We start from the raw sequence: 57,245 nt of genomic DNA on the forward strand, positions 1-57,245 counted from the left end.
AAACATGGGCAAACCTCACCAACTGCCATTTCACCTTTCCAAATATTAGAAATAAATTAGTAGTTTTAAAAAATAAAAAAAAACCTAATATATTTACCAAATTAACAGTCACACATCATAACGATCATCATGTAATATGAGCCTCCTATCATAAGAACGGTGTGTGTTCCTGCTAGTGTGTGTTTGACTGCAGCACGCTGATGATGATCATCCTAATATCTGCTGCTTCTACAGTGCTTTAGCCCTGATGAGTGACAGGTGGAGCTCCTCTGCCCTCTAGTGTTCATCACACGCCACTGCACACACACACATCACCGGCATCACTCATAACCGCTCGTATTCAGCATCATCACTGTGGAACATATTTCATATGTTGCAAGATAGACATGTTCAGATTTACATGAGCCGTTATTATGAAGTATTTAATAACATGAATGACGAGATTAAAACTAGATATGAAAATGAGCATCTGCAATATTCATTAATGTTTCCTGATATTTTTTTTTCTCCCCAGGACTATATATATTTTTTTTTTTACTGCGAAATATTACCGCCACTGATGTTATTGGTGAAGGGAAAAATAACAATGAATTGAAATTAGGCTGAAATAAAATTTTAAATGGAAAACTTATTTCAGTTAGTCGACAAGTTTTTAAATGCAAGTAATTAAATTACTAAAAATAAATCTACATATAATAATTAAGATGACGAAGCATTAAAAATTACTAAAACAAACTGAAATTAAAATAAAAACTGAACATAAAATCAACGTTTTTATGACTTTATTAAGGGAATATATAGTGAAGTGCAGGCGTAATGTATTCCTGTGATCAAAGCTGAACTTTCAGCATCATTAATATCGTCAGATCCTTCAGAAATCACTCTTATATGATGATTTGATGATCAAGAAACATTTATGATTATTATTTATGTTAAAATCACATTTTTCAAACTGAATCACATTGAGCGGATATATGAAAACTGATCATTACACTTTCCAGGAATATTTGATGAACCGGAAGTTCAAAAGATTATTTATTTGAAATAAATCCTTCATTTGCCTTTAACTTCGTGCATTATTGTTGAATAATAAGAAATCATTTTCTTAAATATAAACCTAAAAATAACAGCAGAATCCACCAATGAAACAGCATCCGATGTCATAAACACACGACTGAAATATGTGCTTCTGTTTTTTCAGTAATTAATACCACAGATGTGAGGACTCATATCATAACGGTGTTGAATTATTGCATGTCTGAAGTTGCTTTGATAATTCTTCAGATGAATTATTCGATATTCACAATAGCATTCCTTCATGTGCTCACTTCAGGGCTAAAGCTGGTGCTGTAGCGCCTCCTGCTGGACAAACGCTGCACGCACCGTCAGAGCAAGGGCTGCTGGATCATAGCTGTAGTGTGTAATGTTGCTGTTTGAGCAGAAACATCTGCAGAACGTTCAAAGCTCAAAGGAACAGGCAGACAATAGAATATAATGCACAACACTCCTCCCGGATTAATGACATCACAAACCCCAAACTTTACATAAACCCTGACCCCAGGAACTTGATTTATAGATTATCATGACAGAATATGCTAATCAATGACTTAAAGATAGGTAACTCCACGTCAACTAGAAATGTACGTTGTCACTTCTTCTTGAGTCTCTTCTTGAGGGTAAAAGTTATTTTCAGTGTGTGTCTGTGTGAGGTAATCATAGCTGCTAACACACACACACACACACACACACACACAGGTGCTCTTGAAGGTCCGCCCTGGGATCAGCAGCTCATTTGCATTTAAAGGGACACGCACACGAAAAGGTGCGTTTTTGTTCACCCTCAAAAAAAGTAACAATTTTAACATGCTACATAAAAATATCTGTGGGGTATTGTAAGGTAAAACTTCACATAAACACTCTGGGGACATCAGAGACTTATTATAACTCTTGTGAAAAAAACATTATAGGACCCCTTTAAAGTGTTTAAACACGGCTGTGATGCGGTCTGGCGTGGCTGTACTCACCGATGCCGCTGTTGGCCCCCGTGATGAGCACCACGCGGTCGGACAGGTCTCTGCCGTGCAGCACCTCCAGAGCCGAGCTGTTCCCGTCGAAGCGCTTGGGCTTCAGCTGCACGTCCTCCACGGTGAAGGCCTGCCGCGGGTCGAAGTACGTACTCCGCTTGTTGATGTGGCTGAGAACAGCAGCACAACACACAGTTACACAACACTAGTGCAGTAGACTGCTTCATAACATGTTATCACAAAGAAAACATGCTAAACAAAATTAGAATTAAACAAATGTGGTCGTGAAATGGGCGGGGCTTAGCATCCTGAACGTCTCTGATTGGATATAAGTAAAAAATCTTCTCTATTTTAACTCGAATCTAAGTTTATTACTGTCATTATTATTCAGGTGTGAGTTATTGTCCAGATCAGAAGACCTTTTACGCCAATCTTTTCTGCCAAAATACCATATTCAGTAAATTATAATGCATTTTAATATATATAAAATAGTATAATAAAATATACAAACATAACTATAAAATAACTAAAAACGTCACTTTATTTATTTATTTGACTTCTAAAACCTTTATATTATTTGTTTGTCCATTTATTTATGTATCATTGTAATATCTTGTAGTATTTGATTGTGTTCAAGTTTAATTAATCAGGAAGAAAATGTTTAAAATATTTAGTGTGCATATATCTAAAAATGCATTTGTCAAGTGTATTAAAATTAGTTTGTAACTCTTGACAATAAGGTTTCATAAGTGAAATACATTAGTAAACATCAAAGTTAATGTTATTTTCTAAATTGCCTAATACATTATTATCAAAATCAAAAAGCGGTCTTTATTATTTTTCTGAATTGAGCACACACGAACAGCTGTGTTTTATTACCGATCATTAACAAAGATTAATAAATACTGCAGTGTTAGTTTGTGTTATTGGATGAAACCTTATTGAAGTGTTACCAATTAATTTATTATTAATTAGCCTGAAATCTGAGAGACAAATCTGTCTGAAGGGAAACTATAATATATAATATGACTGATTGAACTCACTCAACATAGAGGATTTGGCCTTTATCATCGGTCTCTTGCTCCCATCCATACGGCAAAGCTGGAAAATACAATAAATAAGTGACTTAGTCATTAATTTATCATCATTGCATATCAACACTCTCTTCTGAAAGCGCTGCACACTTAAGTAGAGTGTATTAATGACGTTGAGATATTTTAATACGGCTTTAACGCTGAGATGATCAGTTATTGTTCATAAATCAATCCTCAAACCTCCAGCACAGCGCTTCTTCTTCCCAGTTTTGGGATGCTCCCACTGAGTCTTCATTTCCTCATGGCTGAAACGAGTTATGACATAATATCATGTGTCTGTCAGTGCTTCTATAGATACTCATTATTATGAACAGTGAGAAGGCACGCGCTCGTCTCAAACACTCACTTGGCATAATAAACCCATCCGTCTGTCGTGGATCTCTCTTCCCAGCCGGGGGGAAGCTCGTCTTCACTGTCTGTATCATCCATTCCGGCGTATTTAAGAGCTGCCATCGCGGAATGATTGCTTTCAAATAAAATAACTCATTCAACTTCTCAATGAAATTTCGGTAACAGCAAATTCACGTTGCGATAATCCGGCTGGACCACTTCCGGAAATACAACATTGCGTCACAAAGTGGGCGGGGTTTAGCTATCTGACCGTCTCTGATTGGTCAGGTGCGACGTTTCTAAATAAAAACTTTATTTTATTTACTTGTGGCTTATATTAAAGTGTATTTTTCTAATTTCTTAATCGTAAAATAATAATTTTCTTTTAGGATTTATCTTTGCAAAAAAACAATAATCAATTTTTCCTAACAAAATACCATATACACAAATAAAAAATATACTGGTCTTGTTTTATATAATAATAACTTCATTAATAACTTTATTTTAAAATAATACAACATATGTGGAGCTTTTTTCATAAATTTGTGTGTCTATATATATATCAATGTCAGACTCACTCAGGATGTGGTCTCAACGGCGAAAAAAAATCACGTGGTACATGTTACTCTCCTCAGCGCTGATCAGGATGGACCAACCAATGTTTTGCGATTACAGCCAAAGGTTTTTATCCTTTCTTAATAATGTTATGGATATTTCCCTTCTATCTCATGTACAAATCGCGGTAATTAATATATATAAAACCAAACGACTTCGCCTGTAAATAAATGTTAGTAAGATAAAAAGCCGTTGTGATATTTCACATATATTTCGAGTCTTTTGAGGAGTAGTATGAAGCTGCAGACTCGGAGACCTGCATCTACAGTCCCCCTGCACCCAGAGTCCCGCATTCTCAGACCCCTCGTTTTTCGAGTCAGCGCCTCCTATCAAATTGTATCGGATAAACAGAACTTAAGCCAAAACGTGAGTGGGCTGTCTTCAATTTTATTTAGAGAATCGTAATAGCTCGTTTGATTTATTTTTTAATAAAACTAATTTAGCTAATCGATACAACATAAGAATAGTCCATTTAATATTTGTAAAGGTAGTTTGTAACAAGATTTGAGCCGTTATGTTTTTTCGCCCTCTTTACCCCGAAAATATTTTGATAGCTAACGTTAGCCTTTAACCTCGGACTTTTTTATATGTCATAAATGCTGCAGTTATTTTTACTGCCCATTTTGTGCCCCCATATATCTCAAACCCACAAAGTTGTCCAAAGTTCAAAAACATCTCAAGGGACACTTCTACAGTCAGAGCAGTGCAACATGAATTTGAATTTTTTTTCTTTCTTTTTGAAAGATCATAAGACATGTGCTATCGTATCCAGTACACCATACATCGAAGGAGTTGCCCCTTCCGATTCCAGCAACGTATCATTTTATGATTATGCAAAGCGACTTATAAATGAGTTTTTTTTAATGCAATTAAAGACGAAAAGTAAAGTCACGAACACAGTTTGTTCTTCCTTTTTTTCTTTACAGTAAGATGATGTTTAGGTGATCATTAAATAAAGTAGCCAACTGAATTGTTTACTGAATTATTGGTGTTTTGTCTATTCTGATTTATTTTGCTTCGCATTCAAAAAACAGATTTTGTTATGTTAGCATGGTAATGTTAATTAGACCATTATAGGTTGAACTGAAAGAAAAAGTGGAATTTGAATTTTGAATAAAAAAATATATATATATATAAAAAAAAAACAACATTGTAGCAATAAAATATCACATAGACTATTTTTCAGAAGAATCTGTAATTGTATCCCTTCCATCAGTAACAATGAGTTTTTTTGGCACCTGCATTAAGCAGGGAACGCAAATTTTTATTGGATAATTTATTTGAAGACCGTAATATTGCATCCTATTGTTTTTAATTGCATTTGGATAAGCGTGCACTGTACTCTGTGTGCGGGTGTTATTCGATCTTTTGAACAGCAGGAGGCGCTGTGTTCGAAAAATGAGGGGTCTGAGAATGCGGGACTCTCGGTGGGGGACTGTAGATGCAGGCTCCGAGTCTGCAGCTTCATAATATTGCTTTTGAGCGCCGCCTGAATATATTTAACACACTTATAAACACTTATTTACATGAGGTAAATAGATATTAAAACTCCGAAATAACCCGACATTTAACTCACATTTGAGATTGTTCCCCCATAATGACCATTTGCTTTTTTTTGTATACAAATATCGAAAACTCAAAACAAAAAAGCATAGACCTTCGTACACATGTTCGTACATTACTTTATTGCTTAGCTTCATTCAATTAACTTTTCTTCTCTTTCATAACAGCTCGTCAGAGTTTTGTTGTCAGTAAACGTAATCAATACAATCATTCACCTCAGCTTATTGGACTGTTTTCACATTAACATGCATGGGAAACAACCAGGACAGACAATATTAGCTAATAATAATAATAATATAATAATAATATCATTGTCAGTGTTATTCTATTGTGGTGATCCAAAAAAAAAAAACATCTTCATATTTTTCATGACAGCTGCACAACAATTCTCCGTTTCAGAGAGTGTGTATATTCTGGAGTCAAAATCTAGATAATATAATGACAATAACTAGCTAACAATGAGTACCTTCACAACCTCTGAGCTAAACCCAAACTCAAAACATAAAATCAACATAAAATCAGTTAATCTAAGGCCTCAGTTCAAACAATCAGAAAGTTGTACAGTCTTCCGCAGAAAATCACAATTAAAATGAGATTAACCATCAACTATTCTTAACAAAATAATATTTTCTCTCTTGCATTTATCTTTGGGAATATGTTTCATTATTCAGATGGCATGTTCAAAAATAACTTCACAATCAGAAGAAAGGTTCACAGTGATCTTTGTCTCGGTGCATCCAAGCACTCGCGTCGTATCATACTTTATATTTCTCTTTGGCGCTGTCGCTTAATATACAGATATGCTGAAAGATATAAAGAGAAACAGAGAGAAAGTGTCAGGACATCCTTCAGGTCAGACATCAGACGGGTTATGCACATTTAAAACAGGACTAAACTCACACTCAAATCCCTGAAATACTCATTGTAGTCTAATGCATATCCCACCAGGAACTTGTCCGGAACTTCAAATCCAATGTCTGAAGGAAGAATACAAGACGTGTGAACATGCGCACACACACACACACACAGAGGGGAACATTACATTATATTCAGCAAGAAGAAAACGAAGAGGTTTGTATTATTTTCAAATTAAGCACAATACAAAAAAGTATTTTAATATAACATTAAAAAACATTAACATTAAAAAAATTTAATATAACTTTTTTTTTCAATATTTTAAGTCTATATTCTTTTCATGAGAACTAAGAAAATTTGAAATATTAATTAATACTATATTTAGAATTATATATATATATATATATATATATATATATATAAATTCTGTATATAAATAATTAAATTACATTAAATATATATATATATATATTCAATAATTTAAGTCTATATTATTTTCATGAGAACTAAGAAAATTTGAAATATTAATTTATACTATATTTAGAACTCTATAATATCATTTGAATGAAAATGTAGCACATTGCAAAATAAAAATAATATATTATTTATATATATATATATATATAAATAATGGCAGGTCCTAAACAGGTAAACTTCCAACAGTAAGCGTGTGCACCCATATTTATTGTATGTGCTCTGGTGTGTGTTGTGTGTGTGGTCACGTGTCTCTGGCTTCTACAGGAAATACCATAGAGTTGATTTGACACTCAATCTTTGACATCAACATTTCCATTCATATTTCTACACTAGTCGCACTCTATCATGAGTGTGTGAACAGACCTCAGCGGATCAGCAGAGAGAGACTCGGGCGAGCGAGGGGAAGACAGTGGAAGTCAAGAGCGAGAGCGTGGCGCTTGTGCTCGAGGACGGGTGGATATAAAGAGCTTATCAGCTTTCGCTCTAAAAGCATTGCGTAAGAGATGAGCAGTGAGTGTGTGTGTCTAATGTGTCCAACGACAGAAAGCAGGGTGTTTTATTTCAGTGACGTGGATTAAACACAAAATATTCACAATATCCCATTAACCCCACGATGAGAAGCACTCACAGTCGGGACGGTATCCTGAGCTCCTGGGTGTCCTTTTCACCAGCAAACTGAAATAAACCACACTGAATTCAATATCGGGAGATATATTTAATAAAAAGAATAATGAATATAATCTGAATAATCTTGTTTTTAAACACTAACGCCAGTAAAAAGCCATTTAACCGTTAAGAAACATCAATAAAGACTCCTTCACACCAGTGCATAAGCATGAATGACTAAATTGATGCCAAAAACAGGACCTAGAATTACAATTCAAATTTGAATTAAAGAAAGCAGAATTGCAATTCAATAAAAATTCAAAGAAATGTATATACTGTAGCCTAGTGTTTAACAATGAAGCTTTACATGATTGCATTACATATTGTTTAAATGATATTAGTTTGAACAACTTGTGCAGAAAACATTAACAGCAAATGTTTCCCAGTAAAGCTCTAGGGCAAATAATTAAGTTTGATTTATTGTAATTTTGTGGAACATGATGGAACATGACTTCATTCCCAGAATTACTGGAGTAAATCTTTTTCTGATCCAAGTGATATCGTTATTACGGAAGCCCTGAACCGCAACCTAAAAAAAAAAAAAATCTGTAAAAAATAAAAATAAAAAAATCTAGCATTTCGAGATTAAAGTCGAAATGTTTCGAGATTAAAGTCGAAATGTTTCGAGATTAAAGTCGAAACATTGTGCATTCATAACAGTGCGCGTCCACTGGCTCAGAGCGCGCGCGTGTGTGTGTGAAGTCGAACTGCCATGGATAAACACAAAATAGTAGCTTTTTACTTTTATCTGAATTACTTATCTTACTTTATCGTTATAAAATATAATGCGCCGGAATAGACTTTAGCCTATAGGAAAAATGATTGGATACAGAATGATGCACTAAAATGTATCCAGGGCGTATTTACGTTGAAGAGGGAGACCGAACAGTTCCTGTTGTGTTCTCGACCCAGATAGTGTTGACTAGACGAGCACGAAAACACCTCAGAAAACACTGCCACTAGCACGTGTGACGTGTGTAGAATTTTGTTGAAAGCCCACATAAAAGTAAAAAGCTACTATTTTGTGTTTATCCATGGCAGTTCGACTTCACACACACACACACACACGCGCGCGCCAGTGGACGCGCACTGTTATGAATGCACAATGTTTCGACTTTAATCTCGAAACATTTCGACTTTAATCTCGAAACATTCCGACTTTAATCTCGAAACATTTCGACTTTAATCTCGAAACATTCCGACTTTAATCTCGAAACATTCCGACTATAATCTCGAAACATTCCGACTTTAATCTCGAAACATTCCGACTTTAATCTCGAAACATTCCGACTTTAATCTCGAAACATTCCGACTTTAATCTCGAAACATTCCGACTTTAATCTCGAAACATTCCGACTTTAATCTCGAAACATTTCGACTTTAATCTCGAAACATTCCGACTTTAATCTCGAAACATTCCGACTTTAATCTCGAAACATTCCGACTTTAATCTCGAAACATTCCGACTTTAATCTCGAAACATTCCGACTTTAATCTCGAAACATTCCGACTTTAATCTCGAAACATTCCGACTTTAATCTCGAAACATTTCGACTTTAATCTCGAAACATTTCGACTTTAATCTCGAAACATTCCGACTTTAATCTCGAAACATTCCGACTTTAATCTCGAAACATTCCGACTTTAATCTCGAAACATTCCGACTTTAATCTCGAAACATTCCGACTTTAATCTCGAAACATTCCGACTTTAATCTCGAAACATTCCGACTATAATCTCGAAACATTCCGACTTTAATCTCGAAACATTCCGACTTTAATCTCGAAACATTCCGACTTTAATCTCGAAACATTCCGACTTTAATCTCGAAACATTCCGACTTTAATCTCGAAACATTCCGACTTTAATCTCGAAACATTCCGACTTTAATCTCGAAACATTCCGACTTTAATCTCGAAACATTTCGACTTTAATCTCGAAACATTCCGACTTTAATCTCGAAACATTCCGACTTTAATCTCGAAACATTCCGACTTTAATCTCGAAACATTCCGACTTTAATCTCGAAACATTCCGACTTTAATCTCGAAACATTCCGACTTTAATCTCGAAACATTCCGACTTTAATCTCGAAACATTCCGACTTTAATCTCGAAACATTCCGACTTTAATCTCGAAACATTTCGACTTTAATCTCGAAACATTCCGACTTTAATCTCGAAACATTCCGACTTTAATCTCGAAACATTCCGACTTTAATCTCGAAACATTCCGACTTTAATCTCGAAACATTCCGACTTTAATCTCGAAACATTCCGACTTTAATCTCGAAACATTCCGACTTTAATCTCGAAACATTTCGACTTTAATCTCGAAACATTTCGACTTTAATCTCGAAACATTTCCACTTTAATCTCGAAACATTTCCACTTTAATCTCGAAACATTTCCACTTTAATCTCGAAACATTTCCACTTTAATCTCGAAACATTCCGACTTTAATCTCGAAACATTCCGACTTTAATCTCGAAACATTCCGACTTTAATCTCGAAACATTTCGACTTTAATCTCGAAACATTTCCACTTTAATCTCGAAACATTTCCACTTTAATCTCGAAACATTTCCACTTTAATCTCGAAACATTTCCACTTTAATCTCGAAACATTTCCACTTTAATCTCGAAACATTTCCACTTTAATCTCGAAACATTTCCACTTTAATCTCGAAACATTTCCACTTTAATCTCGAAACATTTCGACTTTAATCTCGAAACATTTCGACTTTAATCTCGAAACATTTCGACTTTAATCTCGAAACATTTCGACTTTAATCTCGAAACATTTCGACTTTAATCTCGAAATGCTAGATTTTTTTTTTTTTTTTTTTTTTTTACAGATTTTTTTTTTTTTTAGGTTGCGGTTCAGAGCTTCCGTACGTTATAGCTGTGTAACTCTATTCTGATGTATTTAAAACAACTCTACCTTTAGCATTATCACTATAGTTATGAACTGGCATTAACACAGTCGTGTCTGGAATAAGAACGGCGATGTTTACGTCTCACCTGACAACTTTCACCATCTTAGGATGGTATTCGTTTAACAGTTTGAGCAGCGTTTCCATAGTTCTCCCCGTCTCCACGATGTCCTGAGGCACAAACAGAGGACTCAGCATCTGTGTGTGTTTCTCACAGCACACACACTTCACATGACATGGCACACACTCACCTCAACTATGAGCACATTCTGTGAGGAGAGAAAGAAGACACTAACAATATGACCAACATTTCAAAAAGCATAAACACAACTGTTCAAACGTTTGTTCATTCATAAATGTGTTTCAGCAATGGTGCATTAAACTGATCAAAAGTGACATTATAATGTTGCAAAAGATCATTCTTTCTGTCCATCAAAGAACCCAGACACATCAGTTTCCACTCAGATTTAAAGCACATGAACTATTTTCAACGCTGATAATAATCATAAATGTTTCTTGATCATCATATTCGAGTGATTTCTGAAGGATCAAGTGTGAAAAATTCAGATTTGATCACAGGAATAAATGCCACTTTACTATATATTCACATAGAAAACATCTGATTTACATTGTAATAATATTTCACTGTTTTTGTTTATTTTTGATCCGATAAATGCAGCCTTGGAGAGCAGAAGAGACTCTTTTAAAAACACTGACGCCGAATGCTTTGTGGAAATAGAAACTAAACCAAAGAGTGTGGAGAGATCAGACTCACTTTCCCGGACAGCGCCGACAGCTCGTCTCCACCGATGACTTTCACACAGTTCGTAGACTGGTCATTCTGGAGCGAAATCAGAAATAACACTTTAAACTTGTGTTGGAGAGATGAGACATGCTTATAGCAAACACGGCACTGAAAACTGTGAGCCGTGGAACTATTCCTTCTCCACAGCATTAACTATAGTTATACTATTGATACACCACGATTCAAATTCAGCCCAATACCGATAAATGACTTTGATATTATGGTAATCAAATGATAAACATGTAAATGCTAGTAAATTACACAGTATTCTGTCTAAAAAGAATTCAGGCATCCGATTCTAATATACTGTGTGCAAAGGGAAATGGTTTCATCGTTATATGTTTTTCATCAATTTTCAGAATTTAATCAAATGTCATTTATTCAGTTTAAACTATGCTCTTTCTTACAATCAACTGCAAGCTTACATTCAGATCTGCGTCATTATATGTATATTTATTTATTTATTTTAAGATCTTCTCACAACTTTCATTCCTTTTAAAGTTCATTCAACTTTAAACACTCTTAAAGTGGGCAAAGGCCATTAAAAGGAGATCTTTTGTCTCATACAACGAAAATTGTCCATTACTGAATGAACAAAAAACTGTTTCATTGCTTTTCAAAGCATCTTTTGTCTTCCTCCGCATTTGGAGTGGCGTGAGGGTGAGAAATGATTGTCATTCGTAGGCAAACTTCTCATTTAAAGGCGCAGTAAGCGATTTCGAATCGACCCAAACAAACACGCCCCTCCCTTCATAGCTCCTCCTCCAAACTGCACAAACACACAATTCATGAGTTCATCATTGCTGAAGTAAACAGTGAACTCGAATGGTCCTGTTACTATAGCTCACATTACAACAACAGCATATCTTGGTTCTATGAATCATGGTACTCACATATGGAGAAGAAACAACCTAACCTTGGTGTCCGCTTTCAGTCCTTTCCTTCCAGCGCTGGAAAGCTTTTCTAATGTTAGCGCAGATCCTAAAGCTCTTGCCTGATCGTAACCAGTGATATCCTCTGAGATTCTCTCTTTGGCAATGTCTCTCAGCCATCTCTCTTTCTACAGTATGTGGACATGCCACCTACTGCTGATTGGCTCTCTCTCTCTCTCTCCTCCCCCATCATGAGTGGACACGCCCCCTTCTTCTGATTGGCTCACTATCTCCCCCATCATGAGTGGACACACCCCCTACTGCTGATTGGCTCACTCTCTCTCCTCCCCCATCAAGAGTTGACACACCCCCTTCTTCTGATTGGCTCACTCTCTCTCCTCCCCCATCAAGAGTGGACTCGCCCGGTCGCCCCCTACTGCTGATTGGCTCACTCTCTCCTCCCCCATCATGAGTGGACACACCCCCTACTGCTGATTGGCTCACTCTCTCTCCTCCCCCATCAAGAGTGGACACACCCTCTTCTTCTGATTGGCTCACTCTCTCTCCTCCCCCATCAAGAGTGGACTCGCCCCCTACTGCTGATTGGCTCACTCTCTCCCCCATCATGAGTGGACACACCCCCTACAACTGATTGGCTCACTCTCTCCTCCCCCATCATGAGTGGACACGCCCCCTTCTTCTGATTGGCTCACTATCTCCCCCATCATGAGTGGAAACACCCCCTTACTGCTGATTGGCTCACTCTCTCTCCTCCCCCACCAAGAGTGGACTCACCCCCTACTGCTGATTGACTCACTCTCTCTCCTCCCCCATCAAGAGTGGACACACCCCCTTCTTCTGATTGGCTCACTCTCTCCTCCCCCATCATGAGTGGACACACCCCCTACTGCTGATTGGCTCACTCTCTCTCCTCCCCCATCAAGAGTTGACACACCCCCTTCTTCTGATTGGCTCACTCTCTCTCCTCCCCCATCAAGAGAGGACTCGCCCGGTCGCCCCCTACTGCTGATTGGCTCACTCTCTCCTCCCCCATCATGAGTGGACACACCCCCTACTGCTGATTGGCTCACTCTCTCTCCTCCCCCATCAAGAGTGGACACACCCTCTTCTTCTGATTGGCTCACTCTCTCTCCTCCCCCATCAAGAGTGGACTCGCCCCCTACTGCTGATTGGCTCACTCTCTCCCCCATCATGAGTGGACACACCCCCTACAACTGATTGGCTCACTCTCTCCTCCCCCATCATGAGTGGACACACCCTCTACTGCTGATTGGCTCACTCTCTCCTCCCCCATCAGGAGTGGACTCACCCCCTGCTATTGATTGGCTCACTCTCTCTCCTCCCCATCATGAATGGACTAGTGTTGGGCGATATGCTCCATTTTCATATCGTCCTATCGTCAGCCTGTGAGATCGGCGATACACGATATTATCGTGAGGGGGCGGGGCTAACTTATTTGATTATTAACTTGATTATTTAGCCTACTCATTAATTTGCTTGTTTTATTAGCCTACTTCGTTTTATATACGAGAATCTTTTTTCTATTTTGCTAGCAAAGGTGGAGTGTTTATTAATAGGATCAGGTTATTTCCTGGTATAGTGAGGTAAAAAAAGAGATCCTAATCCTTTTGTTTGTCAACACATTAGCCTATCCTCATGCCGTTACATGCAGCATTTTGACTAGGGTCTATTTCTGCACGAGATGAAAACACGTTTTAATAATTTCTTGGGTCAGAAAAAGTCGGAGTTTGCGATATGTGCCCCCCTACCAGTGCGCTCTCTGCGCACTTCAGTAAGCACGAAGTAGGCCTATACGCGGGTTAATGTGTCTTAAATGCCGATAGAAACAAGAGCAAGGGCCAAACGTCTAGCTGAGTCGATCGGTTTATACTTATACTTATGACTTGACTCTGATAAAGGAAACGTTTACATGACCACATGCATTGTCAAGTTTATTCAACATGATCAGGTTAAGAACGTCGTCGCATGTAAACGCGCTCTATCTCTGAAAGTGAAAGTAAAAACGGACTGCTTTCGGCATCTGCATTAACGCCACGTTCCCTCAGAGACGACGATGATAACGGTAACTATAATACTATTTTAGTGATATTATTATTAATACTATTTAGTAATTGTATTGTTTTTAGTGTTAGTGTCATTAAACGTTTTGTTAATGTGTTACGGAAACAAATACTGACGAACAACGATGCCTTTTTCATCTTGGATCTGTAGGAAATTGAATTTTGCGTCTGTTAAAACGAGCACACTTGATAATTTGTGAATGGATCACCTTGCAATTAAATTTTAATGTGGGATGTTTTTTAGTCTGTTTTAAAAACATTCTCTTAGAGGAGTCCTCATTAGTGCGTGTGTTGTTGCAATTGTTATGAGGTGATGTCGTTGTAAATTTAGGCAAGGCAAATTAATTGTAGTTCCTAATATTCATTTAATAACAATACTAGCTTTATAATAATAATAATAGCCTAATAATAATAATTTAATACATTATGATAAAACGAGCCAATTATCGTATTGATATCGTCAAAGGCATCTGCCATCGGCGATATGTGAGACTATCGTCTATCGGCACAACCCTAGAATGGACACACCCCCTATTGCTGATTGGCTCACTCTCTCTCCTCCCCCATCAAGAGTGGACTCGCCCCCTACTGCTGATTGGCTCACTCTCTCCCCCATCATGACTGGACACGCCCCCTACTGCTGATTGGCTACAAGTGTGTCGTACAACGTTTCTCAGAAATCGCTTACTGCACCTTTAAGTTGTATTTAACCCTTATCATCTTATAAGCCACATTTCAAATGCACAAGCTACTAATAAAATGCTCCACATGTAATAATATAAGGCAGACTGTATGAGCCCAGTGCTGCAGTGAATGACTGCGGTAGACCTGCCACTCACCGAGTAGCTCTTCAGCCTAATGAAATCCACAGTCATTGGCACAGACTTATCACTGTTTTGATTCAGAGTCTTGATGTAATCCATCAGGTCTGCGAAGAACTTATACCCTCCTTTTAAAACGCAAAGAGCCACGATATGATGTCCGCCCATGTCCCGAACGATATCTCTGGCCAAGCGCTCAGTCCTGCAGAGAAGATCAAAACTGAAGGCTGGAGTATTCTGACATGAATGCTTTCATTAAAGCTGGCTGAAGCCATGCCAATAATGACAGTCAAGAGATTTCAGGGGAAATTTGTTAAACAAATGAATGGGAAAGCCAATTCAAATCACATGCCTCTGCTATTGCGCTAACATCATTAGCTAAATCTACGGGGAACACAGGGCTCTTTTACTATCCAGGGCAATCACCGGCCACAACACAACAGACACTTCCCACACCACAACAACCATACAAATCACTGTTAAAGACACGTACCTGTCCTTAATGAGGCCGTTGGGTATAATGACCCGGTCCAAATCCTCCTCGTAGTGTTTCGGCACACAGAAGAGGTTCAGTTCGTGACCCATGCTGTCATCGGATATCTGCAAGATCAAACCTCTATCGTAACACATCTTTTTATAAAGCAGAGCCAATTCTGGTTACACAACTAACCTTTCAGTGTGTGTGTGAAACACAAAAATAAGTTGCTTCAAGTGTGAGCTGAGCTTCACTATTAATAATAATAGACAATGGAGCTGATGTGACCATAACTCATACTAAGCAGAATCTTCACACACAGCTTTGTCTTCAGAAAAGTCACTATATTTCATGCAGAATTACAATATAGCGCATCGGTCTTCTAATATGAACCACCTTTATGGTCATTTTATCCACTGTGGAGCTTGACAGCGGTAGTATTGAAAAGAGCAAACTTTCCTTCTGTGTTCTACTGAAGACTTACGGGTGAGTAAGTTAAACCATGGCTGATTTATAGATTTGTAAATTATTACTTTAAACCGATAATGGCGTGTCCTTGTCAACACACCCGCTCGCGCGTAACCAGAAGACGATCATTGGCCTAGCGGATTTCGCGTTACACTCTATTTATGTACATATATTGAGACTTCCATCACACCTGATGAGAAATATGAATGATTTACTAGTTTGTGGACACACAGTGGCGAAGAACCACACCACAAACGCGGAGTCTCGATCTGACGCGCGTCTCTAAAGTCGCGTTAAACGCAGCATCGCACGCTTTTGGCTCTTACCTCCAGAAATGCGGCCATGATCTGCGGTGTTCGTGTTTTTCAGCTCGTGGTCCTCGGGCTCATGCTGGAGTGTGTGTGTGCGCTGGATGAGAGCGCGTCTGCTGTACGTCGAGGCAACGCGACGCGTGCTAAACCCTGACGTCACAATCCATTTACCCAATAATCTGCTTGACCCGGGACAACCTGTGCTTTAACACCAGGGGAAGAGAGTCAGCGCGTGTGTGTGTGTGTGTGTGTCACCAGCACCGGGTCCGAGTGAGTCTGTGTGTTTACATCATCTTCATCATCCTCGTCAGTGCTTTCTGACGCGACGCTGATAAGGCGCGATGACGTCAGAGGGAGAGTGCAACAACTGATATAGAGCTGTGTGGCGAACTAATGTAGCACAACCTCTTTATATCTGAACCACACACACAGGTTCGCTATCTTTGGGGACTCTCCATATATGTAATGGTTTTTATACTGTACAAACTGCATATTTTGTCCCCTTACGCTAATTCCCGACCCATAGCTAAACCTACCCATAACGCAAAACTTTCTGCATTTTTTAATGTTGAAAAAAACTTCAATTACTTTATTTTTTACACCAGATTTACAAATGAGGAAGGAAGGTTTTTGGAGATTTTGTCTGGTTTTGATCACTTCACGGTACAAATTTGTCCCCAAAATATTATATATAGTCAAAATACATCTGTTATGTAGTTTATTCGGTAGCAAGCAATGCAAGTTTTATGATCCCTCTTATTTTGTTAAAATGATTCACATATTTAAAAAAAATGTACTCACACATTATCAGCCAATTATGATCGCTTGGAAAACTAACTAAAAGCCTACGTGTGACATTTAACTTTGTTCTTATGATTAGGACTGATTTTAATATGTTTTGTGTTGAATTGATGTAGTAAAATATAATTGTTCAGGCCAAACATACATTTCCACAATGAAACATAAATAACAATAACCTGAACAATGGGCTCTATGCACGGCGGTATTTCCGGTGAAGGATTAAGGATGCTCGATAACTTCCGCCGATCGTAAAGTCCAATGCAATACCGAGAATTTATATTGAATTTTATACTCCATGGTTATACTAAAGAAACGTTAGTCTCAAAAACAGATAAAACAGACACCCCTCGTTGTGTTTATGCTTCTTTTTAAAATTATATTAAATAAACATAACTATATATAAAATTACATCTAAACGTATGTACGTTTCGTTTCAAAGACGGGAGGACAGTAAATTTTGAAGACTCTGCCATAATCCCGTTTTCCTCGGTTCTCCTCCACTTTAATCTCCACAACCGGAAATGGACGAGCATCCTTACGTGTGTGTGTGTACGTTTTATCAAAAGCAGTCTTGACAGATCTACATCATCAAAAATGCAACAATTACATTGAAAAATTAAACATAAATTTCGTGAAAAATGTAACAATAAAAAAAGTGTAATTATTGTGATATGTGACGTGGAGGAGAATGTACGCATGCGTCAGGTTTCCCGAGAGGAAAGACTTCGGCATTGGAAACACCTTTGGATCCTCACTCACTCCTCGGGGATCCCTCACGAAACTGACTTCACACACACTCCTGAGGCAGCGCAACGATTTAGTGATCCATAACAAAACAGAGAGCTGTTGGTGACAACAAACTCAATATTTCATTATTATTATTATTATTATTTATTATTATTTATTATTAGCGAGAAAACAAGGAATTGAGGAAATTAGGAAATGAGGAAGTGGGGAAATTAGGAAATGAGGAAACGAGGGAATGAGGAAGCAAGGAAATTAGGAAATGAGGAAATCAGGAAACGAGGGAGCAAGGAAACAAGGAAAATTGGGAAACGAGGAAGCGAGAAAACAAGGACATGAGGAAACAATGAAGCGAGGAAATGAGGAAACGAGGAAATTAGTAAACGAGGAGCTGAGGAATCTTCAGTACTGAGAAGTGAAAAGCCCAGCCATCAGTATTTGGCTCTAGACAAAATCACTCGGATCTTTACACTTGCCCGTTTTCCTGCATCCTACATTTCAAGAACTGACATTGCATTGACATTGCAGCTGACTGAACATGCATTACAAGATCTGACTGTTTTCTCTCTCGGCAGGTGCCCTTGTAACGATCTAACTTAATGATTTTAATGTTTTGGCTGATCAGTGTACAACGAATGTATGCATCCCACATTCCAATTGTATCATTTGTCATGACTTACTGAAATGTTAATGTCTAGCCAAGTGGTCACACCAAGCTTGCACTCTTTACTCCCAGCCTACAATTGAATAAATCCGCTATAGTGTTAGATGTGAACATGCAGCCGTCCTCTGCAAGCAAAGAGGGTATTCTTGAAATGGCATCATCTGGTCAACTGGTTTTGGATATTGAAGACTGTAACCCCCTCAAAACAGCTTCCTAAGACCTCAAAACCTCCATTTCATCTGGAACTGTTGGTCAATGGCTGGATTGAGAGCTTGTGAACCAGTAAAGAAACCATTTATTAGCTTTATCTACTGAAAGAATGTGCCAAAGACTGTAAGGATAAGGAAGACAAGACAAGATATGGAGGATAAGTTCTGCAGACCAACAACTCAACATGCACCAGTCTAGCAATGGATGGTGTTGCGTGTGTTCATACCAAACGCATGCGTGGATCCATTAGACACGGCATGGAAAACATCATGGGATTGAGGACATTGGTGCTGGGAGGAGCTACAAAGTTGAAAATGGACCAATACGTGGGAATCCAACTATTAATCCGCAACAATGGAAGTGTTGATGCTCAGCATTGAGGAGTCTCAGCCTCCATTGAGAACCTTTGGGCAATTATAAGCTGTGTTTAGTCATGCAGGGCTTCCAATGAAGCTCCACTTCGGGAGGATTGGGAAGAAGTTAAGCTCAGTGAGTCGATGCCCAGGAGAATGGATCAGCAAAAACAAGGGAGAGCCAAATAAATATAATAACTCGTTACATTTTAGTCAAGATATGCTTTATTTCCAGTGGGCTTCCCCCCTATATGCCTTTGCATTATACAATAAACCTGGAAAATGCTGGGAAAAATGCCTTTCTTGCCAAATAATTTTGTCATTTCATTACCGTTAGGGTTGGGTATCGAGAATCGAGTATCGATTGGAACCGGGACTAACTTTTCGTTTTTCCCGGAATCGTTCAAAAGTTAAAATTTCGATTCCTAGTTTCGATATTCACAGTCCGCCGAGCGGAAGAAGAAACCGCTGAACAACACCAACGAAGAAGCGTCTACCGGAAGTGTTGGCATAACCGCGCGAGTCGAACATGAGTAGCTTACGTCGGCGGTCCAAAGTGTGGCTTCACTTTTCTAAAAATAACGAAATCTCGGCAAAATGCTAAATTTGTGAAAAAAGGAGTATTTGTGACAGAAGGAGTATTTCCTTCAGAAAGACCGTTGGTTAGCAAGGTTAGCTAAACTTTTTTGACCCTGCCTCTTAAAAGAATCGGAATCGAGAATCGTTAGGAACCGGAATCGAAACAAGGAATCGGAATCAGAATCGTTCAAATTCAGACGATAGCCAACCCTAATTACCGTAACCGAGTTTAGTATATATTCATCTTCCCAATATGACATACTCCTCATATTCTGATTGTTTAATAGAGCCTGAAGTGTAATTTAAAGTACATACAGAGATGTCTCTCTAAAATGTCTCATTTTACACTTATAGCAAATCATACAAGACACAAGGGAGAGAACTTCATATCTATCTTTATTCATATAGCAGCACATCTTACAGAAATATAACTGCAGGAGTATACAAATGTACTGATTAAAGCAAAGACAAAAAACATCAGATGTCATTAGTTCATGTTTCTTCATGATACTGAACGTCATTCGTACACACTCACGAATGAACGGTTGAATCCCTATAAACAGTGGTTCTGAACCAGGAGGCCAGTAGGGGGCGCCAGAGAGATGGCGTATTTAAAATAAGTTATAATTAATGTCATTTAAATGTGGAAATAGGATGTGCAATGCACCACTTGAACACTAAACCACAATGTGGAAATTTGGTCCAAGCTATCCAACACCGCCACTGTGGAGCTGACCAAGTCAAGATTAATTTGTTGTTGGTACACACAACTCTTGAAATCCCCAAATTAAGCAGAATTATTGATTTGACCCCATCAACACTCCTAGTGTAAGGTTGAGAACCACTGTCCTGTTACCGCTTTAAAAGCAGTGGACGTTAATCACATCAAACAGAAGCAAACCAAATAAAAACTGTGTAGAAAGAGTGCATTTAAAATGTGCCCCTCACACACACACACACACACACAACAGCTGGTGACTGGGGTAAGCGCTCTTCAAACCTCTTTTAATTTAACCTTTACAAACAAAACTTCTTCACAAACCCACTGCCCGATCAGAAAACCTGTAATCATTGAGACCAACAACAATCTTTAAACCTTAATCTTACAAATGTCAAGAGGCAAGAACCACCAGTGGATGAGAATGGCAATGTTTGAAATCAAATCCAAATAAAAGTGAGTTGAGGCTGCATAGCAGTTTCATGATATAAACGTTCAGATGTATTCGAGACTACACTTACAGACCGCTTAAAGACGATTCGACCAGACATAATGTCAATTAAAAACCAAAACCAAAGCCGTAGTCTTTTACTTGTGGATTAAGAACTAGTAAATCACTACATCGAAGTATTTCATTATATACAAAGGTCCTTTAGAAGTAAGAGGAAAGGCTTGCAAAGGCACAAAGTACTTTCAATCAAAAAGCACAATATGATGGAAAGTAAAACCTTTTAAAATGTTAATGATGGATTTGTGCAGAAATATGATTTCCACATAAGCTGGAGCATCAGTACCCAAAAAAAAAGAACAAGAATGGACAAATTAAATCTTTAAATCAAAAGACATTGATTTTGCTGCCTTGTTTTGAGAAAATATTCTTCTGAATTGGTCCTTAGGTTAGATGTAGAGTGAATCTATATGTCCTACACCATGAGGTAACACACACACACACACACACTTCCAGTCCCAGTTGTCTTGTTTTATGGCTTCGCTTGGACATTAGCCTAAATATCGAACATATTTCACCCCAAAATCAAAACTCAATTTTCATAACTTAAAAAAACACCACCACAATACTGTAACAGCAATGAAAATCAGCATCACTTCGAGTCAGTACAACGAGTATGTATATTTAATGTATATTTAAAGATCAGCTGTTTTCACGTTTTGTTTTTTGATTTTGGGGAAGGAATATGTGTGTGAGATTCACCCACAACCAAAACCAGCCTCTTTTTTTAATCGTCTACAAATCGACAATATTTGAATTTCGCTTACCAAACGAATAACAATCTCCACTTTTGTAACAAAACCCATCATTTTCAGCGCTCTGAATATTGACATATGAAGTACAGTACTGCAGAAGGGACAATTCACTTTTACATGTTTAAAATGTACACAGTACATTTGGAAATTCAGTCTTACAAAAATACTGTATGTACGCCTCACCTGCAGGTGAGATATTATGTTTCACTACAAAGAGAGCACGCTTTTAACAAACTGCTACCTCACAAAGGAACAGCACACGTCGATCAGCCGATCTACTATTTACAATTTGTTATGCAAATTTTACATAAAGCGTTTTTTTTTTTAAAGACAAGAAAAGGTATGACGTAAAAACGACAAAGCAAAGGTGTTCACATAGAACTGCCTCACATTATGTTTGCATGAGAAAATCTTCGAATAGAGCACGTCGAAAACATGTCTTAAAAGAGCTTTTAAAAAGACTGTAAAATGTCAAATAAATGTGATTTGATAAAATATCTCCTGGGTAAGGGTCTGACAGGGAAACTACAATGCTCCAAAATTTAAATAACAGCTCAAACCATTTAAAAACAGCCATGACTAAATGTATTAAACCCTGTACGAGTCCCTAAACCAGCGCACACTTCGCCTACAGAAATCGCATCAAATAAGGATTTCCGAGCGGTATGAGCCTTCGTTTTTCAAACTCGTATGACGAGATTGTCGTGCACTGATGGTTTGAGGCAATCTCTTCCTCGTAGCTTGCTTTAAATCTCTGATTTTCACTGGGCCTTTATTGTAACTTGAAAACAAACCAATTCCTTCGTAACACTCATGGAAAACATGGACCAAGCTGCCCAAAAACACTCATAGCTGTGATGGTTCACATCAGCAATAAATATCCTGCCATCATGTCTCACACTCGTGTCTTTCAAAATAAGTATGATCTTCATTCTTCTGTGGAAGTGCTTTCAGAAGCATTCATGGCGTAAAGCTGTCAAACTTAAAATCCTTTCCTCGGTATAAACTCTTAAATCTCATTAAAGCAAAATATCTTCATTTGCGTTTTGTTTTTTGAGGACCACAGATGAGAGAAGGCCATGCGCGTTTGGTGCACCACCACAACAAACCCTCTTCCAAGCTTGTGCTTATTTGAATAATCTCCACGATCCACATATAATTCAAAATCAAGAACTTAGCTGCATCTTATATAGTACAAACAGCAACACGTCTTTCACAAACACACACACACACACACACACATCGTAGACCCTCAGCTGGATGATAATACAATCAGTTCACATATCTCAATGGCAATGTTGCACATTTTCACATCCCTGATAGGAATTCATGTCTACAAGTTGGACCTCTTGTTCATTTAAATAAAATAAAATTAAATAAAACTAAAACAGAGGAAAAGAGTAGGAGTGATTGAGCATCTTGACTTTAAATGTCATGAGAAAATTGAGAGATTAGATGGACATGTCAAACATTCAAACACACAAAAAAACATGGCTCATAAAATAGGCTATATTCAGAAAAGAGTCACTGAAGAGTAATGAAACACAAACACTATTTTTTTTTTTTTTTTTAGAAAAGCATTATGACTATCAAAACGTGAAAAGCTTTGACAGCCAAGTAGACACGTATGGGTTACAAAGCTAAAAGGGAGAATCTCCGGTTACGGTAGAAACCCCCTAAAGTGCTAAATATATTTCAAATTCATTCACAATGTATTAGTATCTCAACGGCAACAGAGAGTTTTTGATTTAATATTGTACTAGGTTGGTTTCTATGAAAAACAGGTTAACAGTGGCAATAAATGGAGAAGATTCAACTGGAAGTCAAGAACACAATACAAAGTAGCAAAGTGCCAATATACTTAATGGCTTAATGGGTCACATGATATGCTGACATGCCAAACGGTGGCCTCAATAAAGTGGACCCTTATATGTCCATCAAGAAAAGGAGATCCATAGCTAACATGTCCCGCCGAAACAACACATTACAAGCTTTCAGAAACATAGATATAAGTGAAGACCCCCGACTGAGACGACCCTTAGATAAGCTTAGATAATACCGACATAAGACGCAAGATGTAAAGGAACACGACAAGCAGTGAGGACGGTGGTCTACTGAAGTGAGGTTTCTAACTACTCATCTTTAATGGTCCAAGAAATCCCTAGGAAGCGTCTTTCCCTGCTCCTGAAAACGTTCCAGAAGTTCGTCTATCTTCTCGTCGATGTTGTTGGACTGGTCCAGTAAGGTCTGAATCTGGGCATTACTCTGATTCTGATCCGAACCGGGATGACCCATGGTGACGAGCTGATCTGACAACGCCGGACCGGGAGAGTTTATTAGCTGTCCACACTCTAATAAAACACAAAAAGATTGGGCTGTGAAAGGCAAATAAATGTAGGACAAACTTGGGTTTAAGCATCTGGAATTTACTGGATCATTAAATGGCGACTACTCCAATTCCAGAACAATAAGGGCGGGGTCAGGGGTGTCCAGTCCTGCTCCTGGAGGTCCACTGTCCTGCAGAGTTTAGATCCGAACCCCAAAGCAACACAGCTAAACCAGCTAATCAAGGTCTCACTATAAAGGTCATACTGGAAACTTCCAGGCAGGTGTGTTGAGGCAATGAACAGTAGCCCCCCAGGAGCAGGGTTTGACACCCTTGGTTGCACCCGAACGTACACCCGACCGTTAGACTAAGGGCCAATCCCAATTCTACCCCTTACCCCTTCACTTTCCCCTACCCCTCCGTTTTGCGCGTCCACGTGAAGGGGTAGGGTTGTCCCAATTCTCTTTTGGTTGGAGGGGGAGGGCTAGGGAGAAGGGCCAGATAGCCCTTCAAACGAAGATTTTTCGGGAGCACACTTCAAACGAAGGGGTATGAGAAGTGTCACTGCTAACCCAGGCTGGCTGCCCAAGCAACAAAGGAGACCCATAAATTTAAGTATTTGTGGCTTTAATAAGTATTGTAACGACAAACAATGATTTGCTTTGTTACATTCAATATTGTGTTCATATTTACGGTCAGTTTCTTCACAGAAACGTTTGTTAAAAAAAAAAAAAAATTCGCTAAAATTACTGTAGTTTGCTAACGATAGTCCCGCAACATATTTTCGTCGTCTCCGTTGTTTCCTGCGAACTTCACAAGATGCAAGAAAATAGCTGTAACCCACGCGACTGAGATAACTGCAGCTGTCGACGGCATCTTGGAAGTTGTGATAAACATCGGCGCATCTCCTGTGACGTAGGCGCTAGCGACGACTTATAATGACGTTTAACAGAGGCGTAGTGGTGTCCCATTTCTTAGGGGAATATTTTCACCCCTACGCATTGCCACTCTGTTTCAAGGGTCAAGGGGAAGGCGAAGGGGTAAGGGGTAGAATTGGGATTGGCCCTAAGCTTGACGTAAAATGCGCTTTAAGTCCTGCGTAGAATTAATCCCTGTTGCACCATCTGGGAGTAGTACACGTCTGAGACTAAGGCTGAATCCCAATTCTCTGTCTTACCCCTTCCCCTTAGTTTTGCGCGTTCACGTGAGAGGAAGGGCTATCCCAATTCTCATTTTGATCTAGGGGTAGGGGTAAGGTGAAGGGGTATATACCCCTTAAGACCAAGAATTTTCACAAGCTTACTTGAAACCAAGGGGTAAGAAATGCACAAGTTTTTCTCTTAAATGATTGATACAAAAATATGACCGTCTTGTTTTGTGCTCTACACAATTATGTACATATATATTTGCACCTATGTTGTTTATTGAAACGTTTTTAAAGTTTTTAAAAATCGCTGCTTTGCTACGCTAGGCTATGCTAACGTTACATTGCTGTTTTGCACAATCAGTCCCACATTTCAAGATCACCCAAAAAGTCCGGGATACAGCTATTGCTTTCTACAGTCGCAATTAATTATGTGTACATTATTTGACACAGACACGTCCGCGATCAGCTTCTCAGATTATGTATTCAGCTTCAAACGGATCCCGACTGAGACGAAAACACGGGAATATTAGATCAACAATACGTTCAGATTCACCGATTTAAATGAATTCAGTCCGATTGAAACAACACCTTGTGCATGTAAACATAATGAATAGTGAAGACGGAAAGCAAAAGCCCAATCCCGGATATTTTGACGGCAAGATCTTGAAAGTTTCGAGAAGTTTGTGATCAACACTTGTTGCCCATAGACAGTAAAAGTTGTTGCCCTGGGTGACACAGACGCCAGTTAAAGGGTTAGTTCACCCAAAAATGAAAATTAAGTCATTAATTACTCACCCCCATGCTGTACCAACCCCGTAAGACCTTCGTTCGTCTTCGGAACACAAATGAAGATATTTTTGATTAAATTTGAGAGCTGTATAACTACCACATTGGCTCCTAAGGGACTGCCTCTTGACGGCCCAGAAAGTCAATGAAGAAAATGTTTAAATATCCCAAGTGACTACCGTGGCTCAACTATATGTTTATCAAGCGACGCGAATACTTTTTGTGCGAAAAAACAAACAAAAATAACGAGTTTAATCGACTATTTCTTTTCTTCCTTGTAGGCCAGAACGAGACTTCCTTAGATTTCCACGACGCATGCGCGAGAATTGCGATCTGAAGTAGTGTAAGCTGGTGTAAGCAGATCGCAATTCTCGCGCATGCGGCGTGGAAATCTAAGGAAATCTCGTTTCTGGCAATAGTTGAAGAAATAGTCGAATAAACTCGTTATTTTTGTTTGTTTTTTCGCAGAAAAAGTATTCTCGTCGCTTGATAAACTTATAGTTGAGCCACGGTAGTCACTTGGGATATTTAAACATTTTCTTCATTGACTTTCTGGGCCGTCAAGAGGCAGTCCTTCAGGAGCCAATGTGGTAGTTATACAGCTCTCAAATTTAATCAAAAATATCTTCATTTGTGTTCCGAAGACGAACGAAGGTCTTACGGGGTTGGTACAGCATGGGGGTGAGTAATTAATGACTTAATTTTCATTTTTGGGTGAACTAACCCTTTAAGGACGATGCAAGATGACGTAACCGAGTGGTGTCTCATTTCATAGGGGTATGTTTGCACTAGCGCTTACCACTCGGTTTCGAGGGACAAGGGCTAGGGGTAAGACGAAGGGGAAGGGGTAAGGGGTAAGACAGAGAATTGGGGTTCAGCCTAAGGCTCAATGCCAGTTCACCCCTTAGCCCTACCCCTTGTTTTCGAGTGTACCCCTTGGCCCTTAAAACGGAGTTACAACGGCCAAGGGGTTGAAATATTCCCCTACGAAATGGAACAACCCCTCATGAACCCGATACGTCATCAGTCGTCGGCGATGGCTCTGCCGTTACGGCGTTTTTACAGGATTTCTCCAAAACAACGACTGACAATCAGCGCAGCTGCTCTTAACTTTGAATGAACATGATGATTATAACATCCCTTCCTCGAAATGTATGACTTTTCTGATCTGAAAGGTAATTTATTATACCATTTCTTAATTTAAATGACTATAGTGCTATTATAAGAGTAAATAAAGTGTGTGGTGGAATCATCTGGCGCTAAATTTAAACGTTTAACCGTTTGCGATCCATCTCGCCGGTTATTTACGATGCATTCTGTGAACTTTTTCTTAGCCCTCCATTTGGAGTATGCCTCTGAAAAATCTCCATTTCGAGGGCTTTGTGGCCCTACCCCTTCACCCTACTCCTCGATCTCAACAAGAATCGGGACACCCTACCCCTAGACGTGAACGCGCAAAACGGAGGGGTAGGGCCAAAGGGTGATTTGGGATTGAGCCTTAATCTTACGCATATTCGAAGGTAGGTGTAAAGTGAGAAGTCTTTACTTGTTTCCATAAATAAAAACGTTGAGAAAATGGTGTGTCTGGTATACAGGCTACACGATCTGCGAGCTTTCCGGGGTGAAAGAGAGACAGCACCAATCCTCTAGATATATAAGGAGACACAGAACTTATTGAACGTTTTCGTTTCAGCAGGGTTGAATTGTTAGAATTAATCAACGCAGTTACAACATGTAACAGACAGATTTCCTAGTCCACCCTCAGGTGTATTTACTGCCGCTGTTATCTTTTGCCAGATGTTTCGTTTTATTTTTGTTACTGAATTGTTTTGCTTGCATACCAAAATATGCATATATTATTTTTTTGTTTCACAATCTGAGTAATTAAATGTTCTTTTTTCGGCTCAGCAGTCGTTTTTCATCAATTCGTTGGAGTACATTCAAATTTGTAACCATAGTAATGCGAACGGTATCTCAACAGGTAGAACAAGTCAGGGTGTACGCGCATTGCGTAGTTGCGCCTAGTCGCAGTTTAAGATGGTGCAATGGGTGTAAATATTAATCAGAAAGCTGGACAAAGTCCAGCGTACAGCTTACACCCAACTTTTTTACGTCCAGCTGGTGCAACCGGCCCCTGGACTGGGTCGAGGACAAAATGATCTTTTGATCAAAATGATCATGACCCAATGGTATTTTTATTTTGCAGTCATTTGATAAGATTTTAACTCTGATTAATGGTTGACTTAATACCACTGGCCATTGGGAATCTCAAAAAAAAAATGTCTGAAGAGGGTTGTTGCATTTCTCCCTCATCTAACAAACCTAATTCAACCCACCAGCTCACTTAATAAAGACTGCAAGACTTAAATTAGGTGGATGCAATGAGGGAGACGTGCAAAATGTGGTGTCCCCAGGACAGGGAAGGACTGCTCCAAAGCATGTCCCAATAGTACCCCCCCCCCCCCCCCTCAAATCTATTGTTATTTGCTATGACTGCAACTGCAGCTATATTTGCACTTACCACTGGGAATCTCAAAGAGAAAAAGGCCTGCTTGTCCTGGCTGTCCAGGCTGGCTGAGAGTTCCCCCAATGGCGGTCTGAAAGAGTTGGCTGGGCGGTTGCTGAGGGGTGGTGGGAGTGGAGTTCTGTAGGCCGCTCACTGCCACACCACTCTGTCCACTGAATATAGTGGCCGCTGCCGCAGTCGGAGGCAAGTCCTGAGAACTTACACCACCTTGCAGGGCTAAAATTGCTGACTGAGGCAAAAAATTGTTGACAGAAGGTTGGTCTGTAGGAGAGACAGGGGTTACGCTGGTGGCACTGGGGACAACCTGCATGGGTTGCTGATCGTGAAAAAGTTCTGTCCGTGTTGAAGGCATACTGGCAGACGAGTCACTCACAATGGTGCTCTGGTCTTGAAAAGACATGGGCTCTGCCGAGTCCTGTTGGGCAACATTCACAACACTGGCTTGCGGAAAAATAATGGATGGATTCTGAGTTGACTGGGCTGCCGGAACGGTAGGTTGGTTTGAAGGGTTGTTTGCGGTAACGTTTTCAGAGCTGGGAACAACCTGCATGGGTTGCTGCTCCTGAAAGATATTTTCTGGGAGGCGGTCACTTCCTAGCGAAGCTTGGTTCTGGCCACTGAATAACAGAGCCTGGGGCAGATCATGGGGATTGATGGTTGTGGTACAGAACAATATGCCTGTCTGTGTTTGTTGCTGATTCGGAGATATTGTGGCAATATTTGGGAAAAGAGGGGCTTGTTGGGGTGTTGCCATCTGTTGTTGTTGGGGAGCCTGTTGCTCCATTGGGGTGGACAACTGTGTTTGTCCCTGAAAAAGTGAGACAGTCTGAGCGTCTGTTCCAGAGGTCTGCATGGGCGTGAGGAAAGTTATCTGTTGCTGCTGCTGCTGGTTCTGGTTATTATCCGATGGCAGCTGGCTAGGCAACACACTTTGCGTAATAAACAGGCTAGTTGAAGGAGCCTGCTGTTCTGGGGGTAGATTGGTGCTTGTTAGCATTGTCATGGTACCAGGAAATAAGGCTGCTTGAACCTGTGGTGACTTTGTGGATCCAAAGAGTACTGTCTGCGAGTCTTGCGTCTCAGTCAAGGGGTTGTGACTCTGAAAGAGCGGCTGAGGGGGTGAAGGTTGAGAGGACGGCTGCTGCAGAAAGCTCGATGTCTGAATGGCCATAAGACTTCCAGTCTGTTGGAAAAGTGCAGTCTGCTGCTGGGGTGGGTTCTGGAGGAAGCCTTCTGAGGGCTGCGATAGAGTATTGGTCTGCGAGGAGCTCTGCTGTTCGCTGGTGAAGCTCGGTGTGCACTGCATTGGAATCTGTGTCTGCAAGAGCTCCGACTGCAAATGTTGCTTTAGGTTCTCTAAAACTTCCTGATGCTGAAGAGTTTCTAAATTTATCTGATGCTGTTGCTGCTGTTGAAGATTATCAATTACTTTCTGATGCTGCAGAGTCACAATTGAACTTTGCTGCTGAATGTTCTCAAGAACTTTCTGGTGCTGTTGTTGATGCTGTAGGTTCTCCAAAACTTTGTGTGTTTGCTGCTGCTGCTGCTGCTGCTGAATGTTGCCCAGAGCCTGTTGCTGGAGGTTTTCCAAGACCTTCTGATGTTGCTGTAAATTTTCAAGGACTGTTTGCTGATGCTGTAGATCCACAAGTGCCTTCTGTTGCTGTTGATGTAGATTCTCCAATATATTCTGCTCTTGCTGCTGCTGTTGCTGGTTGGTTAGAGAGGTCTCATTTCCACCCAACCTTAAACTGTTCATGTTTTCCTGGACGTGTTGCTGAAGGCTCTCCGCAGACGGCGCTGGGCTATAAAGTACAGAGTTTAGCTGCTGTTGTGCTTGCAGCTCTCTTACTGCTCTCTCTAGCTGTGCAACCCCATCCTGGGGCAAAAGCGCCTGAACCTGTGGCTGCTGGGATGGAGGATTACGAGAGTCTATGCCCACCAATACCATTCCGCTTCCATCTGCACTGTTGTCTTCAGGAGACAAAGTTTCTGGGGTTTCCCGCAAGAACTGCTGAGGGACCTGAGGGGGGACCGGCTGGAGAACCGTTGTGTCTTCTGACAAGGACACTTGGAACGATGTAGGGGAAGGAATGTCCTGCTTTTGAATGGTGGACAAGGTTTCTTGAGTGGTAAATATTTGAGCCGTTGACTGTGGTGAGTCGACGGGTTGGAGAGCCACAGGGCTTGGAAAAGACTTAGTGGCAGAGGGAAGGACAGTACTTATCTCCAAGATTTGTTGGGTTGAACTAAGGGCCTCGACAGGCTGCATTGTGAAAATAAGAAACAATCTGTTAACTTTCATGCCCCGTTCATAAAAACAATACTTTGTTTCGTAAACTAAGGGATTCCAAGGTTAAAAATGGAAAATTACCTCAAAAGGGATGGGCTTTAAAAATGATAGTACCTTAAAGATATCTGAAGGTGTTGCGTTGCAGGAGACATCCATGGGTTCTTCTCGTTTGACCATAGGTAACAATAAGACATTGTTTAGACAACTGGTCTCTGTTTGCATTGCTGTAAAAAGAAAGTGATGAAACATTTGAGCTTAATCTTTAAGGCTGTTCGACGGCAAAGCATGAAAATATTTTTGATAACACACCTTTTATCTGCTCTTCGAAAGTACAAGCCTTGACTGTGGCTGGCAGTTCTGACTTCACTGGTGTTTCAACTTTCTCTGTATGCAAAGAGTTGAAATAATGAATGATGACATCATCTATTGGTGCGGAAGTGCAATCTTATACTGTGTCCCATTAAGGGGTGTCACCAAAACAAAATTTCACAAGGTAAATTGAAGATACTTGCTAGCAATATTCACAAAAACAATAGCCTGTAATCTTTAGCCAAATATACCAAGACATTGTTTTTGATGTTTTTCTTTTCAACTGGCAGCTGCAGCACTACTGTTCATCCTGCCTTTCTGTTGCCTGCTCTGTCAGATAGCAATCAGGAGCAAATGTACCAATACGATAAAACTGGACACTCCAGGAGTTACAAAACACTATCAGCATGGCCAAATTAATATTCATGAGCGTAGTCTCAACTATACAAAGATTCACAATTCCAAACCTGTTTTACCAAAGTAACTTAGCTTGATGTACCCAAATATACTTTATAGTTCACACTACAGGATTTTAAGCCCGATTTGCAAATCGTTGAGCTCGCCGACAGGTCAGGGTGTTATCGCGTGCAAATCGCGGGGATTAGCGAACGATGAACGCTTGCCAATCTGTTAGTATGAAAGACCCAACAACGCAGTGAAGGCGCTCCCAGACGCCTCGCCGAGCCCAGAAAAACATCTAGCATGCTAGATATCCAGAGCCGTCGCGCGACTCAACCTCAGTGATGTCATGAGCTACAGCCAATCATAGCAACGCATGGGTTGAGGACACCAGGTAAATCTTAGTTTTTATTTATTTGTTGCATTTTTTTTTCTCAGAGCAGATCGTCGCGCAAACAGTGTGCAGCACTAGTTTCTGTCTGACGTCCATATTCGCGTGTTGTGTTCTCTTCTTCGCTGGGTATTGGCGCACGTGCTGTTTCGCGTCATTTCTGGTTCGTTTTATTGCGTGGTTTTTCGTGACAAAACGTGGTTTGTAGACAATATAGAATCGTTGGGTGACATAGTTGTTGTCAACTCGTTATTTATTTGATTATTTTTTAGGATTTAGACCGTACCATAGTACTGAAACAGCTCTCATTAGAGTCAAAAATGATTTGCTCTTATCATCCGATCGTGGTTGTATCTCTCGTGTAGTGAGATACCTCCTGTTGTGGATAAATCATGGTATGTTGTGTGAACAGCTAAACAACTTGAACACTCCTGATTTCACTGAGAGCAAGTCATGTAGTGTGAACCGCGCAGTTCAGCCCGATGTTTTAAAATCATGTAGTATGAACTAGGCTTAACCCTACTTACCCAAGACAGACATGCGTAGCTCGCCATCCTTTTTTGGTCCTGCAAATCATTCCTTTCAAACAATCATAGGCCAAACAGTATCCCTAACCCCACCCCTAAAATAAGACCCCCAAAAAAACTGGTTGTTTAAGCCCCAAACCAAAATAGGACAGGTTCCAATCCTAAAATAAGACAGTTTTTATTGTAGAGTACTATATGTCTGGGACTTTACAAATGAAGAGTTCAGATGCAAAAGCCTCTAAATGCCATTTGAAATTTTCTTCTTGATCATTTTTATCAAACTTGTATATTTAAGTTCAGTAATTTCACTTCAATAACAATTAATAGGTAATTATCATTGTCATTTAAGTGAAATCACTGAACTTAAATATACAAGCTTGATAAAAATGATCATTCTAGAAGAAAATTTCAAATGGCTCTTAGAGGCTTTTGCATCTGAACTCTTCAAATAAGAAAATGACACCCCTTGCTTACAGTCAACACATCCTTACAATTTTTCTAATTAACTTCTGAGCTGGATACCTGTTACTATTATAAACATATCCTCTCTTCACCAACCTGTAAGAGGAGTGTAGGTAAAAGGCTGTAGATCATGCGTTCTCCCTGCGTTTGTCACTACGGCAATCCCAACAGAGACTGGGGCGGCCACTGTCTGGTCAAGATATGGGGGAACCTTCACCACTAGATGATTCTGGATCAAATTATGTTGAGAAGATGCTTTAGACAAGATATTTTTGAATGATAAGCATTTTTCACAAGCGTATTCCACTTGCCTGATGGAAAAGTTCCATGTCAATTTCTGCTTCAGCTTGCCAGCCACTCTCATCTGAGAAGAAAAATTAAAACAGGAAGGAAAAAGATGAACTTTGGTGCAAAACATTCCACATACATTGGACAGATAAGAAGTAGGAGTATGTTCATCATACTACACAAGCTAAATTTAATGTGTCATTCCTTTCTGAAAGGTGACAAGTGCCACAAAAGTATGCAATGCTATCCCATCATTCCCATATAACACCCAGTATAAAGTTAATGCTTTTATGGTATAAGATGTACCTGTAGAATTTTCCTGAAAAAGAACTTTGGTTCCTTTGAGAAAGTTCTTGCCGATGATAAAGACCTCGTCTCCTCCTGCGACAGAACAACTGTGTAGACTCTTCTTAAGGATTTCTGGCACTCCAGCAGGTTGAGCTGAAAATGTGACATAAAGAATACAGGTTAAAACCACTGACAGACATCCATAATATCAAATATATACCCTGCAACCCTTTGCACTTACTACATAAGATAGGGGAGGAGAGAGTCTGAAGGGTTAGGACTGATCCGTCAGGTCTTGGGATGTTGACCCTGAAGGCCAAACGAGCTCGAGTGCTCTTCTTTTTGGAGCCAGCAACCCCTATACGAGCTTCGACATCGGCATTCCTCAGCTTCAAGATTCCCACACAGTCCACGCTGCCAACACACGCCACATTACACTTTAACGACAACAAAACACAATAACTGAAAGCGATTGGACAACAGACGGAACGATCCTTACGGTAGGGTCATAGAGCTGGTCGGCTCAAGGTTCACTTCAATAACTGTGGTCCCCTCGATATCCACTTCCTTGCATGCCGTTGTGTTGCGCCCCGTCACTCTGCAGGCTTGATAAAACCCATGAGGCTTCACACGTCCAGCGTCATTAGCCACAAATACTTGGAGCACCACTGGTTCACTGACTCCCTCTAACTGATGTACCACATATAGAGACATTACCATATAAACTGTATTACTTCCATAAAAGCACATTAGTCCAGATAATATAATGTTTTTTAAATTCTTACTTTGATTGTGGGGAACCCTTGCTGGGTACGGTCTTTGACGGATCCTCTGCTTCCCTCTGTGAGGTATCGTGCCCTATGCTGTGTCTCTGGCTGAATCAAAATCTTCAGCTCCTTCCCTTCGCTCTTCTGCGGGTACTGAATGGAAAGGATCCCCCCTTTCTGATTGTTTGACACTTCCAGGGAGCTAAAGGTATAGTAAAAGGAAGCAATTCAAACATCTTCTATGACGTTTTTAAAATTCATGTCGAATTTTTTTTTTTAGGCGAAAACGGGGCTGCATGATTAACCGCGATTTGCACACGCGATTTGGCGAGTATTTTATGTGCAGCTCGTCAGTGCAGCGGCTGATCGGTATTAAATGCTGTTCCACCTGAACGGCAGTCTCACACACACCACATATACCTCTGAACACCAGAGGGCGTCTCACACACACACGCCAAATATGCCCTGCCGCAGAAGTACGATAACTAGGTTTGGGTATCGAGAATCGAGTATCGATTGGAACCGGGACTAACTTTTCGTTTTTCCCGGAATCGTTTTAAAAGTAAAAATTTCGATTCCTAGTTTCGATATTCACAGTCCGCCGAGCTGAAGAAGAAACCGCTGAACAACACCAAAGAAGAAGCGTCTACCGGAAGTGTTGGCATAACCGCGCGAGTCGAACATGAGTAGCTTACGTCAGCGGTCCAAAGTGTGGCTTCACTTTCACTAAAAATAACGAAATCTCGGCAAAATGCAAAATTTGTGACAGAAGGAGTAATTCCTTCAGAAAGACCGTTGGTTAGCAAGGTTAGCTAAACTTTTTTGACCCTGCCTCTTAAAGGGATAGTTCACCCAAAAATGAAAATTCTGTCAGTATTTACTCACCCTCATGTTGTTCCAACCCCGTAAGACCTTCGTTCATCTTCGGAACACAAATTAAGATATTTAAGATATTAAGATCACTCCTGTATACTAGTCCATAGGCTTCTTGAGGGAATGACTTGCTGGCATCGAAAAGTCATTAAAGACATCGTTAAAATAGTCCAAGTGACTACAGGGGCTCAATTTTAACTTTATCAAACGACGAGAACACTTTTGTGCACAAAAAAACAACAAAAAAAACGACTTTATTTCAACTATTCGTTTATTTCTCCCTCTGCGCGAGTCAGGTTACTAGTTTAATAGCGTAAGTTTCTGTTATTGTACGTCACACGCATCACACACATGACCAGCGTCGGCCAATAGTGAGCCTACGTGTGACGTAGCTCTACGCAATCACACTACGTTAACTGACTACAGGCTCATGGAGAAGGAAGTGAATAGTTGAAATAAAGTCGTTATTTTTGTTTATTTTTGCGCACAAAATGTGTTCTCGTCATTTGATAAAGTTAAAATTGAGCCCCTGTAGTCACTTGGACTATTTTAACGATGTCTTTAATGACTTTTTGAGGCCATCAAGAGTCATTCCCTCAAGAAGCCTATGGACTGTATGCAGGAGTGATCTTAATATCTTAAATATCTTAATTTGTGTTCTGAAGACGAACAAAGGTCTTACGGGGTTGGAACAACACGAGGGTGAGTAAATACTGACAGAATTTTCATTTTTGGGTGAACTAACCCTTTAAAAGAATCGGAATCGAGAATCTTTAGGAACCGGAATCGAAACAAGGAATCGGAATCAGAATCGTTCAAATTCAAACGATACCCAACCCTAACGATAACACACATCATTCCAGGAAATCACTATGGCCATCATCTATGTAGCTGAAAAATTAAAAAGCTTTGATTAATTAAACATGACTAATAAACACACGACTGCCTTATTCTGAGTAAGAAGCGCATCATCTCACAGAAGAACGAGCTCAAATGTCGTTATGAAGAGAGTTTGGAGTGAAAGCGTGTTATTAAATGTTCTCTTTTGTTGGTCAAGGGGTTCATGAATGCTTCTCATGTTTGGTAAGATGTGTTGCTTTTTCAAATGCACGTTATAAGCGACTCAAACTGGCAGTTATTTCAACGGAGCAGCGTTTGCAGAGCCGATCAATGACAAGCTGCGCATGAAAAAATAATCACGATAAGAAAACGGTTTAAGTGCGATTTCAAGTAAATTGCGATTAATCCTGCAGCCCTATTCATATTGCATTTATTTTGTGGGGCAAACGTAGAAAATGTAAGGAAACCAACCTCACTTTGGGTGTGACTTTGGTGTCTGAACCCAGTTGTGAAAGAACAAAGTGTGGCGCTTTAGCGCTGTCTGCATCAAACACATCCATGCCGGCTTCCTCGCGGGCCGCGGGTTTCGGCCCCGGCCGCTGCCGAGGAGTCCTCTTTCGAGACTTTCTGGGCACTTCAGTGTTGTCGTTGTACGAACTGCTGCTGCCCACGCTAAAGTTGGACACCGAGTCGTCCATCCACATGCTGCCGCTCTGCTCCGAGTCCGGGTTGGGCGGCAGATCGTCCTGGCAGGACATCCGGCTGTCGTCGAGCAGATCCTCGGGAGGCGGGGAGATGCTCAGGACGGTCCGGCGCTTCGAGGGGGTCGCCTGGCTCTCGCCCGCAGCTGAACCGGGCTCCACGCACACTCTCTCGGGCACCCCCTCGGGGGCGGGCCCGAGCCTGGGCGCCTGCTCCTGGGCTGAGGTAGCAGAGAGCATGCTGGGACAGGAAGGAAGGGTGCTGAGTCCTCCAGGGGAGGAGGCAGCGGTGCATGTGGCGGCAGCATCTGTAGTGTGCACAACGCAGAACGGTTAAAAACCGCTCCCTTTAAATCTGGCTAGCAGTCCCGATCAAGCAGTGAAACTCGACATGGTATCTGGTCAATGCCCTTTATCTGTTTGGAATGTCTTGGTATTAAATTGCTAATTAAAGTAAGCCTAATTAAGCTTGTGCATTGTCCAATACCTTATTTCCTTCATGTTATTTTGTATGATGGCCCAATAACTGAATCCTCCTACCATAAAAAAGCAAAAAATAAACATGCATGAGGGGTATACAGAGCATCTGTTGTCACTTCTGCATAACCCAGTGCTGATCTATTCACAGACAAACTGTAATGGCCAATAATAACTGAGTATTGCATGCCGATTGGACGAACTGGTACTGGTGGATGATAACCCAGAGCTGATCTATTCAAAACAGCCTCTCATAGACACATAATATTGGACAATGAAAATTCTGAGGTGTTGACTAATGCATGCCAATTGGACAATTTGGTTGGGACTGAGCGTAGCCATGGAGACAGAATAAACAAGCTTCTGACCTACGAAGCAGAGAACTGCAGACCATTTTATATGCAGACTCTCCCTGATTCAGAGGGAACTCCCTGGAATAAAAACGACAAATGACAGCGAATAAACAATAAGTGCTGGTCATCCAATGTAGATATCTGCAAATTTTGGTCAGAATCATAAGCAAAAAAAAAAAAAAAACATCATTATCATAAAAACATCTGTTTTTAGAAATGACTAATTTATTGGGCCAGTTTTGTTACAGATATATGAAAATAAAAAATCGGTTTTCTCACTGTCCTAGTTTGGTACTGAACTTGGATGAGCTCAAATGTATTGATGAATAAACTGATGACAGCTTTCTGTCAAAACAGGAGGTAGTGTAACATTAACCTGGCTACTATGCAGAGTATTGCCTTTTAATTAGAACTGGGCAATATATTTGGTATTATTATGTTGATGAACCAAAGTTGTGAATATCAAAATGATTTTAAACACATCAAACAATAAAAAACAAAACAGAAATTTGATTAATTTCTGCAAATGTATTAAATTAACCAAAAGTATTTGTTTACATAATCGCTCTAGAAGGTTTACAGACATCCTTGTGTGGCATTGGATTTGTCATGTGCCAAATGATTTACTGCACAGGGGACCTATTATTATTATTATTATTATTATTATGTTCCTTTTTATGTAATATGAGTCTCAGGTGTCGCCCAAAATGTGCGTCAAGTTTCAGCTCAAAATACCCCACAGTTCATTTATTATACCATGTCCAAAATGTCCGTTTGGATGAAAGCATAAACATGTCGTTTTCGTGTATCTTTAAATGCAAATGAGCTGCTGCTCCCCGCCCCCATTTCCAGAAGTGGGCGGAGCCTTAACAGCTCATGCTTCAGATCGCCGGGCAGCAACAAAACAACATTTTTGTAACATTATTTTCTAAATAAATATGTTTCACCCGAACTATTAGCTAAATACTGTATTAAGCATTATGGTGGGTTCACACCGGACACGAATAGCGCGTCAGGCGCGAATGATTTCAATGTTGTCATTGATTTCAATGAAGTCAATGCAAAGACGCGATACGCGCGTAAAAATTCCTGCGGCGTGAATGAGGCATAGAGTGCGGCGCGGAAGATGCAAATACGCCTCGTTCACGTGAATGGTGCGAATCGAGCGTCTGGTGCGTTAAACACGTTACGCGCGAATGATTTATTTAGTGCCATTTGTGCATTCACGCGTTTGACACGAATTTACGTCTGCCGTCCGAGTTGAAAAATCTGAACTTTGGCGTCAATTCGCGCCGCATTAACCAATCAGGAGCAAGTGTTTGGATGCTTCAATAAATTATTTTGTAATACGACTAAATGCATGGTGGGATTCTTATGCACAACAAAGCAAATATTTTATCAGCATTATTTCTATATACGAGACATGTTCATTTTGTATTGAATGTTATTCATTCCATATCTAGATTACATGAAATAGTATTATGATGTAAAGACAACCAACATACATGTGCATAAGTTCGTGTCTGGACGTGAGAGAGAGAAAAATATCACAGGACAGGTAATAACTTTTGAAGGCTGGCTCTATTTATCATCAAAACAAAAATAAATGACAGCTAGATTAGATGGATGAGGGCGAGGGTGATCCTCGCTCCGATGCGGGACAACAGGTCATCAGACTGGGCGCGGGACAGACGGAAGTACCGCTGACAGCGGCCGTCATCCAGCGCAGCTCCTGGAGCGAGCAAATGGTGAAACTCGCCAAACGGTTCGCCTCCGAAGGGTCCGGTTGACACAAATAAGGCGACGATGATCCCCACGCCGTTGTTCTAGCTCTCCAAATACAATGCGGTGAATCTCTCGATGAATGCTCGATCAACAAAAAAAAGATGGCCGTCAATAGGTTTTGATTTTTTATGCGCGAGGCACGCGTAAATTTTGCTTCAAACTATTTTACTTCAAAGCTATTTTACCCGCGTCAGTTTCGCTCTTGACACGCAAATTAATACAAAGTGGGCTAAAAATTTGAATTTTGAAAATTTGACGCGCTATTCGCGTACGGGGTGAACGTACCATTATGCTGTTAAAAGGTATTGTTCTATTGGTGCATCAAATTATTTTTATATTTGTATAAATATTTTTATATTTTACATTTTTTATTTACTTGACAACAATGGCTGTTGAATAAACCTAAAAGATTTTTCCAGAGTAAATAAATACATACACAAGTCTGTAAATATATGAATAGAGTCATATAAAATATTGGGTTTCTTTTGTAATTCTATATTGCCCAGCCCTACTCTGATTACAAGCCATTTTATTATTAGTTGAAAGAAGCAAAGGCCTTCCCCAAAAAAAGCGAAAAGATTAAGAGACAAGCCTCAAATTAGGCCAAATGCCAATATATTTGTAGACAAAGATAAAAACATAATTTTAGGTGTCATCTAATGCGCTATGGACCGCTGCCAGCCAGTGAGTGCTGGTTATATTTCATTGACTGGCTTCAACCATAACAGGCCGAAACTCCAGAACAAGGTCTGGGCAGAATCAGGAAATCACTCAACCTCAATAACAGCTTTCTTTTATACAGGTCAAGTAAAGCACTCGAATGAGTTAGTCTGCAAAATCTGAAATGACCAAAGGGAGAGAGAGAAAAACATGTCAAAGAAAAATGTAAAAGGTCTGGATGTCCAGATGGGTTTTAAAAGAGTGAAATGGGAAGCAAGGGTCAGAAGCATTAGAAAGAAATGATCAAACCCACAAAAAAAAAAAGATAACACCACACCACCAAAAGAGAAAAGTATAGTAAAGATCCAGAGACACAGGATTCAGAGGTGAGTGGAGGGGATGAGAGTGTGTGTGTGTAGCGTGAGCGCTGGAGAGTGTGTACCTGAGGCCAGGGCCGCAGCTGGAGGAGGGCCCGCCTCTCCACCGCTCTTCTGGCTCATGGGGAACCGGCTGTCCTGCTGAGCGACCGAGGGCAACTGCAGCTCTTTGGGGAGCAGGTCATACACTGACTCTGCAACAGAGAGGTCCGCTGCAGATTAGGGCTGACACACAAACACTACAGTTTAGAAGATTCATACAATACAAATAAAATAAAGAACTGCACATACGAATGCAAAAACTGTGGAATTCAAATTTTTGGTGTCAAGATTGTTAATTTGAAAGGCTTTCCTGCTGACCAAAACCTGCACAGCTCGGTCAGAGCTGAGTGTGTGTGTGTGTGTGTGTGTGTTCATCAGCTGAAACACCGTCAACAGAAAGCGCTCAGATCAAATCGAGCGTCTGCTGTTTTTCTGTAGATGTAGTGAGTAGAAGTGGAGTGTGTGCATGTAGTTCATTACGCTGTGTGTTGAAGTGTGTTTTCTCAGGTTACTGATGCACAAACACAGTTTTATGCTAAATCTAATTTTCCTTGCATGCACATTAAGGAAATAATATTTTATCTAAGAACTATTGTTTCAAAAGTTAACGCACTTTAAAAAGCGAATGTCATTTTTTGTTTCAATAAAAGATGCTTGATTTGGTTTATGTGTCCTTGTTGCCCTCTTGTGGGCAATACAGCACTTTCCTCCTCTAACGTTAGGAATCGCCTTTAGAATTTGAATATACTAAATATACAGTATGGAGAGGCTTACATTTATATTAAGGCTCAAATTTGACAAATTTAACACGTTTTGGGAAAAAATGTATTTTGTATGTAAACCATTGAGTGTGATATTATATATCAAGATGTTAGAATTATTTTGTGATACTGTCTGATATTGTAACATCCATGATAACTTTTGTGTTCTTTGTTCCAATAAAAAAAGTTAAAAAAAAATTAAAAAAAAAGAATTTGAATATACTTCAAATTTTGCTAATATTTAAAAGATAAATTCGAATTTAGCTTTTCAGCCATTTTATAACTTTTCAAGAGCAATACAATATTGAGCAATAAAAAATAATCTTGCAGCATCTGTACTTCTGCTTTTGAACAGCACTGACAATGTTATTGTTTATTAGAGCCCGACCGATAAAGGATTTTGAAGGCAGATGCCGATACAAATATTTTTTGGTTTTAAAATCCGATATTCCGATATATCGGCCGATATTTTTATTTTTTTTCCAGAAACGCGCAACAAAACATTAACAGATTTCCCTAACACAGTTATTTGTAGTTATTTATGAGTTTTAACTAAAATAATATGATAAAGCATTTTAAAAAGAAACGCGTTTCTTTTATTGTCACAACAGAACAGAGGAACATCAAAATATATTAAAGTTCTGATAAATAAAATAATAATTAGTCCCTACATTGCCTTATAAACTACCTTATAATTACAATGTCAGGTTAGCTTGTCTATGATGAGCCATAATTTAGCAATAGTTAACGTCATACTGCAAATTGTAAAACATACATTTTCAATTTAACAGGCCAAGGAGAGATAATTGAAGCGTGTTTCATCCTTTTTTATTTTTGAAATATTCATTTATCGGCCATTATAACTGCCGATACCGATAGTTTGGAAAATGTCTAATATTGGCCGATAATATCGGCCTGCCGATATATCGGTCTGGCTCTATTGTTTATTAATGGGTCCCAATCTGTTTAACAAAGGCTGTGTTGACACAATGACGTGATGTCATAAGATATGGCCATGAAAAGTACAGAATGCTCAATAATTTTCATCATAATTCTCATCATTCTGTACAGGCGTCAGAACCGCGTCTCCTCGCAGCAGATCTTTATTCTCATAAATGCCATCATATCAACATATGCACATACACAGCATTGGTCTGGATGTTTTGTAAGTTCTGTCGCACAAAGCCTTATGTATTTGTAGGTTCAGTGTTAATGACAGCGCGGACGCTAAGCGAACCAAGACTAAAGGCCCGTTCACACCAAGGACGATAACGGTAATGGTTTTAAAAATTGTACCCAATATCAAAGAATATAAGAGTTCACAGCACAGGCGATAACGATATAGAGAATCAGCTGTTGAATGATAAAACACTGACAGCCAATCAGAATCCATCCTAATTTAAGGGCTCGCGTGTTTAAAATAGCAGAAGTTAATCGCCAGCACTGTTTGACAAGTCAAGCCCCTTTTTTTTAAGAAAATGGATGTGGAAGCCAATCGTTCACACCCTCTGAATAAAGAGAAGTTTTACCTCAGGTTTCCAGCATTCGTTTACACGACATTGTCTTGCTTCCTTTAAAGTTGCGGTGAACAGGACTAGGTGTTTTTTTTATTCCACTATTAACTAGGCCAGATACAACTGGCTTCACTCGAAGCATAGCACGCTGAGGACGTCTGCTGGTTAATGCCAAGTAAATGCAAGAACACCAAAAACATGTACAATACTATTGTTTACAATCTATGGTTCAATGCCGTTCACAACGCCAATTGCTCGATCGCCCCCCGGTGGCTGGTCCCAGTATAGCTCATAAACCCAGCGTTTCGATCGCCCCCCGGTGGCTGGTCTATTGCTGCCCCCAAATAGTCGACTAAATGTTAGTCGATATGAGGAGGGCTTGGTCGAATACATTTTCATTAGTCGTTTAGTCGCAAAAAAATAAAATCACACAATCAGGGGCTGCGCAGTCGACATGACATCAAAGCAACGAGAGATCAACGAGATCTCGTGCCACTCATAATGAAAAATAAACAATTTTATTAAATACTTAGGCTGTTGATTTGTTTGCCGTCTTCTTTTTTATTCGCAATATTTTTGGCGTTGTGCCATGTGCATTTACTAAATTGTTCGTTTTTGTTAATTTTCCTTTTGAACAATATAAAAATATATATTAATTTAATTTCCACTATTTTAATTTTATACCAAACAGCGTTTTTGCTACAGTATTTGTTGGGTTTTTTTGTTTGTTTTTTTGTTTTGTACTAGGCCTTACTAATAAGTTTATTTAATTTATTTTACAGAATGAGATTAAGTTTATTTTATTCAAAACTGTTTTTTTTTTTTACATGTAACTGTTACAGTTTGTATTTTTGTTAATAAATGATTAAAATGCACACTTGCACAGGCGGTCTGATTGCTGTTTTTTATTCTATAATTAGCCTATAACGTGTCGGCACTCTATACTTTAAATGCTTTACTATTCTGTTTTAAGCGCTTAATTTTCAGTTGGAACGTGCAAATATCATGCTTTAGCATTTTCTGTCAGATGGAAGTAATAAACTTCAAATTGGACTATACGTTTCCTTTTATATACACAAGCTTTTATATTAATATCATAAATGAACGATTATTCGACTAATCGCTAAAATGCAGGAGTGTTAGTCGACTAGGAATATCTTTAGTCGGGGGCAGCCCTAGGCTGGTCCCAGTATAGCTCATAAAGCCAGAGTCTCGGTCGCCCCCCAGTGGCTGGTCGCAGTATAGCTCATAAAGCCAGAGTCTCGATCGCCCCCCAGTGGCTGGTCACAGTATATATTTGTCACGTACTGTTTTTCGTCTACTATATAGTAGGGAAGTATGTGATTTCTGAAAAAAAAAATTGTGGGAAAAAGAAACATTTCATCGATTTTTTTTAATGTTGTTTCATACAAAAAGTTTAATATTTGTATAAGTTTCATGATTTCAATTAATTAGACATGCTTTTGTAGAGACTAAGAGCACTGCCATAATAACCAGCTTAATGTCTATATTTCACTCAAAGATTGTCAGCATTCACAAACAGAAATTTGCCTCGTCTCATACGCTTCATAATAAGGAAAGTGGAGCGCTCACTATATATAGTAGTCTGATATGGTGTTAGCTCTCTGATGAGCAGCAGATAGTTAATAAGAGGAGGTGTTTACGGTTCCCAGAGCTCACGGAGAGACACTTGGTCCCGGGTGCCCTTGTGTCCCGATCAGCATGATTACAGCACTGCTGCTGATAGGCAAGCACTGGAGCGGGTTGACCAGCACAGATTCGCTCACATTACCTGGAAACCCTTGCCAAACATAACACACTTACTTCCCATGACAAAACAATACTTTGTTTTTACTGCCAAAGATTATTTCTGTTTGAGTGCACTGTACTCTGACCATCTATGAAGGTTTTATTCTTTCTTACACACATAAAATAAAATAATGTTTATACGCTTCATGGGGTACAAATTGGTGTCCTATTACATTAAAGACTCCCTGTGGTAAAAATCCAGTTTTTAATGTTGTTTATGTGTGTATGTGGTGTTTTTAATGTGTTTTAACACACACCATGTGTAAGTTGATAAGTGGACAGCATTGCTGAGTATTTCCTGCAGTGAACCAAAGACAGTCTCAAACACACGGTGTGAAATCGCTGGTGTTTCTGACCTCACAAACCACCTTGTAACCAATCAGATCAACGTGAGATCGTCAACCAGTGGATCTCTGAGTGAGTGAATGGAGGCGGGGCTCATTTGCATATTCATAGAAGCGGGCATACTAAATGAGGCAAGGGTGTCGCGTTACATTCAAGATATTTTAAGACATAAAGACTATTTTTTTATGAAAAAATCAATTTGTGTAAATTTGATGATAAAAGATGAGTTTTAAGGGATACAATTATTGACTACAGGGGGACTTGAAGGAAAATCTTGGATCATTTCCCCATATTCAAAAATGTAACATAAATAAAAGTAATAATAAATAAAATAATCTAATTTTTTTATTAGATTTTTTTATAAGTTATTAACTATGAATCAACATTTTGCCCCAAACCAGATGGGTCCTGAAATGTTAAATCTACAATCCTGAAACTTCTTCTGTCATTTCACTTTATTTATAAAACATAAAAAGTCAAGGTTTTAAAATGTGTCTAAAAAGAGTATTTTATATATATATATATATATATATAATTAAGCCAAAATAACCAAAAATAAAGGCTGTAAAAATGCCTAGGTGGAAGAACAATATTTTCTGACTTTGTTAAGATCAAAAATAGCACCGTTTTAAGAGTTTAAGCACTATATTTTGTAAAACGTGCCATTGCATGAGTATCAGCATAGCATTCTGGCACAGAGAACAGTGGACGAGCGCAGAGATGGAAACTGGATCACAGTAAACACGGCCCCCGGTGCCTGTAGTGTAGACGAACCCCACACGTCCGGCATTCCTGCTATTTTAACACTCCGCATCCCTGGACGACAAAGAGATAATGGGCTCGTCCGATTCTCCTCGGCCAAGCCAGCGTTTTATATTGCAGGGATTAAATCTGTTCAAAAGGACAGAAGAACTGCTCTTGAAGCTGGAAAAGTGTCACAATAATTACACACTTCACCTGTGAAACCTCCACTAAACACAGGTGGCACCGCATAAGCAGTTCCTGAACTATTAAACACGTCTGTCACTACAAAGTTGGGTGGAGTGAATCGAACACAAAGGCCATGTGACCCAGGTCAAACAGCTTGAGACGGATCAATACACTAGCAAGTGTGTGCTGTTCTCCTCATGCAAAACGAGGACGCTGTGGGTGGTTTTTCATAGGGTGTTCCTATACAATTCGGCTGAATTTAATTGAAATTAACGTCTGTTTTGCCACCATATCTGGACATTTCCCACTCTGACTGGAGGGCAGGATGAGCATTAAAATATATATTTGATTTATAATGTTAAAATCACGTTGTAAGGATCGCTATGATTGAAGAGCCGAGTGCAAATGCCGCTGTTGATCAAAGGAATTGGATTGATTCGTGATGGCAAAGATGATTCTAGAAACTATCGTTACTCCTGTTCCAGAAGTGCTCAAATCAGACACTGATTGAGATATTATGATGTTGATTGAAAAGTGATGATTGAGCTGATCTATTAAAAATCTTTTCCTTTTAAAATGTTTAATCTAAATCATTGTTAAATCAATGACTCACTCATAAAGACTTCACTTGTTTCATTACTGGATGAATCAGTGTTTTTGAACGAATCTCCTGAATGAAGGATTCAACAACAAAATCATGTCTCATGTCGCCACCTACTGGTGTAACGATGCTACTGATACAGTATTCATTTGAAGCATCAAGGTGATTTACTCTATTTTTATCGCTACCGTAGACAATCCGAATTATACACTTAACTCAGTTCATTTAGGATAATCTGAATTATTGTAAGATAATGGTTGAAAAGACTTTCATAACATTCAGATCTGAACGTTCACATGTGGTTTTGCTTTTATCAAAGTTTTAATGTACAGAACTGAAACGTTGTCATGTAGGAATGAGATGCACAGGTGTTTGAACCGAATTGAATCGTGCAGCTCTACTTACAGAACTACCATATTATTGACCATACATATAGAGGCATCTCCAGTATCTCAACTCTACTAATGTGTAAATGAGTAATGAGTAAACTTTGAAAGCATTTAACTGTGTGCGAGGAGGAGCATAATGTGCAAAACCACGCTTATAAACCTCATGCCTATTTCTGCTGTAATCGCCATCTGCTATATCTATTATTGTTATTATTATCTATTAATCTGGACAGACAAATTACAAGTGTATTTTCATGGTGAAAATGGTAAAAACATTGACAGCAAACCAGAATCCACCACTTTAAAGAGCTTAACATATTGTAAAACATTTAGTTTCTATTCAAATCTGCATCATTATCAGCACATAAACACCAAAAAAGGGATGTTATCCACTTCCCATTGGCCACAGGATAAATATGTACCTGTCATCAACATTACAAATGGCTGGCTTATTGTACATAAGCCTCTAACTTTCCTCATCATATCAACATATGAACATCATATGCTCAAGTAAGGTCAGTTATGTGCTTACCTTCTAATATGACAAACACTGCCAGCTATATTCGCAACAAGCTCAATGTCTTGATGAAATATTAATTCTGATAGGCGTGGATCAGTAGCATCATCCATCATGGCACTAGTCCAACTTTACAGCACTTCAAAGTCAGTGTATATAAAACACCACCACAGCAACGGTGTGTGTCCGAAATACTTGTTTGGTGTTTGACAACAACCCGTGGTTGTCTCGGAGCCACGAGTCACTTATAATGTGTGTATGTGTAAAGGTAAACAAACACACACCCACTCTCTCTCTCTCTTTCTCACACACACACACGCACATGCATTTATATAGACGACTCTCACACACACAAACACACGCATACATTGACTCACATTTACACTCATACATATTCACACATTTATAAATACACACAGCTAGCGCGTGCTCTCCTCTCGTGCTAGGTAACGTTAGCAATTCTTCATATGTATCCACAACTAAACCATCCGTGAAGACGCATGCAAACCTAAATGAATGAAGAAAAGTCGTAGTATCATAAAAACACGTTCTTACCTTTGGAATAGAGTGATTTAGGAGAACTAGGGTCGATATCGGCGCTCAGGAGAGATATAAAATCAGAGGGCATGCTAGCATGCTAAAGCCTCATGAGATCAGAGGAAACGACTCTATCACGCTCGGCTTAAAGAGCAATGCATATAGAAAGAGAGATGCTTTCAATCATAAAATCCTTATAAAGGGTTTACAGTACATGTATAGTAGTGAAATTCACACTCAGGAACATTTTAATGTGTTTTTTTCTCCATATGATTAGCTAGCCAGCCATTAGAGCCATTCACCTTTTTCAGCGACTCCTCCCCCCTTTCTGCGCATGCGCACGATTCCCGACTGTATCTGACAGAATATTATTGTTCGACTGTATCTGACATAGTAATTAATTATATTATATATTATATATTAATTATATATATATATATATAGTTTGATATAATACAGCATAGTCAAAATGTTTATGATATTTGGACATTTTTTCACAGATGAACACAACTTTTATGAATTTTGAAGCATGACAGTCTCCAGAAAGGTAAAAAGCTAAAGCTATGAACGAATGAACGCACTACACAACGGTCCGACTTCAACATCACCGTCACTAAGCTTCCACCACTCTTTCAGTTTTTATCTAAACACATTTTCCCAGAACATTTGAGTTACAAAAGTCTAAGAGCACAATTACTCCTGAGACATTTTTGAAAAATGATATTTCCAGGACTCAGTTGTTTAAAAAATAAAAATAGGCCTACATAAAATGTAACATAAACAAACACGTATAGGCAAAAACAAAGGGATTTTTTTCATTCGCCAATCAATTTTTCGGTTTTAGATTATTATTATTATTTTTACCAAGCTAGGTATAAAGATGATTCTCAACTATGAAAATATATAACAGAATGTATTGACATACCATTTTACTTTATGCAATATGTTGGTAAAAAGACAATAAATGTGTTTTCCCATTCAATACAATGTAGCCTATACAAGGACACTGTATCTAATCTGCATATTGATGTGTTCCTGGGGCAACATGTAATGAAAAAAGAAATGGGAGTAATAATTGGCAACATTTTCCCAATAATATCTAATATTTCATAGGAATATTGCTGTATAATTGCACTTGTGCCTCCCAGAATGCCTGATAAACATGCAGTCCTGATGTCCTCTTGTGGACGGAAGAAATCAATGGCCTGTTCGGTAACAGAAAGGCATATTTTGATTAGAAACCCCGTAACATTTTCCCGTTGTGTTGATTTACACCAAACAAACTGCCGCTGTAATCGAGTGAAGCGCCACACAGAAAGATGAAACGCAATATTCTCTTGAATGAGAGAGATCCGTGCGTGGGAGTCTCTGCGACAGCGGGGTAACGAGCTGCTCTGGGGATATGTGGCACTCTCACAGAGAACACTACAGAGATTATCTATCAGAAAATATACGGAGTAGGTCAAAAATTTCAAATGTTTTCATCCCCCAGTTTGATTTTAAACAGCTGTTTTTAAAATTAATTATACATTTAAGAATATATAAACAAGACTTCCGATTTATTAGCAGTTTTTTATGAATATGCACGTATGCTCCGCCCATGGAACAGTTTTTCATGAATATGCACGTATGCTCCGCCCATGGAACAGTATTTCATGAATATGCACGTATGCTCCACCCATAGAACAGTTTTTTATGAATATGCACGTATGCTCCGCCCATAGAACAGTTTTTCATGAATATGCACGTATGCTCCGCCCATAGAACAGTTTTTTATGAATATGCACGTATGCTCCGCCCATGGAACAGTTTTTCATGAATATGCACGTATGCTCCACCCATGGAACAGTTTTTCATGAATATGCACGTATGCTCCACCCATTGAACAGTTTTTCATGAATATGCACGTATGCTCCACCCATGGAACAGTTTTTCATGAATATGCACGTATGCTCCACCCATGGAACAGTTTTTCATGAATATGCACGTATGCTCCACCCATGGAACAGTTTTTCATGAATATGCACGTATGCTCCACCCATGGAACAGTTTTTCATGAATATGCACGTATGCTCCACCCATAGAACAGTTTTTCATGAATATGCACTTATGCTCCACCCATGGAACAGTTTTTCATGAATATGCACTTATGCTCCACCCATAGAACAGTTTTTCATGAATATGCACGTATGCTCCGCCCATAGAACAGTTTTTCATGAATATGCACGTATGCTCCACCCATAGAACAGTTTTTCATGAATATGCACTTATGCTCCACCCATGGAACAGTTTTTCATGAATATGCACTTATGCTCCACCCATAGAACAGTTTTTCATGAATATGCACGTATGCTCCGCCCATTGAACAGTTTTTCATGAATATGCACGTATGCTCCACCCATGGAACAGTTTTTCATGAATATGCACGTATGCTCCACCCATGGAACAGTTTTTCATGAATATGCACGTATGCTCCACCCATGGAACAGTTTTTCATGAATATGCACGTATGCTCCACCCATGGAACAGTTTTTCATGAATATGCACGTATGCTCCACCCATAGAACAGTTTTTCATGAATATGCACTTATGCTCCACCCATGGAACAGTTTTTCATGAATATGCACGTATGCTCCACCCATAGAACAGTTTTTCATGAATATGCACTTATGCTCCACCCATGGAACAGTTTTTCATGAATATGCACGTATGCTCCACCCATAGAACAGTTTTTCATGAATATGCACTTATGCTCCACCCATGGAACAGTTTTTCATGAATATGCACTTATGCTCCACCCATGGAACAGTTTTTCATGAATATGCACGTATGCTCCACCCATAGAACAGTTTTTCATGAATATGCACGTATGCTCCACCCATGGAACAGTTTTTCATGAATATGCACGTATGCTCCACCCATGGAACAGTTTTTCATGAATATGCACGTATGCTCCACCCATGGAACAGTTTTTCATGAATATGCACGTATGCTCCACCCATAGAACAGTTTTTCATGAATATGCACTTATGCTCCACCCATGGAACAGTTTTTCATGAATATGCACGTATGCTCCACCCATGGAACAGTTTTTCATGAATATGCACTTATGCTCCACCCATGGAACAGTTTTTCATGAATATGCACGTATGCTCCACCCATGGAACAGTTTTTCATGAATATGCACGTATGCTCCACCCATAGAACAGTTTTTTATGAATATGCACGTATGCTCCGCCCATGGAACAGTTTTTCATGAATATGCATGTATGCTCCACCCATTGAACAGTTTTTCATGAATATGCACGTATGCTCCGCCCATGGAACAGTTTTTCATGAATATGCACGTATGCTCCACCCATAGAACAGTTTTTCATGAATATGCACGTATGCTCCACCCATGGAACAGTTTTTCATGAATATGCACTTATGCTCCACCCATAGAACAGTTTTTTATGAATATGCACGTATGCTCCACCCATGGAACAGTTTTTTATGAATATGCACGTATGCTCCACCCATAGAACAGTTTTTCATGAATATGCACTTATGCTCCACCCATAGAACAGTTTTTCATGAATATGCACGTATGCTCCACCCATGGAACAGTTTTTCATGAATATGCACGTATGCTCCACCCATAGAACAGTTTTTCATGAATATGCACTTATGCTCCACCCATAGAACAGTTTTTCATGAATATGCACTTATGCTCCACCCATGGAACAGTTTTTCATGAATATGCACGTATGCTCCACCCATAGAACAGTTTTTCATGAATATGCTCGTATGCTCCACCCATAGAACAGTTTTTCATGAATATGCACTTATGCTTCACCCATGGAACAGTTTTTCATGAATATGCACGTATGCTCCGCCCATAGAACAGTTTTTCATGAATATGCTCGTATGCTCCACCCATAGAACAGTTTTTTATGAATATGCACGTATGCTCCGCCCATAGAACAGTTTTTCATGAATATGCACTTATGCTCCACCCATAGAACAGTTTTTCATGAATATGCACTTATGCTCCACCCATGGAACAGTTTTTCATGAATATGCACGTATGCTCCACCCATAGAACAGTTTTTCATGAATATGCTCGTATGCTCCACCCATAGAACAGTTTTTCATGAATATGCACGTATGCTCCACCCATGGAACAGTTTTTCATGAATATGCACGTATGCTCCGCCCATAGAACAGTTTTTCATGAATATGCACGTATGCTCCACCCATGGAACAGTTTTTCATGAATATGCACGTATGCTCCACCCATAGAACAGTTTTTCATGAATATGCACGTATGCTCCACCCATGGAACAGTTTTTCATGAATATGCACGTATGCTCCGCCCATAGAACAGTTTTTCATGAATATGCACGTATGCTCCACCCATGGAACAGTTTTTCATGAATATGCACGTATGCTCCACCCATAGAACAGTTTTTCATGAATATGCACGTATGCTCCACCCATTGAACAGTTTTTCATGAATATGCACGTATGCTCCACCCATGGAACAGTTTTTCATGAATATGCACGTATGCTCCGCCCATAGAACAGTTTTTCATGAATATGCACTTATGCTCCACCCATAGAACAGTTTTTCATGAATATGCACGTATGCTCCACCCATGGAACAGTTTTTCATGAATATGCACGTATGCTCCACCCATGGAACAGTTTTTCATGAATATGCACGTATGCTCCACCCATAGAACAGTTTTTCATGAATATGCACGTATGCTCCACCCATGGAACAGTTTTTCATGAATATGCACGTATGCTCCGCCCATAGAACAGTTTTTCATGAATATGCACGTATGCTCCACCCATGGAACAGTTTTTCATGAATATGCACGTATGCTCCACCCATAGAACAGTTTTTCATGAATATGCACGTATGCTCCACCCATAGAACAGTTTTTCATGAATATGCACGTATGCTCCACCCATTGAACAGTTTTTCATGAATATGCACGTATGCTCCACCCATGGAACAGTTTTTCATGAATATGCACGTATGCTCCGCCCATAGAACAGTTTTTCATGAATATGCTCGTATGCTCCACCCATGGAACAGTTTTTCATGAATATGCACGTATGCTCCACCCATGGAACAGTTTTTCATGAATATGCACGTATGCTCCACCCATAGAACAGTTTTTCATGAATATGCACGTATGCTCCACCCATAGAACAGTTTTTCATGAATATGCACGTATGCTCCACCCATTGAACAGTTTTTCATGAATATGCACGTATGCTCCACCCATGGAACAGTTTTTCATGAATATGCTCGTATGCTCCACCCATAGAACAGTTTTTCATGAATATGCACGTATGCTCCACCCATGGAACAGTTTTTCATGAATATGCACGTATGCTCCACCCATAGAACAGTTTTTCATGAATATGCACGTATGCTCCACCCATGGAACAGTTTTTCATGAATATGCACTTATGCTCCACCCATAGAACAGTTTTTTATGAATATGCACGTATGCTCCACCCATGGAACAGTTTTTTATGAATATGCACGTATGCTCCACCCATAGAACAGTTTTTCATGAATATGCACTTATGCTCCACCCATAGAACAGTTTTTCATGAATATGCACGTATGCTCCACCCATGGAACAGTTTTTCATGAATATGCACGTATGCTCCACCCATAGAACAGTTTTTCATGAATATGCACTTATGCTCCACCCATAGAACAGTTTTTCATGAATATGCACTTATGCTCCACCCATGGAACAGTTTTTCATGAATATGCACGTATGCTCCACCCATAGAACAGTTTTTCATGAATATGCTCGTATGCTCCACCCATAGAACAGTTTTTCATGAATATGCACTTATGCTTCACCCATGGAACAGTTTTTCATGAATATGCACGTATGCTCCGCCCATAGAACAGTTTTTCATGAATATGCTCGTATGCTCCACCCATAGAACAGTTTTTTATGAATATGCACGTATGCTCCGCCCATAGAACAGTTTTTCATGAATATGCACTTATGCTCCACCCATAGAACAGTTTTTCATGAATATGCACTTATGCTCCACCCATGGAACAGTTTTTCATGAATATGCACGTATGCTCCACCCATAGAACAGTTTTTCATGAATATGCTCGTATGCTCCACCCATAGAACAGTTTTTCATGAATATGCACGTATGCTCCACCCATGGAACAGTTTTTCATGAATATGCACGTATGCTCCGCCCATAGAACAGTTTTTCATGAATATGCACGTATGCTCCACCCATGGAACAGTTTTTCATGAATATGCACGTATGCTCCACCCATAGAACAGTTTTTCATGAATATGCACGTATGCTCCACCCATGGAACAGTTTTTCATGAATATGCACGTATGCTCCGCCCATAGAACAGTTTTTCATGAATATGCACGTATGCTCCACCCATGGAACAGTTTTTCATGAATATGCACGTATGCTCCACCCATAGAACAGTTTTTCATGAATATGCACGTATGCTCCACCCATTGAACAGTTTTTCATGAATATGCACGTATGCTCCACCCATGGAACAGTTTTTCATGAATATGCACGTATGCTCCGCCCATAGAACAGTTTTTCATGAATATGCACTTATGCTCCACCCATAGAACAGTTTTTCATGAATATGCACGTATGCTCCACCCATGGAACAGTTTTTCATGAATATGCACGTATGCTCCACCCATGGAACAGTTTTTCATGAATATGCACGTATGCTCCACCCATAGAACAGTTTTTCATGAATATGCACGTATGCTCCACCCATGGAACAGTTTTTCATGAATATGCACGTATGCTCCGCCCATAGAACAGTTTTTCATGAATATGCACGTATGCTCCACCCATGGAACAGTTTTTCATGAATATGCACGTATGCTCCACCCATAGAACAGTTTTTCATGAATATGCACGTATGCTCCACCCATTGAACAGTTTTTCATGAATATGCACGTATGCTCCACCCATGGAACAGTTTTTCATGAATATGCACGTATGCTCCACCCATAGAACAGTTTTTCATGAATATGCACGTATGCTCCACCCATTGAACAGTTTTTCATGAATATGCACGTATGCTCCACCCATTGAACAGTTTTTCATGAATATGCACGTATGCTCCGCCCATAGAACAGTTTTTCATGAATATGCACGTATGCTCCACCCATGGAACAGTTTTTCATGAATATGCACGTATGCTCCACCCATAGAACAGTTTTTCATGAATATGCACGTATGCTCCACCCATAGAACAGTTTTTCATGAATATGCACGTATGCTCCACCCATTGAACAGTTTTTCATGAATATGCACGTATGCTCCACCCATGGAACAGTTTTTCATGAATATGCACGTATGCTCCGCCCATAGAACAGTTTTTCATGAATATGCTCGTATGCTCCACCCATGGAACAGTTTTTCATGAATATGCACGTATGCTCCACCCATGGAACAGTTTTTCATGAATATGCACGTATGCTCCACCCATAGAACAGTTTTTCATGAATATGCACGTATGCTCCACCCATAGAACAGTTTTTCATGAATATGCACGTATGCTCCACCCATTGAACAGTTTTTCATGAATATGCACGTATGCTCCACCCATGGAACAGTTTTTCATGAATATGCTCGTATGCTCCACCCATAGAACAGTTTTTCATGAATATGCTCGTATGCTCCACCCATAGAACAGTTTTTCATGAATATGCACGTATGCTCCACCCATGGAACAGTTTTTCATGAATATGCTCGTATGCTCCACCCATAGAACAGTTTTTCATAATTATGCACGTATGCTCCACCCATAGAACAGGTTTCTATGGGTGGACAGGTGCATTTTCATGAATATGCACATATGCTCTGCCCATTTTTTGCAAATAAGCTTTTATTTACTATTTGTAAATATAGTTACTCTGTCATGTCCTGATAGACAATAGTTTTCTCATTGAATAACCCGTCTCACTATGAAATATGCACATTCGTAAAATGGCTTGTGAATTCTGTTTCATGTTGACTTGAAAAGATTTGAATGGATCATGGTTGACATAATGTAAAGTACTTGGCTTTAATGAGATTACAGGATATTAATGGCAACAATGTGCTTTTTTGAGGGAATCATGATGACCATTTTAGATGACAGATGGAAGATCTGCTCGGCTGTGGATTTGCTAACGTTAATCCAGTTTGGCACCACTTACCTGCGAGGATCAGCCTTGGCACCTTAAAAACAAGCACAGACCTAATGATGCCCCAAAACTGAGGTCTCATTCAACTAACATTCATTTCTGTTTATGGATATCTTTAGTTGTATAATAGCCACAGTAAGTCCAGTAAGTTATTTGTGTATGAATAAATGTGTTCAATCATTAAGCTTTGAAACATAAAGCCTGTAAAACACAAGTGTGTGTATGATAATGTGTATAGCTACGCTAACTCAAAGTGTTTGCATTGTCCTATTCTGAAAAGAGTCAAAGTACATTTCACAGTGCAACACAAGCACACATGGCATTCTCAGCATTGCCACAAGGGGGCGATTGTTGGCGTAAACCGTCTTTAATGGTTAGTTTTCTCTTTTAGGCCAACGACTGTGACCATTTCCAGGCAAGTCAGTTAGTTTGGTTGCAATCTAGGGGAGTTTAGTCTCTTCAATCAGGCAAATCCAACAGTAGCGTCATTATGCCATCAACAAACATCAAGAACCATCTCCTCTGTAGTTGTGATTTTGCAGATAGATTCTTTTACTATTATTTTACTAGAGTAGCAATATGTGCCGTTATAATTTCTCCTGTTTACTGTAGTACGTGTAATACGTCAGACATAGCCCAGTTTCTGATCTCGCCGACCCAAAACTCTTTTTTTACATATATTTTTAATTATTGAGTGTTCGCCAGGGGACTTTTGCTGCACTTGAACATATTAAAAATATTAAAATATAACAAGAACATTATAATTATAATGTGTTTGGGACATGGCTTTTAATGGTGAAACTTTTGTTTTTGTAATCAGACTCAAAAATTACACAAAAATTTATCGGCCAATATATAAATATCGGTTATCGACTTTCAAATATAAAGAATTAACGGTTATCGGTATCGGCGAAAATGTTCCTATCGGTGCATCCCTAGCAATTAGTTTGTAAAAAAGTGTTTTTTGCATGTTTGGGCTGAGTTATCGACGCATTTACACGATTTTCGAGCGCTTCAAAACAGTGAGTAATTTTGCGAAGAAATTGGTTTCGATTGATTCAAAGCTTCGAAACCTTAGTTTGTGGAAATTTGCAAATTTGAAATGAATTCGATCTTTATAGCGCTAGCTTCCTGAATTACGGCACAGACATTTGAAAGTAACGTTATCGCCCCCTTGAGTACTGGAGTTGTTACCACTCGACTGAACTTTAATGGGACCATGTGCTAAGCATCTGTACTCAGACAATTGTTCTGGCC

General features: G+C 39.5%; 3 protein-coding genes across 6 annotated transcripts in view; all 3 read right to left on the minus strand.

The window, feature by feature from the left end:
- Positions 1-3,690, minus strand: part of wwox (WW domain containing oxidoreductase) — a 268,954-nt gene extending 265,264 nt beyond the window's left edge. The window contains exons 1-4 of one of the 2 annotated variants that reach the window (XM_089127979.1): positions 3,465-3,690; positions 3,299-3,363; positions 3,068-3,125; positions 2,025-2,194 (exon numbers count right to left, since the gene is read on the minus strand). In XM_089127979.1, coding sequence (XP_088984105.1) covers positions 2,025-2,194; positions 3,068-3,125; positions 3,299-3,363; positions 3,465-3,571 — 400 coding nt within the window. In that variant the 5' untranslated portion in view covers positions 3,572-3,690. The remainder of the gene's footprint in view (positions 1-2,024; positions 2,195-3,067; positions 3,126-3,298; positions 3,364-3,464) is intronic. The other variant, XM_089127980.1, reaches the window with a different exon arrangement.
- A 2,035-nt stretch (positions 3,691-5,725) lies between these two features.
- hprt1l (hypoxanthine phosphoribosyltransferase 1, like) lies at positions 5,726-17,025 on the minus strand. Its single transcript, XM_039656773.2, has 9 exons — positions 16,429-17,025; positions 15,653-15,759; positions 15,178-15,361; positions 11,335-11,400; positions 10,811-10,828; positions 10,648-10,730; positions 7,587-7,633; positions 6,527-6,603; positions 5,726-6,429 (listed from the first exon to the last, which is right to left on the minus strand). Exons 1-9 carry the CDS (start codon positions 16,444-16,446, stop codon positions 6,382-6,384), a joined length of 648 nt encoding a protein of 215 aa, XP_039512707.1. The 5' UTR covers positions 16,447-17,025; the 3' UTR covers positions 5,726-6,381.
- Positions 17,026-20,141: 3,116 nt separating this feature from the next.
- On the minus strand, positions 20,142-48,089 carry nfat5a (nuclear factor of activated T cells 5a). 3 transcript variants are annotated; one of them, XM_089127743.1, is made up of 14 exons: positions 47,785-48,089; positions 40,387-40,515; positions 36,440-36,977; positions 34,274-34,457; positions 33,988-34,178; positions 33,730-33,902; positions 33,507-33,641; positions 33,224-33,276; positions 33,009-33,141; positions 32,451-32,489; positions 31,134-31,208; positions 30,939-31,048; positions 28,526-30,797; positions 20,142-24,096 (listed from the first exon to the last, which is right to left on the minus strand). In XM_089127743.1, the coding sequence occupies exons 1-14, from the start codon at positions 47,855-47,857 to the stop codon at positions 23,888-23,890; spliced, it is 4,314 nt and encodes a 1,437-aa protein (XP_088983869.1). In that variant the 5' UTR covers positions 47,858-48,089; the 3' UTR covers positions 20,142-23,887. The 3 variants fall into 3 exon arrangements, with proteins under 3 accessions (XP_088983869.1, XP_088983870.1, XP_039512700.2); XM_089127744.1 differs by having other exon boundaries at positions 40,387-40,546; XM_039656766.2 differs by lacking the exon at positions 32,451-32,489.
- Positions 48,090-57,245: the final 9,156 nt, after the last annotated feature.

This window comes from Pimephales promelas, chromosome 25 (genome assembly GCF_988280905.1).
Source record: "Pimephales promelas chromosome 25, fPimPro1.hap1.1, whole genome shotgun sequence".
In the NCBI taxonomy this organism is placed as follows: Eukaryota; Metazoa; Chordata; class Actinopteri; order Cypriniformes; family Leuciscidae; genus Pimephales; species Pimephales promelas.

Excerpts from the sequence above, each read along its gene's own strand:
- nfat5a (XM_089127743.1), bottom strand. The coding sequence starts at position 47,857 with ATGCCCTCTGATTTTATATCTCTCCTGAGCGCCGATATCGACCCTAGT. Across the intron at positions 32,490-33,008 it reads TACCTACACTCCTCTTACAG|GACCAAAAAAGGATGGCGAG; the intron begins GTTGGTGAAGAG and ends AATGATTTGCAG. Across the intron at positions 31,049-31,133 it reads TTTCGAAGAGCAGATAAAAG|CAATGCAAACAGAGACCAGT; the intron begins GTGTGTTATCAA and ends TTCTTTTTACAG.
- hprt1l (XM_039656773.2), bottom strand. Across the intron at positions 7,634-10,647 it reads AAGATGGTGAAAGTTGTCAG|TTTGCTGGTGAAAAGGACAC; the intron begins GTGAGACGTAAA and ends GGTTTATTTCAG. Across the intron at positions 6,604-7,586 it reads CTCAGGATACCGTCCCGACT|ACATTGGATTTGAAGTTCCG; the intron begins GTGAGTGCTTCT and ends TTCTTCCTTCAG.